General features: G+C 37.2%; 1 protein-coding gene across 1 annotated transcript; it reads right to left on the reverse strand.

Moving 5' to 3' along the window:
• Window positions 1–24,950: 24,950 nt before the first annotated feature.
• On the reverse strand, window positions 24,951–31,804 carry LOC126732776 (triacylglycerol lipase OBL1-like). Its single transcript, XM_050435781.1, has 5 exons — window positions 31,398–31,804; window positions 26,749–26,942; window positions 26,599–26,632; window positions 25,664–26,292; window positions 24,951–25,450 (listed from the first exon to the last, which is right to left on the reverse strand). The coding sequence occupies exons 1-5, from the start codon at window positions 31,699–31,701 to the stop codon at window positions 25,178–25,180; spliced, it is 1,434 nt and encodes a 477-aa protein (XP_050291738.1). The 5' UTR covers window positions 31,702–31,804; the 3' UTR covers window positions 24,951–25,177.
• Window positions 31,805–72,089: the final 40,285 nt, after the last annotated feature.

A 72,089-nucleotide genomic window follows, 5' to 3' on the forward strand; every position in this document is an offset into this window, starting at 1 on the left:
ATGTGGCAACAGCGGGCAAGATCTTTGTTCTTAAAGTTTGGGGACCCTAACACTCAGTATTTCCACAGCCGTGCTTCTCACAGGTACAAGAGGAACAGAATCTATGGACTCAAGAACAATAACAATGAGTGGTGCACTTCAGACAACCAAGTTGAGGAGATAGTAGTCAGGTTCTATGAGTCTTTATTTACTTCCTCGCAACCTTCTGATATGCATGTAGTGTTGGAGGCAATAGAACCCAAGGTGTCAGCAGATATGAATCAAGAGCTCACTAAAGACTTCACGAGGGAGGAGGTTGAAGTTGCCTTAAAACATATGGAATCTTTGAAGGCACCGGGCTCGGATGGTATGCCTCCAATCTTTTTCCAATCCTTTTGGTCTGTGGTGGGTGATGATGTCTCTTATGCTGTGCTTGACTGTCTTAATAATGGTTATATCCCACATGATCTTAATCATACTTTTGTTACTCTCATCCCTAAAGTTAAAAGCCCTGAATTTATCTCTAAATTTAGACAGATTAGTTTGTGTAATGTTATCTACAAATTAATGTCTAAAGTTTTAGCTAATCGTTTGAAAAAGGTGCTACTTTATCTTGTTTATGAAAATCAAAGTGCTTTCCAAGCAGGAAAGGTTATTATGGATAATATTTTGATGGCTTTTGAAACTCTTCATTATATGAAACATCACCAATCAAGCAAAACAGGTTTTATGGCTTCGAAACTCGACATGAGCAAGGCTTATGACCGACTGGAGTGGGGTTTCATGGAAGGGCTATTACAGAAGATGGGATTTCATGAGAAATGGGTTGCTCTGATGATGATGTGCATTACCACTGTTTCTTACTCGATTTTAATTAATGGAGAGCCTAGAGGTACCATTTATCCTAGCAGAGGTATAAGACAAGGTGACCCTCTCTCACCTTATCTTTTTCTCCTTTGCACCGAAGGACTCCATGGCTTGATCAATCGAGCTATAACCGCAGGGCGGATAAGGGGAATCTCCATTTGCAGGAATGGTCCAAGACTTACCCACTTATTTTTTGCAGACGACAGTCTATTGTTTTGTAAGGCCACTAGCCAGGAGTGCCAACATGTTCTGAACATCCTTATGGCGTATGAAAGAGCTTCCGGTCAGCAACTAAATAGAGATAAAACAACTCTATTCTTTAGCAAGGCCGTTCCTCAAGAGATGCAAGACACAATTATTTCTATGATAGGTGTGCCTGAAATCAAGCAATATGAGAAGTATTTGGGTCTCCCTTCCTTTGTGGGTCGAAGCAAAAAAGCTAGCCTTCTCTATATAAAAGAACGTGTGTGGTCTAAAATTAGGGGATGGAAGGAGAAGCTTCTTTCTCAAGCTGGTAAGGAAATTCTTTTGAAGGTGGTGGTACAAGCCATTCCGGCATATTCTATGAGTTGCTTTAAGCTTCCAACCTCATTATGCAATGAGATTGAATCCATGACTCGGAGATTTTGGTGGGGACAAAGAGGTAATAGAAGGAAGGTTCATTGGGTGAAATGGACTAAACTTTGTAAGCCTAAGAGTGAAGAAGGCATGGGTTTTCATGAGCTGGAAAAATTTAATGAGGCTTTGTTGGCCAAGCAAATTTGGAGATTGGCATCAAATCAAGACTCTCTATTTTACAAGTTTTTTAAAGCAAAATTTTTTCCTAATGGATCAATATTTGATGCTAAGGAAAAAAATGGTTCCTATGCTTGGAGAAGTATTCTCAAAGGGCGGGAAGTCATTATGAGGGGTATGAGATAGAGGATTGGCAACGGTTGTTCAGTCCGGATATATCATGATAGATGGCTACCTAGTATTGAAAGTGGTAGGGTCATTTCTCCCATTTCGGACTCCAACTCAGAGGCTTTGGTGTCCACTTTGATTGATCATGAACTGTACAGTTGGAAAGAGGCAGAGGTTGATAGAATATTTTTGCCCATGGAAGCTTCAACTATTAAAGCTATTCCCTTGAGTTTCTCTAATAGATGTGATACAATTATCTGGCCAAGGAACCATGATGGGGTCTATTCTGTCAAGTCCGGATACAAGCTGCTCATGGAGATGGAGTGTGGAAATGGTGTTGATGCTAGTTCGTCTTCTACGAGAGCAATGAAGAGCATTTGGAACGGAATCTAGAAGTTGGAGGTCCCAAACCGTATTCGACTGCTATTATGGTGTGCTGGGAATGACTTATTACCTACAAGAGTCAATCTGGCCTGCCGTAAGTTGTTAACAGAGCCCACATGCTCGCTGTGTAAGCTGGAACCTGAAGATACATTACATGCTCTATGGAAGTACCCACTTCTCTCAACGGTTTGGCAAGTGTCTTTTGCTGACTTGGTGGTTGTCTCTGACTTTTTAGATGTTATTCAGCTTGCCTAGCAGGATAGATCACACTTTGCTCTGTTTTCATGGATGACTTCTCTTGTCTGGATGCGTAGAAACAAGCTTCGGGCAGAGGAGGAGACTTTCCCGTTGGCTAAGATCAGCTCCTTGGCTAGCGAAGGTCTTCAGGAATACCAGCAACTGCGTCCTTTCACACAAAGATCCCACGCACAGCGAGGTCTGTGAGATGGCACCCTCCACTAACAGGTTTGCTCAAAGTTAATTTTGACGGAGCTTACTTTACAGAAGACAACAAGGTTGGCCTTGGCATTATAATCTGTAACGATGTCAGATTGGTTATGGCTGCTTTGACACAACAGATTCCACTACCTGCTTTGGTGGAGATGGTGGAAGTGTTAGCAACGCGCCGAGCTCTCTAGTTTGCTATGGAGTTGGGATTTCATAGATTGGTAGTTGAAGGTGATTCCGAAGTGATTATTAACTCAGTCAAGGATGGCAATATGTCTCATTCTGCGTTTGGGCATATCTTGCAAGACATTACTTCTCTTTGTTCTTTATTTAGTTATGTACCTTTTCAGCATATTAAGAGGCAAGGTAATTGTGTAGCTCATAAACTAGCTAGACGAGCTATTACAAATCCCTTGGACGTTTGGATGGACTTTGTTCCTCCAGACACGAATGATGTTTACAATCTTGATCTCCATTTTATTAATCAATAACAATCCCCATTGATAGGGGCTTCTCAAAAAAAAAAAAAAAAACCTAGATAACCGATGAAGTTTTAGGGCAGACCTTGTTAATGTACGTGTCATTCAAATCTGAATTACAAGTTTCTAACATGTCAAAAGGAGCACTATTATATGTCACAAAATCATTGTTTGAACACCTATTAGTTTTGCAATAGAAATGGTTTATCCGAATTTACAGAATTGTGGGTTCCAATTAGCTCAACTAGTAAAATCTTTAATGGTTGTATAAGAGATCTAGAGTTCAATCTCCGCCTACACCAAAAACTAATCGGTGTTTTAGTCTGATGATAAAATCATTGGAAGTGGACATCATAGGTTGAAATTCACTATAAAAAAAAAAATTACGAAATCTAGGAAATCATTAAAATAGGTTGAAGGTTATCCACCCTCCTCATCCTTAAATCCCCTAGCTCATCAAAACTCTTTGCCCCGTTCCACTCGGATGTTAAAACTGATTGGCAGCCTTCCTTTGCCTTGGCTATATGTCATATCTAAAAGTTCTTAACGTTAGAACTTATTTGTTTTTTGAGTGGTCAAAATTTTCATTTTGCCCTTACTTCATGAAATGACTATTTTACCCTTGAAACGAGGTTAAAAGAAATTTGTAAAATGTGGCGTCTACACTAATTCTATTTTAATAATAAATTAACCCAATTTGTCAATCATGGATCACCAATTTGCCATCATAAATTTATTAGAAGTTTTGAAACTAAAAATTCTAATTTTAGATGCAGAAGAAGAAAAATTGCATTTAAAAAACAATCAACAAAAAGTTACTTTACCTTTCTTTCTTTTTTCTTCTTTCTTTTTTTTTTTTACTTTTCAGGATTCAAAATGTACAATATACGTCCGTTTTCTCATAAGGTCCAATATATGAACCCTCTTTTGAAAACTTGCTTCATAAAGATATTTTAGTGGTTCATAAAACTGAAAATTATTTGTACTAGGATTTGAACTTGCACTTCCCTATGCTATCACGGTTTCGACCATGGTTAGACCCTGATTCGACCTTAAAAACCTTAATCATCTCTTTTCCGATTTCTTGAAAGGTTTCAAAACCATGAAAATTATTCCATCCAAACAAACTCTTATTGTTCCAAATTTAATGCATTTTTTTCCCAAAATCTCCCATTCCAAATATAAGAAGCACCAACCACCATGCACCCTTCGTGCGGTAGTCACTCCACAAGTATAAGTGTTTGTGAGGTGTGGAGAGTAAGGGTCAGGGTTCAAGTCTCCAGGAGGGAGTTTCACACATATATACACTTAGATTGAGTTAGAGTAGAAATTCTATCTTGTATCAAAAAAAAAAAATATATATATATATATATATATATATTGTAAGGACGCAGTTTGGTTCCTAAACCCAAAAAGTAAGTGGATCTAGGCCCAATGAACCCAATACAATGGATTTGTAGAGAGTGGGTTGGAAAACTAGGTTTTAATGAGTTGAATAGCAATTATAATGGATTCAGATGACAATAAAGTAAAAGTAGACTGGTTTTATCTAAAGCAAATTGCCATCGGCACAATCCGAGGAAATTAGTTCTTGTATATATTACTTTGAAGTTGGTTACAAATACAATTCTAATTGTTATAGTGTTTCTTTCTTAATTCTCCAATCCTTTTCTCTTAGGGCCTCCTTCCTATTTTATACTATCTCCCTCTTCTCATCTCTACCCTCTACGTGGACATTAGATTGCTTGTGTTGATTCTTGTCCCATCAGCACCCTCCTGAAGTCTTTGGGAGTAGCTGTAAGGCTGAAAAGCACTATTCAGATATCACTTCCTCATTAATACGGCTAGAGAGTTAGCTATAGAGCATTCAATATGGTGGTAGTAGCTTTCTCTTAGATATTTCCCAACTCCCATCTATCCTGTATGTTCACAATGCATATCCTTATTAATAGAATTTCCTAAAATGTCACTCTGGATGATAAAACACACGTTTTGACCTTCGCTTCGTTTAGCTTACTCATGGGGCTCTGAGTCTTACATCTTCACTACTGTTTATCTATCCTCGGACGACTTAACGTCCTCAGCCAAGGCCCAAGGCCCAATATATACCCCTAGGCCCCTTATCCCTACACACACACACATATATATATAAGAAGCACCTTTTCTACTTCTAATAATCATCAACTTCTCCATTAACTTTTCGTAGGTGACACATAAATGTAGCTTGCTATACAAAACAAACCATAAAGTCATGCACTGAAAGAATCAATAACAAGGATCAAAAGATTCAAAACTATGGCTGATGACTATTTGATTACGTATAAAGCTTTGAGATGAACCCTTCTTGAAGAGAAATAGAGATTTTAAAATATATATATATATATATTTTGTTAGAAGCAGATAATGTTTCAAAGTTTCAAACAATTGAAATTTTTAAATAGTAAAATTTGATTTTTTTTTTTTTTTTTTACTTCTTTTCAAAAAAAAAAAAAGGTTTGTTTCTTTCCCAAAAACAAGAAAAAAACAAAAGTTGGATAAAAAAAATGAAATGGAGAATGAAATAGAGTTAACAAACATCGAAATGTAAAAAATATGAGAGCAGCAGTTGAGTTCAGCCATGTGTTGAGGTCCAAAATATGACAATGAGCCCAGTTCGTGAATACGAAGAAAGCCCAACCCATGGAGACAAAAAGAGGAGGGCTTGGCTTGGGCCTTAAAAGAAAGGAAGTCTAGCCCACAAGATAAGGACATGAAGACCCATTAAGAAAAGGAAGAATAAAGAGCAAGCAGGCTTGAGAAAGGAAAGGATCTAGGCTCAGACCGTACATAGGTCCTCTAACCTCAGGAAGTGGATCCTCAAGGAAAGCTGGAGGACGCTGAATGAGATGTGGACAGCTCAGGAGGTGGTTTGGGAACAAGGCATGCTTATTTCGAAAAGGAATAGAAAATGAAGGAAGCCCTGTCAAAGTCAAGCTCCTGGGATCCAGATGGCCTCAAGATACCTGATGTATGAATCAAGGGACCTTGGGTAAGGACATAGAATAAAAGGAAGGTGGTCAGAAGCCTTTTCGAGCCCACCATTTGCAAGAAGGAATCCATCCCACTTCCCAAAAAAGACCAAATTATGAGAAGTCAACATCAAGGTCTCAGGCTTTTGAAGTGTCCTTTCAAGGCCCTAAAAGAAGATTAAGAAGCAATGACTTTAAATGAGAATCTGGATTTACCCAAGAAAGAGCTCCCACAGTTAAAAAGTCAGTAGATTAACTTTCAGGTATCAATTCCCAGGAAAGTGAAATAAGAGGAAATAAGGAAAGAACTAGCCACACCAATGCCTCAGACAAAGCAGTGACTTAGGTACCCAAAAGGATAAAGATTTGAATTTCGAAGAGCCCTCCAAGAGCACTATAAAAGAAGGAGCCTAAGGTGAAAAAGATGCATTCAGACACAAGGGATTAAAGGAGGGAATTCAAGAAAAGAGTCCTAAGTTTCTTTAAGCTTTTAGTTGACAGAAAAGAGGCATTGTAGAAGGTCTTGTGGTAAAATACTTGAGGAGTTACTTGGATTCAAAGGGACTCAAACCTCACAAGTCTTGGGATCCTAAGAAGAAGTACTCAAGTCTGTGATCTTTAAACTTTATTGAACCTTGCGGAATATCCTCGTAGAGTAGGACCTAATGTACTCTAATACTTGACTTAATAAAAAGCAATACAACCTTCTTTGAGGAATTCATAATCACCATCCCTTATTGTTTATTTTGCATTTGTTGTTCCTCATTATTTGTTCAACCTATATATATATATATATATATATATATATATATTGTGGAGTTCATTTATCTTGTGTAACAATTAAACGGCCCAAAAGGGTCGTGGTAAGCCAAGCCCAATCAAACCAATATCTATTAACTCCTTTTGGTGGCCCAAGATCCCCTATTAGTGCTGGGTCTAGGAACCATCAAAAGAAAGACCCACACCATGCTATTTGTTCATTCAATATATATATATATATATATATATATATGTATAACACAAAAGAGAAGGAAACGGATATCTAAAAGAGAAACATGAAAAAGCTATGTTCTTCACGCCTACTTTTTTTTTTTTTTATAAGGCTTCACGCCTACTTAATTACCTTACCCACATTCTTCAAGGTCTATTTTCTTATTTACAAAGCTGTCCTTCAACACTTTACTATTTTATTTTTTAATACTATTTATCGCTAAGTTATTCCTTCTGTGTTAGCCAATGAATCTGTTCTTATATTTTACGTATCTTTGTTTTTAGATCTCTTTTTTTCCCGTAAAAAAATGAAACGGAAACGAAAATGACAAAGAAAAAGGAATGGGTTAATAAATATTTGAATCCAAATCTACCAAAATTTTAGTAGCTTAAGTATCATTATTATAAAAAAAATTATAAATTAATTAGAAAGCTATTTTTCACACTATAAGATTCAAATATTTGATTTATTAATAACTTAGTTTGGACAATTTTTTTTAGAATCAATTATAAATACAATTGAATTTGATATGCATCTAAGTTTAAAATTTTAAACTAAATTAACTAGTAGGATGCCTGGTGATACACAGATTAGTTTAAAATTTTATGTAAAAAAAATAATATATATATATATATATATATATATACATACAAATTGTGCATACCCAACTTCTACTTGGCGGACTGAGCTTAGGTTTGGGCTCACAACTTACTTGTAGAGTGGGCTTAGTGTTTCCTACTAAGAGTAGTTCCTCGCCAAGTGACCCTATGACACCCTTCAGCTCTCACGAACACCTTTACTTCCCTCTCTGTGTTGCTCTCCCCCTTGGTGTTACAAGCTCTCTCTCTCTCTCTCTCTCTCTCTCTCTCTCTCTCTCTCTCTCTCCTCTTTACTCCCTATTTTCTATTCAAAATTGCCAACCCCCTTTCTACACTCACTTCCTCTATTTATAGCTTGAGGTGGGTGGGGGTTTCATGATTACATTCTGGTCTCACTCTTGTGTGTGGGGTCCAAGGTGATTATTCCTGACAAGGAATATGCCCCCTAGAAGCAATGGTAGTGGCATTGGAATTGAGTTCCACCTCCAAAAGATCACCCGGCAGCGATACTCCCTAAGGCAATACCGAGCTGCCTGGGCCGTGGACTGTTCCGAGTAAAGGCATTTCCAAGCAAGTCATAATGGGTTGGACACGGGCTTGTCTATTGTATACCCAAAACTATATGGACTTATTATGAGGTTTAGGCTTAGTTTTGGTCCTTGAGAATGCTTGAGCCAAGGCCCAATGGGCCTAAGGCCATACCCCGTACAATAGCCCCCCCTTAATTCGTGTCCGGTTACCGAGAGCAAATCAAGGACGATCCAAAAGGCACTATCGACTCCTCAAGAACCTCAGGAAATCTAATCGTCAGCCATTAAATAATCAAGACGGTCATTAATGCCTTTTAAAAGGAGCGTTATGTCAGGCTGTCAAGTCTATTCGTAATCATGACCAGACGGTTGGTGAATCGAAGCCACGCATGTAGGAGTTACAAAAATGAATTTAAAAAGGTTTTCCCGCTTCCTTTTCCATTAAATGCTTTCACCCTATAAATAGTTCCTCCTACCTTTTCAGACTACTTTTCGCTTCCTCACTCCTTCAACTTTCTCTTTATCAAGCATACTCCTCCCGTGCATAGATTCTCCAACCAAGAGCACCACTTCCTAGAGCCCTCTATAAGTTTCCTCACTCCCTCTCTCTTTTTCTTCAATTTCTTTTCCTTACTCTAGTATTAGGAATGGGTTACTCACACCTTCTTGACTCCGAAGCGACTCTGCCTAATTTTAGGGCAGTTTACAATATCCCTGGGAAGCTAGATGTAGCTTACTGCCATGAGAGTGATATCGCTCTTCAGCGATGCTCTCATGCAGTGTTTTTCCCTCTGATGGCCATTTTGGAAGGGGGGTTAGATTTCCCATGGACCCCATTATACTTAGTACCCTTAGGTTCTACGGTTAATGTCCTGACCAACTTCCGCCTAATTTTTACTGAGGAGTGAGTTGCGTCAGTCGCTAAAATCAAATATACGGGTTACAATTAGATCACCACGACATAAACTTTATGCACAGTTTATGCGGTAACATTAAGTCTAACTACTATCTTAAGGTTAGGGATGTACAGGTACGACTCATATCGTGCCTTCCCAACTCTTAGAAACTCAGCAAGAGCGTATGTCCGGGTGAGCGGCAACTGGCGAGCTGGCGAGCTCACTTGCCTAACTTCGCCATGTGATGTTGGTCGATACCCTACATATTTAACTATTTTGACTTGGTGTTTTGTTCATCCTTATTTTAGTTGAGATAGGTGTTAACCTATTTTTGTCTTATTTTGATGGAGACGATAAAAGGTTTAAGCTGGACATTAGAGTTATGCACATAAGAGATCTAAATTTTGTACTCCGATCAAAGATATTTGTGAATTTAGACGAGCATCTCTGGGTATCTCATCTCATTCTCGGTTGTATTCCAGTCTACTCAACTTAGCAGCCCTTCGGACAAGCCCTGTTGGTGGACAACCCCTTACTGCCGTATATTGACGTACGACATCCCAATTTCCTTCCTTCCAATCTTACTGTAGGTGAAACTTAAGATTTTGGACCCCAGCTAGTTAGAGTGGAATCACTAGTACCGGTGAGGGACGATTTTGCAAATTTCGTTTCCCATAATCGTACTGTCCATAGACCTATTGAACAGCCCTAAGCCCAAGTTCACCTAGCCGAGCAAGCAACAGCTGAGTCAGTAAGCTTTTCCGAAGCAAACAACGACCAAGGCAAAGACGAGATAGTGGTCAAACGATTAATGACACTCGATCGTTTTTTGCCTGGCACCCATCCAGCAACAAACCCCAAGGCAGGGGTTAGATTCCCCCCTCCTCCCCCTACCAGAACCTGAAAAAGGCAATGCACAGCCGACTAGCCACCAAGAGCCTTGAATGCTCCTCCAAAAACCCAACCACCTCGTACGTCAGGAGGCATAGTCATTCGGGAACCTGCTGACGGTGCTCGCTCAGCCATGCAAGTCGAGTCCAATGTAGCGTCCTCTTCCCGCCCAGAAATGGGCTAGCAGACTATCTTCAGGCTCAGGAATAAGCCCTTTCTCGTGACAGCTAGTGTCAAGACCTGGGCCAAAGGTGAAGGTGGATGTGTCGCTCAAAGCCTGGCGTAGGGTCTTATACTTCCCGAAGGTGTGCATTTTTTCTCTGGCGGCACTGATGAGTCTCTAGCTACCCGATTGTAGTGGCACACAATAGCAGTAATGCATCACTTCTTCTCTCTTATACATATGTACCGACATTTCTTTTCTTTCTTATGTTCGACGTTATTATAATACCAGGCCACACAATTGGTTCATGTAATAGAGTACTTGCTGAAGGAGACTGTTGACGACGCTGAGAGGGAAAAGCTTTGAAAGCTGTTATCGTTGCTACTGCGAAGGATAAGGGCAAGGCTACCTAAGTTGCCGAAAAGAAGGCTCAGGCATCCAAGAAGGCTCGGATATTGGTAGAGAAAAGGCTGACGGAGATGGATGTGAAGCTAGGGGGAATGGAGCTTAAATTGGCCAAGGCGGAGAGTTTAAATTTGGCATAGGTTGATGAGATTTCCGACCTTAAGGCGGCCCTTGAATCTTGTGAGGAAAAGTGGTATAACAAGGGCTTTGCAGACACCGAGAACTCTGTGGAACCCATTGTCTATCAAGCCATGCGGCATGGGTTTGGGGAAGGACAGATGGCCGCTTTGCAAGCCATAGGAGTGCCTGACGAATCCCCACTAAGGAATCCTAAGCAAATCCCCTTCTCGGAGCCTCCTCCCCTAGTTCAGAATCTCTCTGGTGCCGACGAAGAAGATAGCCCCAGCATGAGAGAGCTGGTGTGCGAGATTGACACTTATGTGGAGTTGGTTGATCTCGAAGTCACCAGTAACCTTAATACTGCACTGCACAGTGCCCAGCCTGCCGAGGATATTCAAGCTCAACCATTCCCCACTGCTCAGCCTACCGAAGAAGCACCAGCACAGCTTACCGAGGACGCTGCCTTATCTCAATCTGCTGACCTTACTGCCCAAGTTTGAAGAAAATGTTTACCTTACTGTACGCCTTTGTTTTTTCTGTCATTTATTTCTCCTTTGTTTGGTTTTGCTTATAGTCATGGGATGTGGTGACAAAACATTGGTTAAACTTTAATTTATGTTTATTTTATCTCGTTTAATTAATCACCTTGAAATGGTGACGAGACATCTATTTTAACCATATTTATAAATAATTGTTGCATTGTTGTCAAATTATTTCTACCATACCTTACTCTTTCATTTGTAATGACCGGGTAACAAATTAAAGTTTACCTCTAATCGGTGATAAGGATTATTCTTTCATTTTTGTCCTTAGAAAAGATAGAGCCTAAGTCTTTACCCGTTCGATGATCGAGATCGGACCAAAAATGGGTTTCTGTCCTTAGAAAGAATAAACATTAGGTTTTCACATACTCGGTAATTAGAATTGAACCAAGCACAGGCTTTTGTACTTAACAAAAATTTATGTAAGATTTTCACATGTTCGGTGATTAGGATCAAACCGAGCACATGCTTATGTCCTTAAAAAAAATAAATGTTAGGTTTCCACTTGTTCAGTGAATAGGATCGAACTGGGAACAGGCTTCTGTCCTTAAAGAAAATAAATGTTAGGTTTCCACCTGTTCACTGAATATGATTGAACCGGGAACAAGCTTCTGTCTTTAGAGAAAACAAATGTTAGATTTCCACCTGTTCGGTGATTAGGATCGAACTGGAAACAGGCTTCTGTCCTTAGAGAAAACAAATGTTAGGTTTTCACCTGTTCAGTGATTAGGATCGAACCAAGCACAAGCTTTTGCCCTTAGAGAAAACAAATGTTAGGTTTTCACCTGTTCGATGAATAGGATCGAACCAGGAACAGGATTTTGTCCATAGAAAAATTTGATACAAGGTTTCCACTTGTTCAATGATTAAGATCGAACCAAGCATAGGCTTCTGTCCTTCACTAGTTGGCAAATTAATAATGATGAAGCCAAAAGTATGAATACACCTGCATGCATAAACATTGTTTACATATTACATAACATTGTTCACCTATTACATTATACCCACCCCAAGTTTCTACACACTAATAGTTAGTGGTAAATTTTTTTCAAATTGTGAACATTCCATGGCCGAGGAAGTAGTCTTTCATCCAAGTCCTCCAAATAGTATGCACCTGCCCCAACAATGGCAATAATTCTATATGGCCCTTCCCAAGTCGAGGTTAACTTTCTCGCATTGACGTCTCATGTGTTTCCTACTACTTTCTGTAGTACCAAGTCTCCAGCGCTAAACTCCCTCCTTTTTACATCCCTGTTGTACCGCCGGGTAAGTTTCTGTTGATATCTGCTAGCCGTATGGATACTGATTCCTGGTATTCCTCTAACAAGTTCAGCTGCTTCACCATTAACTCATCATTCTCGGTAAGGGCAAATCCTGAAACCCGAGCATTGCACAAATTTACCTTGGCCGGTATAACTACTTTCGTTCCGTACATTAGAGAAAATGGAGTTTCTCCTGTGAATCTTTTGGGAGTCATCCGATATGCCCAAAAAATGTTGGGTAGTTCCTCAGCCCACCTACTCTTAGTACCCTCCAATCTTTTCTTTAACTTGTTTACAATTGCTTTGTTAGTGGCCTCAGTTTGACCATTACTCTGTGGATACGCTGGGGTAGAATACCTATTCTTGATACCGAGATCGCTATAGAACTTGCGGAAGGCTTTACTATCAAATTGCAACCCGTTATCAGATACCAGGGACTCTGGTACACCAAATCTTGTTACTATGTTTCTCCACACAAATTTCTTGACATCTACATCCTGGATATAAGCCAGTGCCTCAACTACCGCCCACTTAGTGAAGTAGTCCACGGCTACTAGAACAAATCTGCGGTTTCCTGTAGCCCAAGGGAATGGTTCAACAATGTCTAGCCCCTACTACGCAAAGGGCCATGGGTTGCTAATAGGATTCAGACCTCTTGTTGGCTGATGGATCAACGGGGCGTTCTTTTGACACTGCTCACACTTCTGTACGTATTCGACGGCATCCTTATGCATTTGGGGCCACAAAACCCTTGGGCCACTGCTTGGTAGGCCAATGAAAGTCCCCCATCATGACTGCCGCACACCTCCTCATAGAGTTCGATCAAGAGCTCATCAACCTTGCTGGGGGCAAGCACTGAAGGTATGGCCCCCTAAAAGACCTCCGGTACAGCTTACGTTTTGCCGAAAGCCAGTACTGAGTAGCTATCCAGCATACCCTGCCTACTTCTTTTTCATTATCTGGCACTCGATCCTCTACCAGAAAATCAATGATCGGATCCATCCAACACGACTCGAATATTGCCACCACTGAAACACCTAACCCTGCATCAATACTTGGTTATGCCACCAGCTCCACTTTGATTAATCGAGGTACCTCTTCAATTAGTGATGACGCAAACTTGCTAGAGAGTTGACATGTCTGTTCTGCCCCCTAACCACTTGAACCACCTTTACCTTCAAAAACTGGTTTATAATATGCCTTACCAACCACAAGTACTCTATCATTCGGGGATCCCTAGTTTCAAAACTACCCTGCACCTAATTAACCACTAACCAAGAATTCGAGTAAATCTCTACTTCCAAAGCACCCAGATCCAAAACAACTCTCAATCCGGCAAGTAGGGTTTCATGGTCAGTTTTGTTGTTGGAAGCCTTAAAACCCAACCTAAAAGAATGTTGCAGCCTTATCCCTTCTAGGGTAATGATGACAATTCCAGCCCCAGCCCCCAATGCGCTAGACACACCGTCCATAAATACCTTTTAGGTGAACCGCTACATAACAAACTATCTCCATCTCCCTCCTTGGGGAAAACTCTGCAACAAAATCAGTGAGAACCTAAACCTTCACCGAACTCCTAGATCTGTACCTAATGTCAAAAGAGCCCAACTGAGTTCCCCACATGGCTATCTTGCCTGTGAAATCAGACCTCTTCAATAATGACTGAAAGGGATACTTGGTTAATACATAGACTGTATGAGCTTGAAAATAATGGGACAATTTCCTTGTAGCATGTACTAGTGCTAACACCAACTTCTCCAGAGGCAAATACCTCGTCTCGGCATTGACCAAAGTTTTGCTGACATAATATATGGGCTACTGCATACCTCGATCCCTTAGCAGCAAGGCATTCATGGCATGCTCGGATACCGAAAGATACATAAATAAATCATTACCAGGCTCTAGGGCTGACAACATAGGTGCCCGTACCAAATATTCTTTTAAATCCTAAAAAGCCTTTTCACATTCTTCATTCCACTAGAATCCTTTCCATTTTTTCAAAAGCTGGTAAAATGGATGGCACCGATCTACAAACTTGGAAATGAACCAGTTTAGGGCGGCTAGCATCAGCACCTGGACTTCCTTTGGATTACTCGATGGCTTGAGGCGCTCTACGGCTTTAATCTGATTAGGATTAACCTTTATTCCTCAATAAGTGATCATATACCCAAGGAACTTGCCAGCCCCTACTCCAAAAGCGCACTTGTTAACATTGAGGCGCAATTTATGCCGTCAGAGCACTCTAAACACTTTTTTAAGATCATCATTATGCCCCCTCTCCTATTTGCTTTTAACCACCATATCATCAATATATACCTCCACTGTATGCCCAATCATATTCCTGAACATCTTCGTCATCATCCGTTGATAAGTGGCTCCAACATTTTTTAAACTAAACAACATCACGATATAGTGGTAATTGGCATCAGGGGAAGTGAATGTTGTCTTTTCTAGATCCTCAGCAACCAGGGCAATTTGATGATAACCTAGAAAGCATCCAGAAAACTCATTCTCGGGTGCCCGTACATAGCATTTACCAGTTGATCGATCTTCGGCATGGGAAAAGGATCTTTTGGACATGCTCGGTTCATACTAGTAAAATCTACACAAACCTTCCATTTACCGTTTTTCTTTTTTACCACCACTGTATTCGCAAGCCATTCTAGAAAGAAAACCTCCTTTATTGCCCCTACCTCTTTCAACCTCTTGACTTCTTGCTTGACTGCTTCAACGTGTTTCTTAGCTGACCTCCTTGGCTTCTGCTTCTTGGGAGGGAATAATGGATCAACATTAAGCTTGTGAACTATAAACTTGGGGTCTATCCCGGGCACTTCGTATGGGCTTCAAGCTAATACATCCACATTCTGTACAAGCAATAACAACATCTCCATCCTATCTTCGTCCTTCATACCTGCTCCTATCTGAAAACTCCTATCCTCGTTTGACAGTATCCTTACTCTTACCAAGTCCTCGGCACAACTAGCCCCCATTCCCTCCTAGGGTTCCTGTAATTGCTATAGGGGAACCTCATCAACCAGTTCCTTTTGTTTAATCTTCCAGTTAACAGCGGCCACCAAGCATTGCCTAGCCACTTGCTGGTTTCCCCTTACTATAGTAATACCGTGCTCGGTGCTGAATTTGACCTTAACATGCAGGGTGGAGGGAACTGCCTCCATCGCATGAATCCATGGCTTTCTGAGAATCGCCGTATACGGAGAAAACGAATTAACCACTATAAAGGTCACCATTACTTCCTTGCCTTCCATAATTACAAGAAGCGAAATCTGCCCCTCCAAGATCACCATCCAACCACCAAACCCCACTAGGGGCGTGTCATACTTAGAGAGATCCTTATTTTTCAAGTCAAGCCCCTTGAACAGGTTGGGATACATCACTTCAGCATCACTTCTATCAATACCCTCTTCACTATAAAACCATTTATCTGGGCTGTGATCACCAAAGCACCGTTGTGTAGCTAGATCGTTCCTTCCAGGTCGTCATCATTAAAGGCAATGGGCTCCCGAGTATGTTTCAACTTCTTCTTAGAGGGTTGTTCGTCTAAACAGCTCTCCACCGGAACCACTGCCAGTACCCCTTTCCTCCTAATCGCAAGGGTACCCATTGAAACTGCATAGATAACCTCTATCACTCCTAAAGGGGGTGGAAGAGGGTTCTCCTGAGGTCATGTACCCTGCCTGACCTCCTGGTTTCTTGGGTCCACAACAAATTCTTTTAAGTACCCTACCCTTACTAACTGTTTTAAATGATCTTTTAACACCATGCATTGTTCAATGGTATGCCTCTTATCCCTATGATAAGTGCAGTACGAGTTTTGATTTCTCTTCGATAGGTCACCCCCCATCTTGTTTGGCCATCGGAAGTATGGCTCGTTCTTAATTCGATCCACGATTCTATGTATTGGCTCCTTGAACGTCACGTTCACTTCCCCTGCTTGCGTGCTTGGTTCCTAGATTCTCAAATCCTTCCGGGGCCTCGACTGAAAGCCCCCTTGTCGAGGTTGACTTGTGATTGAGGCCTTACCTTTTTTCCGCTGCCGATCATCCTCTAACCTTTTATATTCTTCTATATGCCTCATCAACTGCCTTATGTCCTCGAGAGGTCTCCTCGTCAACGAATCTCGTAATTCAGAATCCTCGAGCAATCCTAATTGGAAAGTGCTTGTTGTGATTTTTTCATTACCCCCACCAATCTCGTTGTACAGTTCCCAGTACCGACAAGTATAACTGTGAAGAGTTTCCCTGGCTCCCATCTTCATAGACAGTAGCGCTTCCACGGGTTGCGAGACCCGACTGCATGTCATAAACTAGACTCTGAACTCTTGAATTAGCTCAGCAAAACTATGAATCGAGCCCTTTCTCAACCGATTGAACCACCTCAAAACGCTGGGCCCGAGACTTGAAGGAAACACCTTACACATCAACGCGTCGTTATAACTGTGTAAAGAAATTATCTGGATATAATGGCTTACATGCTCTACCGGATCCGTTTTCCTATCATAAGAATTAAATGAAGGTCTAGTAAATCAGCTCGGCATAAGTGCCAACTCGATATCTCCCGAGAACGACGATCAAGCAGCTCTACGCAATGCTCAACTCATACATCCATGGCAGCATTTTGGGGTCATCGCCCTTCTAGGGAAATTAAGTCCCAGTTTGCATACTTCCGAGACCGATCCCGGTGTTAATGGGAACTGAATTGATGGGATACCTCTCCATAGCCACCTCCCACACTAGCTAATCCCTCTACACGTTCCTTACGGTCTCTTCTCCGACACCTACCTCTTGCTTCCAACTTCAAATCCCGTACCAAACTACGCAAGCATTCAAGTTCCTCGTCCCTCCTGTCAAAACTATCAAGCAGCTCTACGCAATGCTCAACTCATAGCATCCATGGTAGCATTTTGGGGTCATCGCCCTTCTAGGGAAATTGAGTCCCAGTTTTGCATACTTCCGAGACCGATCTTGGTGTTGATGGGAATTGAATTGATGGGACACCTCTCCATAGCCACCTCTCACACTAGCTGACCCCTCTACACGTTCCTTACGGTTTCTTCTCCGACACCTACCTCTTGCTTCCAACTCCAAATCCCGTACCAACCTATGCAAGCATTCAAGTTCCTCATCCCTCCTGTCAAAATGTTCATGCCCCGAAGTGCCTAATAATGTCCAGTGTGTTTGAAACGACCTTTCTCCAAGACCAGACTGCTCTTCACCTTGCTCATACTCCCTGTCTTTGTGCCTCTTCTACCTTTTTTTCCGCCAAGTGGATCCCTGAGAAGATCTCCCAAAGCCATTTTCAGCGTAACTCCCAGATTGTCTTTCAGACATTTTCCCTTCACGAATCTCAGCAGAACCACAACTACGTAGGAGATTCCCATAGACGGAGCCAATTATGAGTACCCAACTTCTACTTGGCGGACCAGGCTTAGGAGTGGGCTTAGTGTTTCCTACTAAGGGTAGATCCTCGCCAAGTAACCCTATGACACCCCTCAACTCTCGCAAACACCCTTACTTCCCTTTCTATGTTGCTCTCCTCCATGGTGTTACTTGCTCTCTCTCTCTCTCCTTTACTCCCAATTTTCTCTTCAGAATTGCCAACCCCCCTTTCTACACTCACTTCCTCTATTTATAGCTTAAGGTGAGCGAGGGTTTCTTGATTACATTCTGGTCTCACTCATGTGTGTGGGGTCCAAGGTGATTATTCTTGACAAGGAATATGCCCTACTGAAAGCAGTGGTAGTGGCATTGGAACTGAGTTCCGCCTCTAAAACATCGCTCGGCAGCGATACTCCCCAAGACAATACCGAGCTACTGGGGCTGTGGACTATTCCGAGCAAAGGCATTTCCGAGCAAGTCATAATGGGCCAGACACGAGCTTGTCTATCGTAAACCCAAAATGATATGGACTTATTATGAGGTTTGGGCTCAGTTTTGGTCCTTAAGAACGCTTGGGCCAAGGCCCAATGGACCTGAGGCCAAACCCCGTACACAAACAAATACTAAGTATTATAAGAAAGGCCTAATCTCTTAAAAAAAATTCCATAACTTCTTTTGAAACAAAACCCAAAATAAATGTTACTTTTATTGTCGTACAAATAATGAGTAAAACAAGTTAGTTTTTAGCATGCTTCACATAATAAAATCGATTTTATTCAATAATTTGCATTTGCTTCAAATTTCAAGACCACATGATGGTCTAGGGTCTTATTGAATTATAAATGGTAAATCATACCGCAGAGACCGGTAAATATTTTTGGCTCACCTGGGTACCCACAGCTTCTCATGGTGTAACTTGAATCTCAAACTCTTTCGTGGGAAATGCATGCTAATTTTTTTATTCGTGAAGTTAAAAAGAGATTTTATTTCTTCTTCTTTTTTTTTTTAACAAGAAATGGTGTTTTTTTTTTTTTTTTTTTTTTTTTTTTTTTTTCAGAACTTGAAAATATAATGTAGATTTGGAAGGAAGAAGAAACTCCCTTCTAGATTAATTAGTCTGTTTTAAAAATCGCTTCCATCAGTTAAACACTAAGTGTGCGTTTGGCACGACTTAAAAAACCATTTTTTTTTACTATTCAGTTTATTTTTTGTACTATTCATGGGTCTCATTATACCATTTCAGCTACTTTTTAACTTTATTTACAGTACTTTCAGTAAAAAAAATTCAGTTTCAGCTAAAAACTGAAAACTAGAAACTTTATTGAAACTTTGGGATCCGCTTATTTTGTTGAAACTGAAAACTTTTAATAGTGTAGATAAAAGTAAAAGTTAACTAAAATAGTATAATGAAACTCATAAATAGTACCAAAAAGTGCAATGAGACCATAAATAGTAGCAAAAATAAACTGAATAGTAAAATAAGTTAGATAATAAAATAAGTTGGCAAAAATAATTTTTGCCAAACATACACTAAATGTGGGGGATTCACATAAAAAATATTGGTTGTTTGGGTTCATTTTCTAATCTCAGAAACGTGTGGTGGCATTATAGACATTTGGTAATAAACAAAGCCAAGCTTCTACTCCTAGGCTCCTAGTAGCATTTTTTTTCTTTTTCTTTTTCTTCATTTCTTTTTGTTATTAGTCGTTCCTTTCTCATCACATTCTCTTAGGCTGTGTTTGTTTCATGTAAAATATTTTCCAGAAAATACTTATTTTTCGGAAATGCTATTTTTAGGAAAGGAAAATATTTTTTAAGTGTTTGGTTGTGTAGGGACACGATTATTTAACGGCCCAAGAATGATGTTGGGCTCGCAAATGAAAGATCCCTCACAATATGATTTGTAGAGAGTGGGCTTAAAAGGCTTGCTCTGGATCGCTGCTGGGCGACGGTCCGGTCTTGACTTTAGGGAGGGGGCTCATGTAGAAGGTGGTTCGGCCCAAACGTCCGGGCCATACAACGATGTAGCCTGAAGGGTTGGACTCCTCGGACTTAGTCCGATGAGCATCGAGTTCCTCCCCCTCCTCCCCTTTGTCTCTTGGCTTTCGTTTCCTTTTATACTCGTATTTTTCCCTCTCTTTAGGGTCCACGTGTAAGCTTTACCTTCGGGGCAGAGGACTTGTCCTATCAACCCATACCTCAAGTGGTTGGGAGTAGACGTAAAGGTTGAATTGCTTGGTCAAGAATAGGGGCTTATCAGGCACAGAGTTCTCCACTACAGTAGGGGCAGTCTTTTCACTTATCCTATCCGTGCATTAAGCTTATCCTTGGCAATAGGTTTCCTCAGATCAGGTCCTGGACCTTAATATATAGAGTGGGCCTGGGCCATGAATTTTCTGGCCCACAATAGCCCCTCAAAATCCTGCTGCCCGACTTTTAGTTGGGGAAGGAGGGTTTTGATGACTTTGGGCCCACATCACGACTTGCTCAAATTCTGCACTCCATCCATACTTGTGTTTTCACATTCACTTGGGAGACGTGCCAAGTCAAGAGTCATCCCATCGTTCGCGAGTACTCTGGAGTTTCGGCAATCGAAGTGCACCTTCCCGAGGATCTTGAGATCCTACGGTTGTGGATGGTGTGGGAAGTTGAGCCAGAGCTGCTTTGTCTGCAGCGCGTCTTGGGAATCTGCTCAAATTAAATCACAGGTCACCTCTTTACCCTCTATATAAGTGGGATAGGTGATTGCTCTCCTGGCATATAAATCCTTCTGCTCTCTTCAGAACCATAACCCTTTGTCCATACCCAGTTCCCTCTTCCGGTGTCATCTACCCTTTGCGCCGTATGCTTGAGGCTTGGATGGAGATGGGGGAGCTTCACCCGCCACAGGGGCACCGGACCCCTCCAAGACGTAAAGTGATGTGGTCTGGGCAGGGGAGGCACAGATTTAAGGTGTCTTCCCGTTTGGACATGATGGGAACGGTATTCTCCCATCTTTTAGTCAAAATCCGAAGCAGGTTCTGGTCACGCCAGATTTTTGGTGTGTCAGAAGAAAGATTCTCCGCCATCAGCGCCGTCTGCCTTGTCGCAGGCAAGTTTTGGTGTAGGCTCCTCAACTTCCGGCTCCCGGCACCTTCTCTTCGACGGTGTGGGCCTCAAGTTGGGCTCCCTGCATCTTTTCTTCAGCTGCGCTAGCCTGAAGTTGGGCGCTCTCTGCACCTTTTCTTCAATGGTGCAGGCCCCACGCCGGGTTCTTTTGCTGCTTGAGTTATGGGCATGTAAAAGTGTTGAGGAAGAACAAAGTCTTGAGCAGTAGCCAACCTCTCCTTTGGACTACCTCCTCGACCTTATCTTATTCTCTTGTACCTTTCTTTTCGATTATGTACTTAGCTATAAGCTGATTCCAGCTTTTCATTGTACGTTGTATTATTTTATTGTTTTAATAAAAAGGGAAATTTATTTATTTGTTTTGAATATTATTTCATTATTATATTTTTTTTTTTTACAACACTACTTTGTGAATGGGTGTGCCCCATGTGTGTTTCTCTTCAATGATACTTAGAGCAGGAAACCTCAAAACATAGTCTAACTAATTTTAATTTACCGACATTACCAGGCATAATAACGATAATTCACAGTAAATTAAACTTAGGAAACTAACCGAGATAGCAGCTGAATATTTCGTAATAAGTGCGAGGAGACCGTCTGAGAACGATAAACTCTAAATAATTCATCCGAGGGGGTAACCAAGCAATAAGGGACTCCGATTGTGTTTTTGGTAACATATTGCCTTATATAGCATCATTCCCTTTGGTACTGGGAATCCGAGGGCAGACTTGAGAGTCCATGCAGTTCAGGAATTAACACAGTTGTTAATGGAGAGATTTCCTCGGATAAATTCTAAGGTCCATGTAATGTAGTTTTTCTTTTAAGTAGTTGGTTTCCCCATAGGCTTGAGTCCGAGGACCATGCAAGGCCTCGGTTCTGTCCAAAACTTATAGTTTTTTCTTTGTGTACTTGGTTTCCCCATAAGCTTGAGTCCGAAGACCATGCAAGGCCTTGGTTCTGTCCAAAACTTGGAGTTTTTTCTGTGTACTTGGTTTCCCTATAGGCTTGAGTCCGAGGACCATGCAAGGCCTTGGTTCTGTCCAAAACTTGGAGTTTTTTCTGTGTACTTGGTTTCCCCATAGGCTTGAATCCGAGGACCATGCAAGGCCTTGGTTCTGTCCAAAACTTATAGTTTTTTCTATGTACTTGGTTTCCCCATAGGCTTGAGTCCGAGGACCATGCAAGGCCTTGGTTTTGTCCAAAACTTATAGTTTTTTCTTTGTGTACTTGGTTTCCCCATAGGCTTGAGTCCGAGGACCATGCAAGGCCTTGGTTCTGTCCAAAACTTATAGTTTTTTCTCTGTGTACTTGGTTTCCCCATAGGCTTGAGTCCGAGGACCATGCAAGGCCTTGGTTCTGTCCAAAACTTATAGTTTTTTCTTTGTGTACTTGGTTTCCCCATAGGCTTGAGTCCGAGGAACATGCAAGGCCTTGGTTCTGTCCAAAACTTATAGTTTTTTCTTTGTGTACTTGGTTTCCCCATAGGCTTGAGTCCGAGGACCATGCAAGGCCTTGGTTCTGTCCAAAACTTGGAGTTTTTTCTGTGTACTTGGTTTCCCCATAGGCTTGAGTCCGAGGACCATGCAAGGCCTTGGTTCTGTCCAAAACTTGGAGTTTTTTCTTTGTGTACTTGGTTTCCCCATAAGCTTGAGTCCGAGGACCATGCAAGGCCTTGGATCTGTCCAAAACTTATAGTTTTTTCTTTGTGTATTTGGTTTCCTCATAGGCTTGAGTCCGAGGACCATGCAAGGCCTTGGTTCTGTCCAAAACTTGGAGTTTTTTCTTTGTGTACTTGGTTTCCCTATAGGCTTGAGTCCGAGGACCATGCAAGGCCTTGGTTCTGTCCAAAACTTATAGTTTTTTCTTTGTGTACTTGGTTTCCCCATAGGCTTGAGTCTGAGAACCATGCAAGGCCTTGGTTCTGTCCAAAACTTGGAGTTTTTTCTTTGTGTACTTGGTTTCCCCATAGGCTTGAGTCCGAGGACCATGCAAGGCCTGGACCATGCAAGGCCTTGGTTCTGTCCAAAACTTGGAGTTTTTTCTTTGTGTACTTGGTTTCTCCATAGGCTTGAGTCCGAGGACCATGCAAGGCCTTGGTTCTGTCCAAAACTTATAGTTTTTTCTTTGTGTACTTGGTTTCTCCATAGGCTTGAGTCCGAGGACCATGCAAGGCCTTGATTCTGTCCAAAACTTATTTGAGTACTTTTTTGTACTTATTTGCTTTTTCGCAGGTCAGCCCCTTGCCCGTGGCGAGGAGAGTTGGCTTGAGGCCGGAAGCCCCTAGAGCTGCTCGTGCCATTGGCACTGCAGGACGTAGCCCCTGGCCGAAGTTTATGTCGAAACAGCAACTGCATGTCACCGGAGACGGGGGAAAACCTGCGAATCTCTGCTTGCTAGAGAGTTGACTCAAGCGCCACCTGCGCCAGCGCGCAAGCCTCCCCACAGACGGCGCCAATTGTAGGGACACGATTATTTAACGGCCCAAGAATGATGTTGGGCTCGCACATGAAAGATCCCTCACAATATGATTTGTAAAGAGTGGGCTTAAAAGGCTTGCTCTGGATCGCTGCTGGGCGACGGTCCAGTCTTGACTTTAGGAAGGGGGCTCATGTAGAAGGTGGTTCGGCCCGAACGTCCGGGCCATACAACGATGTAGCCTGAAGGGTTGGACTCCTCGGACTTAGTCCGAGGAGCATCGAGTTCCTCCCCCTCCTCCCCTTTGTCTCTTGGCTTTCGTTTCCTTTTATACTCGTATTTTTCCCTCTCTTTAGGGTCCACGTGTAAGCTTTACCTTCGGGACAGAGGACTTGTCCTATCAGCCCATACCTCAAGTGGTTGGGAGTAGACGTAAAGGTTGAATTGCTTGGTCAAAAATAGGGGCTTGTCAGGCACAGAGTTCTCCACTACAGTAAGGGCAGTCTTTTCACTTATCCTATCCGTGCATTAAGCTTATCCTTGGCAATAGGTTTCCTCAGATCAGGTCCTGAGCCTTGATATATAGAGTGGGCCTGGACCATGAATTTTCTGGCCCACACGTTGCATTTCAGAAAACGTTGTGAAAAATATTTTCTGGTGTTTGGTTGTGTTGTTGAAAATACCATAGAAGACACATTTTCTACTTGTTACTCACATTTTCTCAGCTGCCAAACAAATATATAATTTTATTTCTCAATCCAAAAACACAAATAAAACCCAGAAAAAAAATTCATAATCCGATCAAATTGAGAGAAGAAGGAAGAGAGAGGCGATTGGGTTCAACGAGAGGCGAGATCATGGCGAAGGCGAAGGCAAGATCGCGCGGCGCGGTGCTGTGATCGCGATCGGCGCGGTGCTGCGATTACGATCAGCGCGAAGGAGAGATCGCAATCGGGGACGACGAATCTGGGTCGAGGACGATCGGTTTTAGGGTGCGACGAGAACAATCGGTTTTGGGTGGATCGATGTTGGGGTGCAACGATCTCGCCGATGGTGCGATCGGTGCGATAAGGGTCTGAGATGGTGCGATCGAATAGGTTTTCTGGGTTTGACGAATGGGTTTGGGTATTGCTCGACGAACAACCTCGATCTTGGGTTTTCTGGGTTCGTCGGAGTCGGTTTCTGGGTTCGGTCTCTTCTTCCTCTCTCTTTCTCTCTCTCTCTCTCTCTGCGCGCGGGCGCGATCTCCCTCTCACTCAACTCTCTCTCTGTTTTCCGAAAAATGATATTTGAAGGTAAAATAAAAACGGAAATCATTTTACACCCCGACACAGGTCAACTGAAAAACATTTTCGAAAAATGCATTTTCCATGCGCAACCAAACACCCGCATTTACGGAAAAGCATTTCCGAAAGTGATTTTCACCCAAAACAAACACAGACTTAGTTTCATATAAACTAGTCAAGTGAAGCTTGTAAGAACTAAACACTTAAACAGAAGAATTGAAGCCACAAAAAAAAAAAAAAAAAAAAAAAAAAGGCTTCTAACCAATTATACAGGAATAATTGATTCTGAATGGAGCACACGATCGAATTGATATAATGTATAAAAATAATAAAAAAAATCTAGTACAATTCCATGGTGTTTTCATGTCCAAATTAAACATGCACACTCATTATATCTTTAGCTAGTGCAAACCACATGCACACTCATTCACTCAATGACACTAGTATAAGGCCATGCAAAAGCAATTTCTACGTACTTGTCCTGTTCAAAATATAAGCAATATAAATTAATTTGGATTTTCTGGATTTTTGTGTGGGAGAAATAATTCAGAGGATCCCAGTCGAGTGGCATTTACATAATCGAGGGTGGAATGAGCTGGTATTCCGGGAATTACCAATCCAATTATCCTAAATAATCTAAGGACCGAACCTTCTTGGTACTCTGGTCCCTTCTTGTACTTAATAGTAACGCTTCTGATCAGCTCAAAAAATGCATTTATCATCATAGGAATCGCTCCCAGTGGTGAGAAGTAGTTCTTGTTTGGTTCTTCCTCGACAATCTGCATCAATAGCGTAAGATAAATATACCATAAAATTAAGAAGAATTTTATCTCACACATTTGTTCTTTAATGTATCATATCGATCTACTTCAAATATTGTCTAATTTAATATATATTTTATAATGATAGATGGTTAAGATTAGGTAGGCATGTACGATATATCATATATATACCAAAAATTTAAATTAGTAACAGGAAAAAGAGGTGTTTACCTTCCCTTCATAGAACCTGTCATAATAGAGGCAAGTCCCAAAGTGCTTGAACATTAGTGTTTTGTCATCATAGGGCAATCTAGGCACTATATCATTACCATAAACGAACCTAAAATAACGAATATTATGATCCTTCAATTTTTGGTCCATAAACTTCCCAAATATTTTATCTCCCACCCTAGGCTGCCCAAACGTATAAATCCCATCCAATCTCTCCAGCAACAATTTCTCTTCGTGCAATATCAAAATAGCTGGAAAGAGAATTGATAGAGCTCCACCAAAACTGTGCCCTGTGATTATATACCTTGCTTTTTCATTTTTGCCCAGAAGTTCTTTTAGCATTTCTCTAATGGCATAGTAAGCTAAATCTGGGTGGCTATCGTCTTTTTTGGTAATATTTTTAGGCCAACCTTCATTCTTCTGTAAGCCTAGTGATTTCATAAAGCCACCATGGATTTTTCCAACTTCTTCCTGTCCTTTGAGTTCATACCATGAGATGTCAAAGTCAGAGCACCATGCATCTGAATCGAACGGTTCAGTACCTCTGAAGGCCACAACGATAGTATCATAGTCATCAGCAGTTTTATCACGAAGCAAGAAGGCTTGTGTTGTGGCTTTCCCTTGATAATCTGCCAACACATACATAAAAACCATTTAGTTTTACATGTATATATTATGAATCATCATAAGTTTTGCCCATAATTTTGAGAATACAAAATGGGCTTTGATTGATTGACACTCAGTTAATATATTGTTCTTAATTTCTTATACACCATGTTTTATAATAATGTGTTAAATGTGAATTTTTCTAAAAGAAGTGGACACCTAGTATGAAAATGTAGATATCATGTGTGTAGAATATATATTAGAGGGTGTGAAACAATAATTTCTCGTATTAAATTGGTGTATTTCAATGAGTTTAAGTTGCTTCTTACCGTTCCAGAAGTCATAAAAACCCAAGAACTCCATCTGCACAAGACACAGAAACATAATATTATATCAATGTGATGGTCCAACATTAACAAATTAGTAAGAGCAAGATAGAATCATAGAAGCTAAGTAAAGAGGTAAACTTTGATTCATACATTCCAATGATCCTTGACTATGGCTTCGATGTAGGCTTTGTTCTCATATGATACTTTAGAAGCCATCATAGACAGTGCTGCATTGTACTTTCCATCCCCGCGCTCGATGCTACTGTCCAACTGAACTCGCTTGTCCCAATAACCAAGAAACGACAAGAAACTTGCTGATGTTTTATCGGGTTTTACTACATTCCCTGCAGAACATATTAACCTGTTTCCATTTAATTTGAAGTTTGAACGAAGTACAAAAAGTACTAGATCATATTCATCATGAATTTTCTTTGCTAGTTTTGTGTACTTGAAGCTTTATCGTGGATTTTATTATGGTTAGGATTTCAGTTTGGGAAACTGGTTCTTCGGACAGTGATTCAATAAATGCAATGACCCAAAGGTGAATTTACAATTACTGTAATGCTGCCTTTTTTATAAACAAGTATGACTTGGATTAGGATTAATTAAAAGTCATATGTATAATACAGGAAATATTTAATAAATTTCATCAAGATTGGAAAATAGAATAGTTAATTTAAAATCAGTATCAAATTTTTTTTTTTTTTTTTGCTAAATTAAAATCAGTATCAAGTTGTATAGACGAGGGCATATATACATATAAAACTGATTTTTTTTTTTTTTTTTAATTTGAAAAACTAGAAATTTATTAATAGAAATAGTTATGACCTATTGCATAATTAATAATTAATTAATTATGTGCCGTAAAAGAAATGTGTAGTGACCAAATGGGCCCAGGAGAGTTACTTATGATATAGTGTGTTGTTAAAGTTGATAGGATTAGTGGATTACATTCCTTCTATTTGTAATGGTAAATTTTTACTATATATAATGTAGACATTCCATCCAATAGATCAAATATTTCTTGATTATTAATTGAAAATTACAGATTTAGCGTATTTTTATTATAAATTTAATTTAATTTTTAATATTATTCATTATGAAAATATAAGTAAAGATAAATATTACTTTACTTCATTTTTAATAATAACTAATTGATTTGTATACATTTTATTTTTTCTAAAAGTTATATTATACTCTAATATGTAACCTTTAATTTATTTAATAAAAAATATTGAATTTGAAATGTTTAAAGAATATTTTTTTGAAAATTTTTTTTAAAGAATATTAATTACAGTTAAAAAGATATTTAAATATAAAATATTGCTCTTGAATTATATAAAAATGGCTTGATAAAATTTATATATATATATATAATAAATCATATTAAAGACAAATTTTAAGTTATAAATTATTTATATGTGTGTTATTTTTGTAGTTTTAAATTTTTTGATACATATATAACTCGGGCTACTTTTTTTATATAAAAAATCTAGATCTAAAGTAATTAAAATTTTGTGTCCGATAATAAAAAGATAAAAAATATGTTTTTTTTTATAGAGGAAAGATTAAAAAAAAAAAAAATTGCTTAACTTTATCTTATCCAACCAAATTTGTGAGTACTACCTTAATTTTGGAATCTAGTGGTCCATCACATCATAATTCATGATAACGTGGCCAGCCAAGACTTCCTCATAATTACTTCACTCACAAGCCCAACATGCTACATGGATTGATGCCCTACAGGCTACGGCCCTGCCTTGTTCTACGTTTGGGCTTAACTTTTTTTAACCATAGGCCCCGCGGCCGTGGGTCCTTTCTCTCTTTATTTATACTATTATTCGTGATACTATTTTAGTTAAATTTTACAATACTATTATTCATGATATTATTTTAGTTAAATTTTTAGCAAAAAATTTCAGTTTCAACAGAATAAGCGAATTTCAAGCAGATCCTTAGTCAATGTTTAACATTCACAAATGACACTATGATGGAAAAAACTTACTACATTTTTTTTTCTCTTAATATTGAATTTTAAGAGCATTATACTACACCATTTTACAAAAAAAAATATTTATTTTACTATCTTAAAAGCTACTTTATCTATTATACCATACCAATTTACAAATACACCTAACATTCTAATTTTTATTTTACCATACAGCACATCAAAATAATATATCTACACAAAATAATACAACACAATACCAAAATAAAACCCAATAAAATATTATTTTAAAAATATACCATCTTGCCCATCTTATTTATAAGATGGTACTGTAGCGATTTATAAAATATTTTACAACTACCACTTCAAATAATGTTCAATTTTTGTTGGTTGTTGGTATAAAATACCATTTTGGGGGGTTTACAATCCCCAGTACTGATGCTCTAAGTTTTTCAATTAAAATTCAACCACACTAATATAACAAAAATCATTTTTATCCATTTTTAATAATAATAATTAAATTTAACTATGTGATTCATTAATTAATGCAACCATACCATTGAATTTAATTAAGAAATATAAAATAAAATACTTAAAAAATTATACCCAAGTGTTTCACTAATTTCTCTTTTTTTAAAAAAGTTTTACACCAATTTAATATGCATGAATCTGCTTGCGATTTTTAGATAGGATTTACTAGTAAATGTACTAATTAATACTAATTATTCAAATAGATTAAATTCTATAAAGATGTGATATAAACCTTAAATTTTACACCCTCTAATTCCAACATGTCTCATTATCATATCACATATTAAAAAAAATAGGTAAAATCATATCTAATTAATTATAATACCCATTTGAAAATCTAACCCAAATAAGAGTTTATTGAGATATTATTAGGTGTGGTATGATATACTAAGTTTTAAGTAAAAAATAATAATAATAATATAAAAATCTCTTATTTGATATAATAAAACATGCATTTTACACTTAATCTTTACTAAATTCGGACTCTTTCTTCAAATACATGGAAAGAAAATTCCATTGCCATAATGGTTGCATTCACGCACAAACTAGAGAACAAGTTGGGCTTAGCACAACATTCTTACCGTGTATGAAAACAATTGGTCAAATATACTAACAGTCATCTAAAAAAAGAAAAAATGACGAATTTTCCAAAGCACCAATCATGTTGTCTATCTTTTTGACTACATAACCAAAAATAAGAAGAATATGTCCCCGATTTTTCAAATGCATAATGTGCACGACGACTTTATATTAAAAATTTATTCGAATACTTTCTCAAAAAAAAAAATTATTCGAATATATGTCAAATATAGGTGTAGCTTAACAAGCATGTCGAATCACTCCTCCTTTTCCTTCTCTTCTTATCTTTCTTGATCAATTGATTCATTGTGTCAAAAATTCAATCGTCTTTGAGTCAAATAGCATCTCTAAAGTAAATATGGAGTGGTTAGTAGTGTGAGAGTATTCTAATCAGCCTTGAGTGCGTGAGCCGTGAGTATATTACTTGGAAACAAATTTTCATTGAGCCAAGGAGCGACAAATAGGACTTAGAGTTTTTACAAAAACTTGATTGGTTTCTAAGTTTGGTTCTGGCTTAGGCATTTTATTAGTTAGTCCTTACCAGTAATACGTTTTCTATATGTATTGTTGACATAGGTTGTCAAAATCGCAATCCACCTCATAGGATTGTATGACTATGATCTTACGATCCCACCTGTCGAAAACGATTAGAATTGCACCAGGAACGCATATTTGGTAAGATCATATAGGATCTTACCAATCCCTCTTCATTATTTTGAGTGTTATATTTGAACTTTGATCATTGTAGGCCTAAATATATATTGTGAGCATAAGAGATTTGAACTTTAATCATCTTAAAGCTTCTATTTCATGTATCAGTCAGTGAAATTATTCAAGTATTAGTTGGTCATATTTATAAGATCTAATTGTTTTAGGTTGCTTAGATATTAGTTTTTGTTGTTTGTATATTTGAGGGAAAAATGGGAAATTAATTGGTGTATTTGGTTAGCTAATGTTTTGACTATTTGCTTGGGTTATGGCGTTATGCAATGTCTCTGTTTTGGGTTTTTTTTTTTTTTTTTTTTTTTGTAATGGTACTAATTTGTGCTTTGACATAATTGTTTTGTTTTTGTGGTTAGTATAGACATAGTGATGTATGGTATACAATTTACATCATATTTGATGCAAATTTTTGGTTTTTTATTTTTTTACAAATGAATTCATAATTTATGTAATTATTTAACATATAAATTCATAAATTCATTACCAAAATAAGATCTTACAATTTAAGATCCACGATCCCACTACCTTGATTGTAAACAAATAAGTGAATAGTCCAAGGAAAAAAAAAAATTAGAAAATAGACCTAATACAATTTAAATTGAAGGTTTTCATATTTTCATCTAGAATGCACATTGAAAAATTAAATGGATATTTGAAAACATAGTTTCACCCTAGCTTCACCCATGATTCTTATATTCGGATCCAAAGGGCTACAGCCTTTTTTGATTGGATTATAATAAAAAATAGATTTCAACATTGGCATAAATCACTATGAGAACAATTATTTATATCTATATATTCCACAGCACCTCATCTATGACTATGAGGTCCTCGATGTGGAATGAATCTACTTATCTCATTCTTTCTCTTGACTCGATTATGGGATTAAGTTTAACGTGACACATTCTAATCTAGCTAGTAGTTTTCCTGGCATAACAAATTAGCAGCCGAATGTCATATATATCAGGAATGCAAGCAATCCATACAACAAAGAAGATACAGAAAAGGGCACACTGACCTCGTAAAGCATTTAGCAAAAGCACAAAGAGGTTGCGATTACTTGACACAAGGTTCAGCCCCATCTCAGTAGTTGATCCAACAAATGAGAGCGGTTTTGCCACAAATTGCAGGAACTTTTGAGTCAATATAGAGACGAACATGAGCCACCTACCGGAGATCTCCTCTTTGGTGCCCTCAGGCGCATCCACAAACTTCCTTTTCTCTATATCACGGGAAAATAACATGTGTATGAGATCAAAGAAACGTACTTCCTCTGGTTTCAATAACATATAACTGCTAGAAAAACTCTTGTCACAAGCCATGGCTTAATGGCTACGTTACTAAAAAGTAAAAACAGAATAATAAAACTTGCTGTTTTGCTATTCTTCCAACTATGCTTTAAATCTTTATATAGAAATTGCAAATGTAGCTATGGAGGTATATGTTTCTCAAAAAAAAAAAGCTATGGAGGACTAGAATTAATGGCCAGGATTGTTCCTGAATGCTGATCGTCAATGATGGCTGGACTGATTTGACCCATAGGACTCTGATATTGACCCATAAAAAATTAAAAAGGCATGTGGGAGTGGGGCAGTCCTGCTGTCTGTCACGCAATTATAAATTAAAAGAAACTTTGTAGATTTGAGTTACCTTAACTTAATAGGTTAAGTTATGATGCTGACAGATAAAAGGATTGATATTCAAACTCTGTCTCCATTAAAAAATTGATTGATGATTCAGCTTAATAATAAAAGTATTCAAATGTTGAAATTTCATTTTTTTTTTTTTTTTTTTTTTTAGAATTGTTGAAATTCCATCTATCAAAAAATAAAAAATATAACTTTATACAATCTCATTTTACCTCTTATTTTTAATTATTGACTTTATTAGACCCACCAAAATCATAATGTTATATTCTTTAGTAATTCTTACTAGTAATGTGTACAGTGTGTACGTATCAAGTTTATTTATTCTGGTTATTCTCTCATTGAACAGAGGTCAAAAGCTCCATTATATTAAAAGAAAAGAAAAAAACACGTGCTTTCTTGTTGTTGTTGAATAAGAAAAAGCATTTGCTTCTCCTTTGCTATTACATAAAAATTAAAAAATTTTCAAGCGCAAATGATTGTTTTACTTTTACATTCCTTGAACACTAAGGCATGTACCCTTAACAACTAAAAAGTAAAAGATGGCTTCTCAAAAAAATAAAAAATAAAAGAGTAAAAGATGTTCATGTCTTCTGACAAGGCCACAACTCCTAAGGCATGTACTCTCTTTTTTTTTCTTCAAGAATACATAGCATATAGTTATTAATTTACCAAAACATATTATAAATTTTACTATATAACTTTCACAATGTGATTATAAATAAATATCAGAATTATTTCTTTTATTTGTGAAACATCAATTTATAAATATTAATATAATACAAATTGCAATCCCTCTATCATTATTCTTTTTTTTTTTTTAATGATTCTATCATTACTCTAAATTTGCCTAGTGTTGTCTTTAATTTTGAATTTTGATGCATGACCTGCCTGTGTTGTCTTTTTATGCACGAGCGGAGAGACTTTTTCAGACAAGCAAAATCCGAAACCTGCTCAAAGATATTCTGGATCAATGTGATCTCATTTGATTCCACCGGCTCTCCTATCTTTCCTTTTTATTTTATTTATATTATTCACTTTCAGCTATATGTATAAATATATGCAAATTCTAGGTAAAATTTACTAGAAATGATATCATTTCATCATGAAATAAATTTATATATATATATATAAATTTTACATAGGAAATATATAGGATTCGTTTGATAAGAGATTTTTAGTAATATTATTTAAGTATTGTGAAAATATGTGTAAATAAAAAAATATTATAAAAATACGTGTTGTGAAATTTAAACAACAAAAACTATTATTTAAATAACATAACTAAATAGACCATAATATTATTTAACAAGTGATAGAAATAGCAATCCCTCGTTACTCTCTCTCTCTTCTTCTTCTTCTTCTTCTTCTTCTTCTTCTTCTTTTTTTTTTTTTTTTTTTTTTTTTTTTTTTTGAATGATTCTATCATTACTCTAAATTTGCCTAGTGTTGTCTTTAACTTTGAATTTTGATGCCTGTGTTGTCTTTTCATGCACGAGCGGAGAGACTTTTTCAGACAAGCAGAATCCGAAACCTGCTCAAAGATATTCTGGATCAATGTGATCTTATTTGATTCCACCGGTTCTCCTATCTTTCCTTTTTATTTTATTTATTTATTTATATTATTAGCTTTCAGCAATATGTATAAGAGCGTAGATATTGCAAAAATTATGTCATTTAACCACATTAAAGATCTATTTTATTATTTTACCACATTATTTTACAACATTTCATTTATCAGATGTTTTATCATTCAATCTTATATATTAAAATAATATTTACTACACATTAAAATAATATATTATCCCCTCCCCTATTATCATCAACAACAGAAACATCAAAAAAAAAAAAAAAAAAAAAAATCCACACCGCAAATCAACTGCCACAACCCACAACCACTGGCCACCCCCACAGATCAACCACCGACCACCAATATCAGCCACTGCTACCAAAAAAAAAAAAAAACTCAAACAAACACTACAACCAATATCAACCCCTACACCAAAAATTAAAACAACCAACCACCAAAAAAGAGAGAGAGATCGGAGTGGCGATGACGATGGTGATGATGACAGCGATGACAATGATGACAATGGCGATGATCGAAGTGGCCTCGCCTATGCCGCTTGCGCCAAAATACCCATGAACACCAACCAATCACAATACCAATTCAGCCCAAGCCAAAATACCTATCACCTGCAACCAATTCAACCTAAGCCCCAATCGATTCAAGCCATGGCTCCACCACTGAAACACCAACTACTACCGGAACTGAAACCCAAACAACTGAAAGAGGGAGAGACAACTAAAACCCAAAACCGATCTCAAACACAATCTCCACCGTGACCCATACCCTAACCCGATCTCCACTGTGACCCAAACCCGATCTCCACCGTGAAACCCAGCCAACACCCAAACGACCACCACCAATCCGAACCCAGCAACCATTGAAACAACCCACCACTTTAAACCCAGTAACCACCAATTTCAGCTTGTGATAATGGCCACCTTGCCTTGGAGTTTATTGTTTGAAGATGTAGAGTGTGTCATTTTGTTCTTTCTCTGTTGAGGGAGGAGCTGGGTTTGATGTGAGAATAAAGAAAAAATCAAGACCAGAAGTGAGAGGAGAGAGAAAGCCGAATAAAAAAAAATTTTGGTTTACCATTTCTGTCCGTACCGTTGCAACGGTACAAACAGAAATGGTATAATTTTTGCACATATACAACATCCGATGGGAGGTGTTTTTTGTGTTTGGTGTGGCAAATGTGCCAAATATTTGGCATTTGGCACATTTGCCACATCTACTGTGGGTGCTTTAAATATATGCAAGTTCTATGTAAAATTTACTAGAAATAGCATGTGTTTGGATCCAGATGAACCTGCGTCTAGTGTTTTGCATTTTTTTTTTCCTGCACGCGTTTCAACTTTAGGGACAAATTGCATTGTTCATGCACTGTTAAGCACTATTCATGCACTATTAAGCATTGTTCACGGGACCACAACCACTTTATTTAGAAACAAATATTAAAAATAGGTTCTACGGTACTATTCACACATTTAAAATTTATTTTGCTACAGTGATTTCAGTTTTCAGTTTTCAGCAAAATAAGTTGTGATGGTGTTATGAAGTAGACCAACTCCTGAAACTCGTCCATATGGCTCGTCCTAAGGAAGAGTTGAATAGCTTAGATCATGTTCATCCAAGGATAAGCCCGTCCGTCCGTGAAGTAGGTAGGACGAGCACCTTGCATCCTGAATGTGATCCTTGAATACGTACTCAAAACGACCTCCATTTTCCTGTCAGGCTACAAAACCGCTTCCCCAGTAAACGGTTGTAGAAAACACAGGCCAAATAAGGTAACTTCCATGACAGTTATGGAAGTTACCTCCGAGTCTTCTGAACTCTACAATGGTAGGAGAAGTAACTGCTTCAGACAAACACTATATAAGGGCTTGTTGAGGTCTAAAAAATCACAACACCCAGGCCAAAAGAAATAACACAAGGGGCCATAGAAAATGAAATTAAAAAATAGGTGGTAAGCCCAAAAGTCTTGAAACCCGAAAGCCATAAAGGGACAAGCCTTAAAGCCTATGAGAAAAGAAGGAAGAAAAAGAAAAAAGGCCCAGATCAGAAGATTGAAGAAAGACCAGTGTAAAGAGCTGAATCCGGATCCTCAGAGGCTGCCAAAGGCTCGGGGTGTAGCACAGCTAAGATAGGATTAAGACAGCTCAAAGGAAACGCCAAAAAAACACAAGAAACGAAGGGCAGTTATGTCCCTCTCAGGCACCAGAGATGCAGCAAGAAAAGTAAAAAGCCTAGAGTAACCACTCACGATGCAAAGGAACGGTACCTTGGGGAACCAGAATGAGGAGCTATAAAAGAGGAAGTAGCAGCAAAGACCTTCGAACCAGTAGAGATGGATTTTGCTCACTTGGGAAAAATGACAAAGAGAAAGGACGGCCAAAAGCTGAACCATAAGGGATAAGAGGTTTTAAGGAACTTGAAATTAGGAACAAGCGCACTCCGGAATGGAAAGTTAGCCATGGGTTTTCAAAGAAACAGCACTAAAAGGAGGAAAATATGAGAAACAAGGAAAGGCTCAACCTTCTGGGTGATGGGCACAAAACGGGCTTTGGTACCCAGGGAGCAAAATAGGGGAATCAATAGTTCCCCGGGACCCTAAAATGACACTATAAAAATGGGGGAAAGCAACCAGCAAAAAGGGGAACTTTTAAGCGAGCAATAAAAAATCTTGACAAGAAACCATTAAGAGAACCCTGTCAAATTCAAGGGAAAACAGTGAAATATCTTCCATTATCCCAAAAACAGCCATTATAGCATATACTTGGATTCAAAAGAGTTCAAATTTTACAAGTCTTAGAGGCCTGGATAGCCATCAAAGTCTGTAATTTTTGAGCTTATTTGAACCTCATATCACGTTTTAGTAAGCGCATTGTAACCATAATTAAGAAAAACTAATGAAGTATTTCTTATTAATTTGAGGATCCCTAACAATTGTTTCGTGTATTTCCTGATTACTTTGCACTCATTTGCTGTTTTTCATTGTTGATTCAATACAAATATCCTCGTTTTGCTAGTTTATGTGTATTGTAGGAAACAGGCCATGTACGCCACTTGGTTCTTAAACAGTCCCTTAGCTGCGGTGAACCAAGCCCAGTCCACCAAACTACAACTATTTGGCCCAGGATCCATGGGCTAGTGTGCTGAAGAAAAAAAGCACTCTTACAGGGCTCTTCTATGGGAAGGTAAGGCATTCTGACGCTTCCACACAAATTGGAATTCCAAAAATACTGACTTTACCATCGGAGGATTCTCGACCCGTCCTCCCCGGTCTCCTCTGATTTTGTATTTATCTTTTTAGGATATTTCAAGTAACACAGAGATCATCAACACCTAAGACATTCAGCTTACTGATTTCCTTGCGTTCATCAAGTTGTATCCAAACGGACCCTATTATTTCATCATGAAATAAATTTATATATATATATATATATAAATTTTACATAGGAAATATATAGGGTCCATTTGGTAAGAGATTTCTAGTAACATTGTTTAAGTGTTGTGAAAATATGTGTGAGTGAAAAAATATTGTGAAAATACGTGTTGTTATGTTTAAACAACGAAAAGTGTTGTTTAAACAACAGTACCAAACAGGCCCATAATATCATTTCACAAGCGATAGATTTTGTAAATTCCAATATATATGATATACCATGTGAGAGCATTCACATTGGAAATGGTATATGCCATATGTTGGTTTAATTTAGCATAAAAGTCCAAAACAACCTCTTCATTCAGACTTGTAAAAAGCTACTATTGCAAAAAAAAAATTGCAATTGTGTTGCAATGCGATTCTAAATATAGAATTGCATTGTAGCTCAATTGTAAAACAAAATATAATATTTTATTCAATTTTCACTGTTTGTTTTCAACTCCTCTCTCTCTCTCTCACACTAGTCACTCTCATTTCCTCTCTCTTTTTTTCTTTTTCTTCTTTTTCAGTTATGATTCTCTCATGGCAAAATCTATTTACATTTACAAAACACTCACATCCCAAACCTATACCCCCCCACCCCCCCCACACACACAGAGCAAGGTCAAATCGTCATCTCCGGCAAAATCGACAACTCCAGCAACATCGGTAACGGCTCCAGCGACAAAGGTGAGGTCATATCACAGTGGCCTGTTTTTTCTCAGTGTGCAGTGATGGACTATTTGTGGTGGATCTCGACATGGCAAGGTCACGGTGGTGGTGTTTTTTTTTGCAAGGTCACGACGTGGTGAGATCGGTGGGTCGTGGCAGAGGTGGATGAGGTGAGACAAAGGAGGGTTGTGGCAGAGGTGGGTGCGGCATGGCAGATGTGGGATGTGGGTTTCTGGGTTTTGTTAATATATGGGTTTTTGTAAATGGAAAGTTGTTTCGGGTTTTGATTTTAGTTTAGATTGGATTTTTGAGCTATTTTTTGGAATCTGGAGGTATAAACGGGTTTACTGTTAAGCTTAAATTTGTGTTTCTTCAGTTATAACTCATAATCTATCATGTTGGTCATGCTTTTCTTTAAAAAAGAAAAAGAAATATATGAAATTTAGTGGTCAACTGTTGGAGATGGAAGATTTGGAGTATTGGGTTTTGCTTTTTAAGGATTGTGGAAGCAAAAGAATAAGGTTTTGCGAGTGTTTTAGTTTGAGATTTATGGCCTGTTTGGAAGTTTAGAGAGGGAGGAGAGGGGAGGGGAGTAGAGGGGAATCATTCCCCTCTACCTTATTTGGATGTTTTTAAAATTAGTAAGGGGGAAGAGAGTAATTAACCATTCCTCTTATTTGGATGTTTTGAAAATTAGGAGGGAGAGGAGATGAAATGATTTAAATAGACAAATTTACCCCTATTTGAAAATGGACTTGCAACATTGGTCTATACTTAATTTGTTAGATTAAATAATTATGACTATAGCAAGCAATATTTTTTTTTGATAATTTTTTTTAATGTGAATTAAATAATCAACATTGGTCTATGATTAAATATTTTTTCTGCTTTTTTATTATACTAAAAAAAAACCATCCTTAATTGATAATAATTAAAATAAGAAAAATATATTTGGTTTGTTTGTTTACTGAAAAAATCAACAAAATATTAAATTTTGAGTGTTTCTCTCATTTATTATTATTATTTTTAATATATTTTTATTTTGCAATTTAATTTTTTTTTATTTTCCCATTTCTACTACTACATAGTCTACACCTCGATTTCTTAATCCTCTCTCTCTCCTCCTTCCATTCTCCAGGAAAATTGTTTTTCTTTTTTTCCTGAGAAAATTTTAAAACCACGTTGCCAAACCAATGAACATCAACAACAAGAAGAGCCTAATAACCCAACTGGACCTTTCCTCCCCATCCCGTTCCACAACACCATAGATGACCACCCATATGCCCATTTCATCTACACCCCTTCATAGATTTTCCCTTCTTCTTCTTCTTCACAACCCCAGCACCAATCATGGGGTTCGCTGGGTTTTAGCTGCTCGGCGAATAGACTCGGTGTGGAACCGGTGAGTTTGGTGGACGAGTTGGGGCATAGCATGTATGGGTGTGATTACGGACCGAGTTGTGGGTGTGGGTTGGAGTTTGAGAATCGGATGACTCAGCGAGGTGTTTTGGTGAGGTTGAAGATTGTGAGGGATAGAAGGAAAGGTTGGGGTTTATACGTTGTTTTTGGTTCGTTCTATGAAGTACGTGTATCAAATCTTTGTTTGGTTGCTCGAAAAATGAATTTTGGTAGTGTAATTACTAATTTTTTTGCCTTCTTTGGAACCTTTTGAAAAGAACAGAAAATGAAATAATGTGAATTTATTTTATATAATTAGTTTGTAATTTTGTTAATTTAGAAGGGATAAATCGGGAAATTTATTTGGTCAATAATTTATCTACTCTACTCTCTCTCTAAATCTTTACAATTTGAGGGAATTAAAAATGAGGGGTTAGAGGTAGTTGAAACCCCTCCAAACCCTTCCCCCTCATTCCTTAAAAAACTTCCAAACAGGGTAATTGAATTACTCTCCCTCCCTTTACTCTACTCCCCCTCCTTTTTTTTTTTTTTTTTTTTTTTTTTTTTTTTTTTTTTTTTTTTTTTTAACTTCCAAACAGACCATTAGTTACATGGAAGACTTTTAGTTTGGGTATGTTCTTCGTGGTGGTGGTGGTAGCAGGTCGTTGCAGAGATGATTGGGGTTTTGGGTTTTTATTTTTATTTGGGTTTTGGGACATATTATTTTATTGTGTAGAAATATTATTTTAATGTGTTGTATGGTAAAATAAAAGTTGAGATGCTTGGAGTATTGTAAAATAGAATGTTATAATTAATAAAGTAACTTTTTGAGATGGTAAAATAGAATAAGATAAAATAATGGGATGCAAATGCTCTAAGTATGTAAATTTTTTTTTTCAATTCCGTTTTAATTTGGCCTAATCTCATGACATTTCTATCAGACGATAATGTTTGTTTTTGCTATATAACTCTTCATACGGTCCTATTTAAACATTTATTATTGTCATTTTGTCCTCAAATAAACAATCCCTTACCTACTATACTTTTTATTTTATACAAGATAGAATTTCTACTCTAATTTAATCTAAGTGTATATATGTGTGAAGTTTCCTCCTGGAAACTTGAACCTCGGTCATTGTCCCCCACACTACACAAACACTTATACTTTTATTTTAAATGCTTCGAATTATAAATTTTGCAATTGCGTGTCCAAGCTATCTTGTCAACAGTGCTATTGATTTTTTTTAATCAAATAAACTTCCTTCTTTTATTAAGAGAATCAATGCATGAAACCTCCCTCCTCAAGTTTTTTTTTTGGATGAACCCCTCCTCAAGTTATTACTATTGAATATATAATATATATATATATATATATATATATATTATACATATATATATATAAAATTAATATTTACATTTTAAAAAGTAAATATTTTACCAAATACTACTTATGTAACTTGTTTTATGTTGGAATTTACAATTATGTCACCTATTGTGCTATTAGTGGGCATGACCCTTGACTAGCCACATTTAATGGAATTTTTTTATTTGGATGAACACATTTAATGGGATTAACTCTTTCGTGTAATATAAGTTACATTGGAATAAGTTGCAAAATGATGCAACCTCTCTCATTTGTGTATCTCAAGAAAAATAAAACATTTATTCTTCTTCACCATTCTCTCAAGCTTTTGGATTCCATCATATTAATTGTTCATTAGTTGTGGATATCGTGTGACTTGCTATAATAACAAACATCACCATAAAAAATAATCGGTCAAATTATGAAGATATGGTTTATAATATAGAACCAGCGGCGAATACATGATTCTAGAGAGATAAAAACTATATTTCTTAGATTTTCATTACAAACCCAAGGTTGTTAAATCCGGACCGGACTAGACGGTTCGACCCGAAAACCCGTGACCTGGACCCCAATCCGGTTCTTTAGCCAGAGAAAACGGGTCCTGCAAATAATTGGGAAAAACGCATGCTCCAGGTATAGAACTAGTGACCTCGCAGGAGTTTTGGACTTTTGTCCAACAAGCCAACCACTGAACCAGTAGGCTTCCTTGTGTGCTTCTTGACATTTATATTTTATTTATTTTAATTTTACAAGATTAATAGTTTTGGATTTAATTTTATCACTATTTACTTAATAGTATTTTATATTTTTTTTTTTTGTTCAAGAATTATTCTTTTACATCAATAAATATGAATATGAAAATTGTAAATTTATGTTAAAAATGATTTTATTTTAAATTAAAATGCATTTTTTATTCGAAAGATTAATAAATACAAATTTTTAAAGCTTGTTTATATTTATTATTTTCTATTCACTTTATAAAAATAACAAAAATACATTTGAAAGTTTTTTTAACTGCATAATATTTTTTAAGGGTAAATTTTCATATTTTTACACATTTAATACATTTATTTGTATTTTAATTAATATTAAATTAATTTTGACGTCATTACGGTTCGACCTCGATTGGACTTCGGTCCGACCTTAAAAACCTTGAATCTCTTTCTTCTCTGGTTCTTTGAATGATCTGAATCTGAAAACCTTGTACAAACCAGCAGTCACATTCATGAACATGACTTTTACATAATGTTACATACGTTAGATAATTCTTCCAAATGGAAATCGACATTTTTTCACCTAATCTTCCCATGAAATTATTTGCAAGAGAATCCAAATTCAATTATATATTCCATCCATTTCCTATCAAAGAAAACTTGATTTGTCCATGTGTTCAATTTCACACTCCCCAAGGCTCAAGTCCCATCTTCTTTTTACCATTGTATTTGACATTACATTGATAAGCAATTAGTACGTTCAAAAGCAGGGTCATATAATCAAGTGTGTGATTTAGGGTCCGTTTGGATACAGTTGAAAACTAAAACTGAAAAACATTGTAACAAAACAATTTTTAAATGTGTGAATAGTACCGTGGGACCTATTTTTAATGAAAAAGTTGCTGAAAAGTAAAATTTGTGGGTCTGTAAACAGTGCACGGCAGGATCGGCTCATCAAATTTGGAGGTCTTAGGCAAAAACTTTAGGCAGAATTTTTTTTTAATTATTTAAATATTAATTAGATAATATTTACTTAATTTTTAATTTTTTTAATATTTAGTATCTATTTATCATTCTCTTTGAGATACAAAATTACTAATTAAATTTTTACATTTAAGTTTCATAAACATTTCCTTTTAATATCACTTGATTTTTTAGTAATAATTTGTAATTAAAATAAAACATGATCTATAATAGAAAAATTATTAATTTTTTGTAATAAAAAATTATTTATCACATAGCTAAACAAATTAATTTTAATACAAAATATATTATCCTAAACTTATAATTTTATTAAATTAAGAAAACACTCTTACCTATAACAAATTAATGACTTTCTAAATGGATGGGGAAAAAAAAAAGCAAAAAAAAAAGACTTGATGTAGGTTGAAAATAGAAGCACTAAAATAAAGTTGAATGCTTATGTAAACATGTAACTATAGTCTTGATGTAACTATAGTTTGCAAATTGCAATTCACGTTTCTCAAAAAAAAAAAAAAAAAAAGTCTGCAATTCACATGGATTCTGACTTTTGATAACTCTTGCTGATTGACATGATAACTCATAGCATAGAAAAAGGTGGAATGCTTCCCAGCTATAAACATATACAACTTGTACTTTGGAGAAAAATATTAAAAATTTTAAAAGTCTAGTAAAAAGTTCTGGGTGTTTTTATCAAAAAAAAAAAAAAAAAAAGTTCTGGGTTTTAGACTATGACTAGAGAGTGTTTCGTTCCAATTCCTTAACAAAAAAAGAGAGAAACCCAAATCAGTGAAACTCGGCAACAAGTAAAAAAAAAAAAAAACATTGTAGCAAGAAGAATAAAAAGAAAGGTAGAGCAAATAGAAGCAAACCTGAATGAAGATCAAAGAAGAGTAGCTAGCCAACAACGAAGAATGCTATAGAAATAGAATCAAGATGGAGACTAGAGAGAAGCAAGGTGAGCAGGGAAAAAAAAAATACTAATTGGTACTATATTTGATTTCTTGAGATTTAAGATGGAGAGAGAATGTTTTTTTCTGTTTGTTTTTTCCTATAAATTCAAGTAATAAATGTTAGTTTCTATCAATGAAGTTATTTACAAAGCTATTAATTCAGATTTTAAATAGGAACATTATCTCTTCAATTTCAATGTTTTGGGAAAGGGGGCTATAGGGACACAATTATTTAACGGCTCAAAAATGACGTTGGGTTCATACATAAAGGATCCCTCACAATATGATTTGTAGAGAATGGGCTTAAAAGGCTTGCCTCTGATCACGGGGCGATGGTCCGATCTTGATTTCAGGGGGGCTCATGTAGGAGAAGGGTTCGGTTTGAACACCTAGGCCCTACAGCGTCGTAACATGAGGGGATGGACTCCTCGGACTTGGTCCGAGGAGCATCAAGTTCTTCACCTCCTTCCCCTTCTTTTCTCCCTCCCTTTGTCTCTTGGCTTTCGTTTCCTTTTATACTCGTATTCCTTCCTCTCTTTAGGGTCCACGTGTAAGCTTTACCTTCGGAGTAGAGGACTTGTCCTATCAGCCCATACCTCAAGTGGTTGGGAGTAGACGTAAAGGTTGAATAGCTTGGTCAAGAATAGGGGCTTGTCAGGCACAGAGTTCTCTGCTACAGTGTGGGCAGTCTTTTCACTTATCCTATCCGTGCATTAAACTCCTCCTTGACAATAGGTCTCCTCAGATCAGGCCCTGGGCCTTGATATAGAGCGGGCCTGGGCCATGAATTTTGCCATGACTTTTCTGGCCCACAATAGCCCCTCAAAATCCTGCTGCCCGACTTTTAGTTGGGGAGAAGGGTTTTGGTGACCTTGGGCCCACATCACGGCTCGTTCAAATTCTGCAGGGGAGACGTGCCAAGTCAAGAGTCATCCCTTCGTTCGCGAGTACTCTGGAGTTTCAGCAATCGAAGCGCGCCTTCCCGAGGATCTTGAGATCCTACGGTTATGGATGGTGTGGGAAATTGAGACAGAGCTGCCTTGTCTGCAGCCGTCTTGGGAATCTGCTCAAATTAAATCACATGTCACCTCCTTACCCTCTATATAAGTGGGACAGGTGATTGTTCTCCTGACATATACACTCTTCTGCTCTCTTCAGGATCATAACCCTTTGTCCATACCCAGTTCCCTCCTCCGGTGTCATCTTGCCTTTGCGCCGTACGTTTGAGGTTTGGGTTGAGGTGGAGGAATTTCACCCTCCACAAAGGCACCGGACCCTCCCAAGACATAAAGTGATGTGGCCTGGGTAGGGGAGGCACAGATTTAAGGTGTTTTCCCGCTTGGACATGGTGGGGACGGTATCCTCCAATCTTTTAGTCAAAATCCGAAGCAGGTTCTGGTCACGCCAGATTTTTGGTGTGTCAGAAGAAAGATTCTCCGCCATCAGCGCCGTCTGCCTTGTAGCAGACAAATTTTGGTGTAGGCTTCTCAACTTCCGGTTCTCGGCACCCTCTCTTCAACGGTGTGGGCCTCAAGTTGGGTTCCCTGCACCTTTTCTTCAGCTGCGCTAGCCTGAAGCTGGGCGCTCTCTGCACCTTTTCTTCAACGGTGCAGGCCCCACGCTGGGATCTTTTGCTGCCTGAGTTATGGGCATGTAAAAGTATTGAGGAAGAACAAAGTCTCGAAGCAGCAGCCAACCTCTCCTCTATACTACCTCCTCGGCTTTATCTCATTCTCTTGTATCTTTCTTTTCGATTATGTAGTTAGCTTTAATATAAGCTGATTCCTGCTTTTCATTGTACGCTGTACTATTTCTTTGTTTTAATAAAAAGGGAAATTTATTTACTTGTTTTGGATACTTTTCTTTTTTGCAACACTACTTTGTGAATGGGTGTGTTCCGTGTGTGTTTTCTTCAATGATACTTAGAGCAGGAAACCTTGAAACATAATCCAACTAATTTTAATTTACCGACATTTCCAAGCATAATAACGATAATTCATAGTAAGTTAAACTTAGGAAACTAACTAAGATGACAGCTGAATATTCTATAATAAGTGCGAGAATACCGTCCGAGAATGATAAACTCTAAATAATTCGTCCGAGGGGATGACCGAGCAGTAGGAGACTCCAATTGTGATTTTGGCAACATATTACTCTATATTGCATCAATTCCTTTGGTGCTGAGGATCCGAGAGCAGACTTGAGAATCCATGTAGTTTAGGAATTAACCCAATTGTTAGTGGAGAGTTTTCCTCGGATAAATTCCAAGATCCATGTAATGTAGTTTTTCCTTGAAGTACTTGGCTTCCCCATAAGCTTGAGTCCGAGGACCATGCAAGGCCTTGGTTCTGTTCAAAGCTTGTATTTTTCTTTGTAAGTGATTGGTTTCCCCAGAGGCTTGAGTCCGAGGACCATACAAGGCCATGGTTCTGTCCAAAACTTGTATTTTTTCTTTTGAGTACTTGGTTTCCCCATAGGCTTGAGTCCGAGGACCATGCAAGGCCTTGGTTCTGTCCAAAACTTATAGTTTTTTCTTTGTAAGTGATTGGTTTCCCCAGAGGCTTGAGTCCGAGGACCATGCAAGGCCTTGGTTCTGTCCAAAACTTATAGTTTTTTCTTTTGAGTACTTGGTTTCTCCATAGGCTTGAGTCCGAGGACCATGCAAGGCCTTAGTTCTGTCCAAAACTTATAGTTTTTTCTTTTGAGTACTTGGTTTCCCCATAGGCTTGAGTTCGAGAACCATGCAAGGCCTTGGTTCTGTCCAAAACTTATAGTTTTTTCTTTTGAGTACTTGGTTTCCCCATAGGCTTGAGTCCGAGGACCATGCAAGGCCTTGGTTCTGTCCAAAACTTATGATTTTTCTTTTGAGTACTTTGTTTCCCCATAGGCTTGAGTCCGAGGACCATGCAAGGCCTTGGTTCTGCCCAAAACTTATAATTTTTCTTTTGAGTACTTGGTTTCCCCATAGGCTTGAGTCCGAGGACCATGCAAGGCCTTGGTTCTGTCCAAAACTTATAGTTTTTTTTTAGTACTTGGTTTCCCCATAGGCTTGAGTCTGAGGACCATGCAAGGCCTTGGTTCTGTCCAAAATTTATAGTTTTTTCTTTTGAGTACTTGGTTTCCTCATAGGCTTGAGTCCAAGGACCATGCAAGGCCTTGGTTCTGTCCAAAACTTATAATTTTTCTTTTGAGTACTTGGTTTCCCCATAGGCTTGAGTCCGAGGACCATGCAAGGCCTTGGTTCTGCTCAAAACTTATAATTTTTCTTTTGAGTACTTGGTTTCCCCATAAGCTTGAGTCCGAGGACCATGCAAGGCCTTGGTTCTGCCCAAAACTTATAATTTTTCTTTTGAGTACTTGGTTTCCCCATAGGCTTAAGTCCGAGGACCATGCAAGGCCTTGGTTCTGTTCAAAACTTATAGTTTTTTTTGAGTACTTGGTTTCCCCATAGGCTTGAGTCCGAGGACCATGCAAGGCCTTGGTTCTGTCCAAAACTTATAGTTTTTTCTTTTGAGTACTTGGTTTCCCCATAGGCTTGAGTCCGAGGACCATGCAAGGCCTTGGTTCTGTCCAAAACTTATGATTTTTCTTTTGAGTACTTGGTTTCCCTATAGGCTTGAGTCCGAGGACCATGCAAGGCCTTGGTTCTGTCCAAAACTTATAGTTTTTTTTGAGTACTTGGTTTCCCCATAGGCTTGAGTCCGAGGACCATGCAAGACCTTGGTTCTGTCCAAAACTTATAGTTTTTCTTTTGAGTACTTGGTTTCCCCATAGGCTTGGGTCCGAGGACCATGCAAGGCCTTGGTTCTATCCAAAACTTATAGTTTTTTTTTAAGTACTTGGTTTCCCCATAGGCTTGAGTCCGAGTATCATGCAAGACCTTGGTTCTGTCCAAAACTTATAGTTTTTTCTTTTGAGTACTTGGTTTCCCCATAGGCTTGAGTCCGAAGACCATGCAAGGTTTTGGTTCTGTCCAAAACTTATAATTTTTCTTTTGAGTGTATTTATTTGTTTTTCGAAGGTCAGCCCCTAGACCATGGCGGGGAAAGTTGGTTTGAGGCCGGAAGCCCCTAGAGCTGCCCACGCCGTTGGCATTGGAGGGTGTAGCCCCCAGCAGAAGTTTATGTCGGAGCAACTACTACATGTCGTCGAAGAGGGAGGAAACCTCGCGGATCTTTACTTGCTAGAGAGTTGGCTCCACCGCCACCTGGGTCAATGTGCAAGCCTTCCCACAGACGGCGCCAATTGTAGGGACACGATTATTTAACGACCCAAAAATGACGTTGGGCTCATACATAAAGGATCCCCTCACAATATGATTTGTAGAGAATGGGCTTAAAATGCTTGCCTTTGATCACGGGGCGATGGTCCGGTCTTGATTTCAGGGGGGCTCATGTAGAAGAAGGGTTCGGTTTGAACACCTAGGCCCTACAGCGTCGTAACATGAGGGGATGGACTCCTCGGACTTGGTCCGATGAGCATCAAGTTCTTCACCTCCTTCCCCTTCTTTTCTCCCTCCCTTTGTCTCTTGGCTTTCATTTCCTTTTATACTCGTATTCCTTCCTCTCTTTAGGGTCCATGTGTAAGCTTTACCTTCGGAGTAGAGGACTTGTCCTATCAGCCCATACCTCAAGTGGTTGGGAGTAGACGTAAATGTTGAATAGCTTGGTCAAGAATAGGGGCTTGTCAGGCACAGAGTTCTCTGCTACAGTGTGGGCAGTCTTTTCACTTATCCTATCCGTGCATTAAACTCCTCCTTGACAATAGGTCTCCTCAGATCAGGTCCTGGGCCTTGATATAGAGCGGGTCTGGGCCATGAATTTTGCCATGAATTTTCTGGCCCACAGGGGCTTTAATTTTTTTTTTTATAAATCGTCGGTTACAAAGGGGCTAATTTTCTCTCCTCAAGCGTCCTTAATTTTCGCCCTTCATATCAATTTATTTCTATTAGTGGTGCCTTAAATTTTTTTCCTAGGTGCAGGAGCCGGAATTAATTTGCATTGAGGGCCTTCTTTTATTTAGGGGCCTTAAACCATTGCAGCAATTGCTTCTATTGTTGAGCTGGCACTGGTGCACGGTGTGCATTGATTCGCTGAAAAAGAGTGAAAAAGAGTAAGAAAAGTTAAACTTTGTTGCTACTGTTTATGAATAGTATATGAACAGTAACCGTAAGTTTCACAAACACATGTCAAAAAAAAAACAAAACAAAACGCCAGACACGTAAGTTTCACAAACGCATGCAAAAAAAAACAAAAAAAAACAAAACAAAACGCCAGACACAGACATTAGATTTTTCAACCCAATCCAAATGTAACCTTAGTAGGACTCCTAAATTATTTTAGGAAATTTTTTTTTGAGAATTAAAAAAGTGGTTAAAAAATTTTCATAATTTTTTTAATTTTTGATAAATTTTTTTAAATGAATTATTAATATATACCTACAAATATATATTAACCAGACTCATCAAGTATATTTCACATCCCCATGGGCCAGTACATAATTAGGTGCACAGAATTGACGACAGCATAGGTCATTCTCTGGGCCAAAGATGCATGTCACAAGATGATGTCTTTGGCAATGGAGTTTAATCGAGTATAGTAGCGAGGTCAAAGTCCTTCGTCATTTCATTTGGTTGGTGGAATTCGTTTTTCACATGTGGGATATGGGTACAGAGGTCGGTTGTTGGACATTAAAGAAGAAATACTAACTGTTGAGGATGAAAAATGATGAAATGAGAAAAAAAGATAAGGACAAAGTATATGCAATTATTATTTAGATTAGGGGTGTGTTTGGATAGAACTTATTTTGCTGAAAATGAAAACTGAAAACTGAAAACACTGTAGCAAAATAATTTTTAAATATGTGAATAGTATCGTGGGACCCATTTTTAATGAAAAAGTTGCTGAAAAGTGTAATTTGTGGGTCCATAAACAGTGCACAAATGCACTGTTCATGGACAAAAAGTCAACAAGTGCGGCTAATAAAAAAAAAAAAAAAAAAAAAAAAAACTGAAACGCAGGAAACGCAAAACGTAGACGCAAAAGCTCAATACAAACACACACTAGATAATGGGGAACCCGACAAACTTCTGGTCAGTGCGTTTCAACAAATTATTGATTTTCTTTAATTTTTTGGGCCCCCAATTCTCGTGAAAAATGTGGGCATATAAAAAAAAAATTGTAATTTAAAAACAGGGTTGGTAGCCGAAAGCTATGTGAGTTGGGCTTGAACGCCTTGTTATCTGTTTGACCTTTATAACATGGACTCCAGCTCGATTCACAATTTCACATTAACAAAGTGAAAGCCCAATACTGGGCAACATAGTAATGACAGAGAAAAGTCAGAAAACCAAATACTTCTTTTAATAATAATAAAAAAAATCCATTACTTTTAAAAAAAAAATTCTGAACGAGATCACTTTTTAACATTTTCATACTAGGATGAAATTGGGATCTAATGCGCTATTATATGAAACTTAGGTTTTTAAGTGACAATGAGAAACTCACATCACATTCTTCTAAAAGTCTTCTTTTCTACCTCTTCAAAAAAAAAAAAAAAAAAAAAAAAAGTCTTCGTTTCTTCCAATAAAGAAGTTCTCTTGGGCCAAGGGCCACCAACCTTTATAATATTATTTATTTATAAGATTTTATCACTTCTTTTGAGGTAGAACATTCATTTCTTACGGAGTATAGAATATCACTTCACTTTTTTAATTCTTCTAACAAAAATTTACTTCTTCAAAGGAATAGACATTCCTTTCATGTAGCCAAAAAAAAGAAAAGAAAAAGACATTCCTTCCATCTAAGAAAAAATCCCAACCAAGTGAAATTTGGGATTTGAAACAATTTTTAATAGTCCTCCACATTGATTCAAATTCTACCAATCAATCTTCATTCTTTTTTCTATGATTTACACCTTACTCCAAAATAATAATAGCCACAGATTGAGTCAAACTCTACACAATGAAGTTCTTAGATCATTGTCATTAGGCACAATAGAGTTTTAACTAAATTTAAGCAAAAACCCAAACTTTTTTCTATTTTTACTAATCCACTATTAATACACACCTATATCAACCTCTCTATTCTATCATTATTCCATTTAAATAATATTTATTAATTGTTTATTTATTAAATATACAGTACACATCCAACACACACAATCATAGCAATCCACAAACGGTCAACTTCCAAATTACACATTCAATTGATTCGCTATTGTAGGGATGAAGGGCCTAGGTATAGGTATTGGCTCGTGGGCCGTATCTGAGAACATCAAATAGTCCGAGGTTAGGTAAATTCTATTGGAACCCTGCAAATTAAGGGTCTGTGGAAGAAGTCTAATCATGAGGAACTAGAAGTGTTGTCTGAGGAGAAGTACCTCCTCGGCTAAGCAGAGTAGAGTTTATAGGTCCGACCTTACGTCAAGTACTAGGTAACAGGTAATCATGTTGGCAAGGGTAAACGTCAGATAAGGATAAGGCAAAAGAGAGTTGGGAAATATCTGAGAGGAAAATTGCTACCACCGTATTGAATGCTCTAAGCTAACCCCTTAGCCACATTAATGTGGAAGTGATACCTGAACAGTAATCTTCAGCCTTACAGCTACTCACAAAAACTTCAGAAAAGTGCTAATGAGACAAGTATCAAAACCAGCAATTTGATCTACACATGGAGGGTTGAGATGAAGTAAGGAAGGGGAATATAAAGAAGAAAAATTCCATTACAATGGGATCATCAGATAATTTGTAGAAAGATCACTGTACACTCAAGAACTGTAATTGTGGTTAAGTCTAAGAGAAATACATAAGAACAACCTTTCTCGGACTTTGCTGAGGAGGACTTTCCTTGCCCTAAATTGCTTGTTTATACTTTCTAGCAACACTTAGCCTACTGTGATTGTTGTCAACCTAATTCATTGAAAGTTCAATTTCAAGCCCACTCTCTATAAATTCTTTTTTTTTTGGGGCTATTTGGGCCTTGGACCATTTCATTTGAACTCTGGGAGCAAATCGGGTCCTTATAGCTATAATCCATAATCCTCAACTCACTATAATCCACAACCTATATTATATATTCAGTTAATTCAAGCTTATATTGTAAATTTCACTAGATGCAATTTCCTATCATAGCTCAATGAACCAAGTTTTCTCTGATTCAGCAATAATTTAACTGAATTAAACAAAAAAGATGGCTGAAATCTCAACAGTAAAAACCCCTTACATAAATTTAGAACCCAATACAACAAATTAGCTGCCAAACACCATTAAAAAACAATTGAGCATCGAACCCATCATCAATTGCCTAAAATTGGGGGGGGGGGGGAGGGGGTTGTGGTTGAATAGATGGTTGGACTATCAACTACGAATGATGGTTTGAGTTTCTTGTAAATGGCACTCATGAGAAAGCTTTAGAAAGGGAAAAAAAAGTTTAGCAAAAGTAACTTGTTAGTACCTCATTCAATAGGAAAATGTACTATTCATTATATGTGTGTGTGTGTGTGCGCGCGCACATGTGTGTGCTCGCGCGCATGTGTGTGTTCTAAAGGCTCTCAAGTTTAAATCAAGGTGTCTGGAGATAAATTTAGCAAAAACTGTGAAGTAGAGAGTGTGATACTAAATGCTCTTAAATATAATTCAGGTGAAGAGTAAGCACCTTCACCCAAATGTGTTAGTACATTTATGATTGAATCGTTCCTCAAAACCTAGCAAAACGAGTTGGGTCCAGGGTTTTCAGAACCGGACCGTTCATTGAATCGTAAAAGGGAGAGGTTTAAGGTTTTTGAGGTCGAACCGGGATCGAACCGTGATGATGTCATAATTAATTAAAGGCTAAATATAGATATTAAATTTATAAAACTAGCAAAATTGTCAATATATCTATATATGTGAGAGAAATTTAATGATTTTCAAGCATATATTTAATAATTAAATAAGAAAGTTAATGAAATAAAATAATAATCATGAAAACATTAAAATTTATGATTAATTTTTGAAGTAAAGTTGAATATCTTTGAAAGATTTTAATTATAATTTTTTTTATTCCTTGTAAGAGATGGATAATTTAATTAAGTAGAATAAAATTGTGTTAAGTTGTTTTAAAAAAAAAAAAAAATTGCTAAGGGGTTGGACCGCACTGTTCTCACCAGTTCATGCGGTCTAACCCTAGTTTTAGGGGTTCACGGAATTAACAAAAAATCCGGTTCTTTAGGCTTAAAAAACCGATTTTCATGGTCCGACCTCCCGGTCCGGTCCGGTTTTGAAACCATGGTTGGGTCAGTTAGGTTTGGGTTTGACTTTATCAATTTAGGATTAGAAACTTGTTAGACTAAAATGGGTGGCTATATATAAATTTAACATAATTTGTAACCTCTTTTTCACATTTCTTTTATTGTAAATAAAACAAAAACAAAAAAGGCCGTCAGAGATGAAAGTTGAATAATTTCTGAAGTTTATAATTTGATAATTAATTTTAATAATTTACCAGTCTAATAATTTATTTCACAAAATAAGAAAAATAAAATGTGTATACCTATAATACATTAAACATGAAATAAGTTTAAAATCACCTATAAACTAAGTGTGGTTTTGGATTAACTTTTTGCTAAAAGTTCATTTATTTGTTTGTTGAAAGTTGGAAAAATTATAAATGTAATTAAAGGGAAAAAAAAGAAGAGGTTTTCAAAAAATTGAACATATGCAAATAAAATAAAAATTTTAAAATAAAAAACTAATCTAAACTTATACAATATATACAATTTTAAAAGCAAAATATAACATGTTAGGTAAAGAAAAAAAAGTAAATAATTAAAAAGAATATCTTTAATGAACTTATGAAAAAAAAAAAAAAAAAAAAAAAAACTACTCAACGTTAATAGTGGATCCGACCCTAACATTTGTTATATTTGAGAATTGCTTGCCAAATTGATGATTAATGTCATTAGTATTTTTATGATTTTATCTACAACAAATATATATAACTTAAAAATTGAAAATGATACTATTAAAAAATTCAGTTTAAAATTTTATAGTAAAGGCTTGATGAGCAAGTCTAGTATCGGTTTGTTGGACTAAAACAAGATACTAAATCCTATGATCCATATCCTACCCTTTCGTTTGGGTTCAGGTGGATAATTGAGTCCGGATTAAATTTGCCAATTCAAGTTTGGGTTAGCCTTGGAGCCTCGAACCCAAAATTTGGGTCTTTTATGCTATTAGACAACCTTTTCATGGTTGATGGGCTGCCTAAATCCTTATATTCCATTAGAGGCCCAATAATTTGTCTTTTTATATGACTTTTGAATTATCCAGAGTTGGACTGTGGGCCGAAAGCGGTCAACAAGTGCTTAGGAACATGGGACCAAGAGCAAATACTTCCAGTTAGCCGTGTAGGCAATGGAAAAATATTAGAACCATAACTTATTTCACTATTTTTACCACAATTTGTTCGTATGTTAAGTTATAAGTGATGGAGTAAAAGTGACGGGGTCTACAACTATACTATTCATGACTTGTCACAGAGCAAATTGTGGCAAAAGTTGTAAGAAAAGTTGTAATCTTAATATTACTCGCAAATATGGTGTGAATTCTACCATTTTGAGTGTGGTCATTACGGTAGTATGTGGATAGTTTCCGAGTTAACTTATTAGCGACTTTGTTCTTGTTCTTTTTTTTTTTTTTTAATTATTATTATTATAACTTTAAAAAATACTCTATTTAATATTGCTGGTTAAACAAATCAACTGTGAGAAAAAAAAAATCAATTAGTAATAATAACTTAAAAAAATTTAGTTAATCAAGTTTTTAAACTTTAGGAATGGTCCATTATTTAATAAGGACCCTAATAAACTAGTCAAAAGTATTATGTTAAACCGATAATCGAGATTCTCCTTCTTCTTTTTTTTTTTTTTTGGTTGGATTTCCACATTAAAACTTATCTAAGTTAATTTTCCATAAACTTGGCATATTTTGTATGATTTATGAGATATTGATCAGATGAAAGGTTAGCTCTTCTCTTGTGTCGTAAATAATATGACGCTTTAGAAAAAAAAAAAAATCTAGCAAACTTGAACTGAGAAACCTAATTAAAAATTGGATAAAGTTTCCCTACAATCTTGTTTGGAGGAACTTTCTCCAAACTATGACGTGTCAACACTAAAAATTGACACCTGTCCAACCCAACTAAAGCTGAGATTCAAGAACTAACTCCCGTTAGTTCAAACGTTAAACCTTTTCATATCTTTTTTTATTAAAAAAAAAAAACTTCTCACCATCATCACCTAAACCTAAACACTCTGTCCTCTCTCTCTCTCTCTCTCTCTCTCTCCTTCAACGCAAATCCCTTCTCCATCTCAATCCTTTGTTGCAGACCACTCTCCACCGTTCCACCCATCAAATCCCTTCCCTCTCTATCGGCGCTACTCCCTCCAAACTTATTTTAACATTTACGAAGAAAAAAAGAAATTTTGAAATTTATGTTTATGTGTACACATCGTGGTTGTCGTTTGGATGGCGATTGGGTCGGATCATGGGCATCTTCGAACATCGGTGAAGCAACAACTATTCGTAATTGTTCCAATTTGGGTATCGGTGAATCTCTTCTCTGGCCCAGTTCTCTTTGTAGTTTTTTGGGTATGGGTATGAGATTGTTTTTCCGGTACAGGTATGCAATTGTTTCCGGTATGATTGTTTTTCCGGTATGGGTATGTGATTGTTTCCAGTATGGGTATGTGTGCTTTTCCTATGGGTTTGTGATGGGTTGTTCAGGCTGGCTGATGGCTTTGGGCTATGGATTTGCAATGGGTCATGGTGGTAATGGACCAGTGGTTGTTGTTTGACCGATCTGGGTTTGGGTTGGGTTGATCCAGAGTGGGGGTTGATCCGGTTTCTAGTGTTTTTAAGGATTTTGTTGATGGTGGTTGGGGGTTACATATTTGGGTGGCAATTGGTCAGAGTTTGGATCGGATTTGGATGCGATTGTTCATAGTTTGGGTCGGAGTTGGGTGGTGTTTGGGTTAGATTTGGTGGGTCTGTGTGTGTTTCGGTGGTTGGCGGTGGCAATTTTTTTTGGAGTAATTTTGGTGGTGACAGAAGAGTGGCTGAGTTTTGGTGGATGGTGTTGTGTGGGAACGGCGGAATGAGAGAGGTTTGGAGGGAGTGAGAGAGAGAGAGAGAGAGAGAGGACAGAGTGTTTAAGTTTAGGTGATGATGGTGAGATTTTTTTTTTTTTTAATAAAAAAAGACATGGAAAGGAATAACGTTTGAACAAACGGGAGTTAGTTCTTGAATTTTAGCTTTAGTGGAATTGGACAGGTGTCAATTTTTAGTGCTGACACGTCATAGTTTGGAGAGAGTTCCTCCAAACAAGATTGTAGGGAAACTTTATCCTTAAAAATTTTGTCCAAATTGTGTGTGTGTGTGTATATCACCTAGCATAAGGGACGACGTCGGTGAAGAATTTTGGTCCAAGATCTGTGTCCACCTGTCCTCTTAAATTGGGCAATTTTGGCAAAATCCAATCTAACAAACTAAACCAACAGAGTCGTTGACTATAGTTTGTATTTATGATTCATCATACGTATTGTAGAAATGAATCTCATTAAACTCTTAGCTCATTTGACCTTATCTTCATTTATTATTTTGTTTAAAAATGAGTAGTCAGCATTCTTTTCTTTAGTTAATATATTAAATGATTTGAATCTTTTATTTATATATATAGTATTCGCGTTATAACTAGTTTAGTGTAATTTTAAGTAATATTAATTGAATGTGAATTTTGACAAATTAATTATTAGATTACATGATCTTCTTATAAATTCTTTATTTGCAAAATTTCAAGATAATAACACGTATAAAATGTTTAAATTTTAAGTTATTATATTTTAACAGTATGCATAAAAGATTTATATAAGAAAATAATTACAAAAAAATTCGATTGGCACAAAATTTATCATGTATGTTAACTTTTAATAACATAGAGAGAATATAATTTCTGGTGGGATTTTCAAAATACTAATTTAATAAAAAGTTATTAAGTGTTATAGGTGTTATAATATTATTTAAAGTAACTTGACATTAACCCTATATATATGATTGCTTTTATCACTAAATAACTTTTGTGTTTCTCCATTACCTTAAGCCTAATATTTAATGTAGTAATTTTGTTTCTCTCAAGCTAAAAGCACAAATTCAAAACTAGATGTAAATGTTTTGTTGCTCAACCAATACTGAAATAATGAGGCAAAAGTATACTTTGGCCCTTAAAGTTTGGGATTGTTTTCTTTTTTTGGTCTTTTATGATTTAGATTTTCATTTGGCTCATCATGTTTGATTCTATTTTCATAGTAGTTATGTTGTTCAAATTATTAGCTTTGCCATCCAACTCTATTAGTAATTTTTGATCATTAAGTATTAGATAAGTAGAGTCTATTAAGATCCGTCATCTATATAATGTTATCCCTAAATGTCACTAAATTACTAACGGAAATAGACTACTGTATTAGTATGAAAACGTATTATTAAAGGCAAAAATGAAAAAAGATTGAAATGTAAACTTTAGTCAAAAATCAAGTATTTCGTTATGAAAGTTCTAGGGCATGGAGATGTGTTAGATCGATATTAGGTGAGTTAACGAAACACATAAGAGTTTGCTATAGTTGCTGTGTAGTGCCTGTTACACGAATCATAATAATACCCTTTTATCACTCACAAAGAATATTTAAACTTATCTCATCAAAGAAGAGGATGAAATAATAGAAAGAATGTGTCGGAGAAAGATACAATGAACTTAGCAGGTTGGAAAAGCCAAATAGCTGTAGTGAATGCATGCAAGTCTTTAAATTTATGAAAAAGGGTGCCTCCCCCTAATAACACAAAAGTGTCTGTGGGTATGTTGGGACCTTAGTGGGATATCTCACATGGTGTATTTACTAGATGTGGTTTGACCCTTTAAAAAATTGCTTTCTTTATTCTTGCTTTGGATTTGAATCGGATAGATGGGAGAAATGGCTGTTTGTGAGGCATGATCCTTGAGACATGAACACTTCTATTATCCGACCCTGCCTTGGGAGGCAACCTACCTCACCCACCAACTGTCTTTTCTCTCTCACATGCTGCAGGGAAAAAGAAAAAGAAAAAGAAAAAGAAAAGCAGATTAAAAAGAAAAACAGAAAATTAGGAGAAAGGTTGTCTTTAATTAGTTTCTTTATTATTCCAAAGGTTTCTACTCCCCAATTTCTTCATTATGCTCTATTATTGATGAAACATTTTTTTTAATTATACGCAAGAACTCATAAGTTATTGCGCACCTTTAATTTGATGGTTATTCTATAAGTATAAAGTTCCTGTGAGGTGGGAGGTAAGGATCGAGATTCAAGTCTCTAGGAGAAAACTCCACAAACATATATACTTTGATTAAGTTAAAGAAAAATTTCTATCTTATATTAAAAAAAAATGATAAAAATTCCAATCCTAAAGTAAATAACATTTACTTACAAAATTTATTGAGCAATCGAAAGCATGCTATAAATTGACATTTATTTCTTTGATAAGATTTTGTAGTTTACTTTTACGAATAGTCTAGATCTTGGTGTTATACAATTGAACTAGGGAAAAAACAATTGTAGGTTATATAATAATTTTTTTCCCTTGTTTTTGCCCTATAAAATCTAACGCTTAGCTGTTTGACTTGTTTCTTTTAGTTGCTCTTCTTCCAACAATTACATAATTACTAAAATAATTTGAATACGAAAATTTTAAATTAAAAGATGGTAATTGTGGGGACTATGGCCCAAAGTAATGAGTTGGGCGTTTGGCCCGTCCGAGGACGCTAGCCTATCCGAGGAGGCAATGTGGCTTAGGCAATTCATGTTAAGCCTTATCACGGGAAACAAAGAAAAAAGGTCCGAGGAGGAATTCCTCCTCGGACACTGAAAATCCGGAGCGGAGGTACGTCCAAGCTACTGAAGCACATCCCCTAAATACGTGAAAAGGAAGGAAACACAAAATATCTATGCAAAAGCTGCCACCACCACATTGAATGCACTACAACTACTTTCCTGGCCGTATTAATGTGGAGAAGACCCTTGAACAGTGTTACCTTGGCTACCACAATTCACAAAGGACTGAAAGAGGTGTCTGATAGGATAGGTGCTCAAGTGGAGGCTTGGATGATCAACAAGTGTAAAGCCCAGATGATAAGTAAGGGCCTATACAATGTATAGAAGCCCCCATAAGGAAGGGACGGAAAAAGGAAAGTAGAATACTATAGCATGCAAAGGAACCCTAATGTATTGGTCTGTATACACAAATTAAGTTTTTAGCCTCCTCAGACCGTGAGATCTTTCAACGCAACGGCTTTTGTTCTTGTCCATGTGTTTCTTTATTCCATGCAAGTCTCTGTTTAACTTATCTAAACCTAGTTCTTTGACCCATACTCTACAAAACTCATTGTATTGGGTTTTTTTGGATCAAGACTTCATAAGATAGGGGTTTGGGCTCCAAACTGTGTCCCCACAATTGACGCCATCTGTGGGAAGAACTTGAGTGTTAGTAAGTACGACGGTTAACCATGGCAGGATCAGGTCCACACTAAGAAAATCCACGCCAAGCTGACCCTCAGCAGACAGAACCTATTGGGCCTCAGCGACAAAATAATCCTCCTGACCCTGGGCCAAATCTAGGCAATGGAAGGAACCGAGAGGGAAGCGTGCATACTACTCAGACAAGCCAAAGCCACTCCTAAGTAGGCAGTCGCATATCTCAAAGGCGAAACAACTATCAGGCCATGCAGCGAGAGATAGACGACCTGAAAAAGAAGTTGCGTCGTGCACAGCAAAGGCGGTCCCTTTCCAGCTCAGACACATCTTCTAAAGAGGAAGAGGATGTCAGTTACATGCGGAGATCAAGAACTCCCCCAAGTGAAACCTGAAAAAGCTACTATTGCAAAAAAATTTGCAATTGCACTACAGTGCGATTCTAAATGTAAGATTGCGCTGAGCTCAATTGTAAAAGAAAATATAATATTTTATTCAATTTTCACTGTTTGCTTTCAACTCCTCTCTTTCCCTCACCGGTCACTCTCATTTCCTCTCTCTTTTTTTCTTTTTCTTCTTTTTCAGTTCTGATTCTCTCATGGCAAAACCTGTTTACAATTACAAAACACTCACATCCCAAACCCATACCCCCCACACACATACAGCAAGGTCAGATTGTCATCTCCGGCAAAATCGACAACTCCAGCAACATCAGTAGCGGCTCCGGCGACAAAGGCGAGGTCATATCACGGTGGCCTGTTTCTCTCGGTGTGCAATGGTGGCCTGTTTGTGGTGGATCTCGGCATGGCAATGTCACGGTGGTGGTGTTTTTTTCTGCAAGGTCACGGCGTGGTGAGATCGGTGGGTCGTGGCAGAGGTGGATGAGGCGAGGCAAAGGAGGGTTGTGGTAGAGGTGGGTGCAGCATGGCCAAGGACGGAGCTAGGACTTTGAGTTAAGGGGGTGACTCTAACTTCTAGCTCAGCGGCTTCTTAGTCGCTAGGTTTTTTTTTTTTTTTAATGAGTTTTTTATGTGTGCATTTGCTAGGTACAGGCAAAATTATTTTATTTAAAACTTTTTAAATGACCAGTTGTTTGTTTAAGTAAAATTGGTTAATTGGACTTAATTTTTTTTAACTTTGCTATTGGTGATTTTTGTTGTTGCACAACTGTTTTTGGGCTAGTATATGTTGTTTAAAATTTTAGATCTATAAATTTTTTAATGGCCTGTAAAATGAGGAAAGTGCTAGAGGTATATTGTTAATATAGTGAGTGATTATTGGTAAGTAAAAAAGTGATGTAAGTGATAGACTCAGATGTAAATCAATAAGAATTTGCATATAAAAATGTTGTAGATAAGTTTGTAACTGTAACATTACTCTAAAAAGAATAAAATATATTGTTAAAGGGGCAAAATGTAATTTTATAGAATAAAATTGCTAAATTTAATGCACATATATATATACTAATATATTTTTTAAAAAAAATTTAGGGGACCCCCCCTAGTCAATTAATGCCTCCGTCCCTAAGCATGGCAGATGTGGGATGTGGGTTTATGGGTTTTGTTAATCTATGGGTTTTTGTAGATGGAAAGTTGTTTTGGGTTTTGATTTTAGTTTAGATTGGATTTTTGAGCTATTTTTTGGAATCTGGAGGTATAAATAGGTTTACTGTTAAGCTTAAATTCGTGCTTCTTCGGTTATAACTCATAATCTATCATGTTGGTCATGCTTTTCTTTAAAAAAGAAAAAGAAATATATGAAATTTAGTGGCCAACTGTTGAAGTTGGAAGATTTGGAGTATTGGGTTCTGCTTTTTAAGGATTGTGGAAGCAAAAGAATAAGGTTTTGTGAGTGTTTTAGTTTGAGATTTAGTTACATGGAGGACTTTTAGTTTGGGTATGTTCTTCGTGGTGGTGGTGGTGGTAGCAAGTGGTTGCAGAGATGATTTAGGTTTTGGGTTTTTATTTTTATTTGGGTTTTGGGACATATTATTTTATTGTGTAGAAATATTATTTTAATATATTGTATTGTAAAATAAAAGTTGGGATGCTAGGAGTATTGCAAAATAAAATGGTATAATTGATAAAGTAACTTTTTGAGATAGTAAAATAAAATAAGATAGAATAATGGGATGCAAATGCTCTAAAGTATGAAAGTTTTTTTTTTTTTTTTTTCATTCCGTTTTAATTTGGCCTAATCTCATGACATTTCTGTCAGATGATAGTGTTTGTTTTTGCTATTTAGCTCTTCATACGGTCCTATTTAAACATTTATTATTGTCGTTTTGTCCTCAAATAAACAATCCCTTACCCACTATACTTTTATTTTATACAAGATAAAAGTTCTACTCTAGTCTAATCTAAGTGTATATATGTGTGAGGTTTCCTCCTGGAAACTTGAACCCCAGCCCTTGCCCCCTACACCACACAAGTACTTATACTTTTATTTTATATGCTTCGAATTATAAATTTTGCGGTTGCGTGGCCAGGCTATCTTGTCAACAGTGTTATTGATTTTTTTTAATCATCAATTCAGTGAAATAAACTTCTTTCTTTTATTAAGAGAATCGATGCACGAAACCTCCCTCCTCAAGTTATTACTATTGAATATAATATATAAATTAATATTTACATTTTAAAAAGTAAATATTTTACCAAATACTACTTATGTAACTTGTTTTCTATTAGAATTTACAGTAGGTCACCTATTATGCTATTAGTGGGCATGACCCTTGACTAGCCACATTTAATGGAATTTTTTTTTTGGATGAACACATTTAATGGGATTAACTCTTTCGTGTAATATAAGTTACATTGGAATGAGTTGCAAAATGATGCAACCTCTCTCATTTGTGTATCTCAAGAAAAATAAAACATTTATTCTTCTTCACCATTCTCTAGCTTTTGGATTCCATCATATTAATTGTTCATTGGCTGTGGATATCGCGTGACTTGCTATAATAACAAACATCACCATAAAAAATAATCGTTCAGATTATGAAGATATGGTTTATAATATAGAACCAGCGAATACATGATCCTAGAGAAATAAAAACTCTATTTCTTACATTTTCACTACAAACCAGCAGTCACATTCATGAGCATGACTTTTGACTAATGTTACATATATTAGATAATTCTTCCAAATAGAAATCGACATTTTTTCACCTAATCTTCCCTTGAAATTCTTTGCAAGAGAATCCAAATTCAATTATATATTCCATCCATTTCCTATCAAAGAAAACTTGATTTGTCCATGTGTTCAATTTCACACTCCCCAGGGCTCAAGTCCCCATCTTCATTTTTCCTTTGTATTTGACATTACATTGATAAGCAATTAGTACGTTCAAAAGCAGGGTCAAATAATCAAGTGTGGGATTTAGTAGGACTAGTAAATTACTTTAGGAAATTTTTTACTGGGAATTTAAAAAGTGGTTAAAAAAATTTCATAATTTTTTTAATTTTTGATAAATTTTTTTTAAAATGAATTATTAATATATACCTACAAGTATATATTAACCAGACTCATCAAGTATATTTCACATCCCCCATGGGCCAGTACATAAGTAGGGGCTAAAATCGCCCAATACCATGTTTTTTTGAAATTTTTAGCAACAGAGCACTGTTTCGGAAATAATTTGGGATCTTCCACTTTTTGTGGTACTCGAGCTTGGTGAGCTCGAGTACCACATTTTTCCATTCAACCGTCGCCCCATATTCAAGGAGCCCTATAGTGGCGTTTTTAAGCCCTATAGTGACGTTTTCGGGCCCTATAGCGGCGTTTTCCTGCAAAAAAAATTTTTAAAGTCCCCATACCAGGTTAAGGGGCCCTATAGTGGCGTTTTTAATCCCTATAGTGACGTTTTTGGGCCCTATAGCGGCATTTTCCTGCAAAATTTATTTATAAGTCTCCATACCAAGTTCAAGGAGTCCTATAGTGGCGTTTTTAAGCCCTATAGTGACGTTTTCGGGCCCTATAGCGGCGTTTTCCTACAAATTTTTTTTATAAGTCCTCATACCAGGTTCAAAGGGCCCTATAGTGGCGTTTTTAAGCCCTATAGTGACGTTTTCGGGCCCTATAATGGCGTTTTTGGGCAACTTTTTTTTTTGTGAAGATGTTGACCAATGAAAAGATGGTACTCGAGCTCACCAAGCTCGAGTACCACAAAAAGTGGTAGATCCCAAATTATTTCCGAAACAGTGCTCTGTTGCTAAAAATTTCAAAAAAACTTGGTATTGGGCCATTTTGGCCCATAAGTAGGTGCACAGAATTGACAACAGCATAGGTCATTCTCTGGGCCAAAGATGTATGTCACAAGATGATGTCTTTGGCAATGGAGTTTAATCGAGTGTAGTACTGTAGCAAGGTCAAAGTCCTTTGTCATTTCATTTGGTTGGTGGAATTCGTTTTTCACATGTGGGATATGGGTACAAAGGTCGGTTTCTACTTGGACATTAAAGAAGAAATACCAACTGTTGAGGATGAAAAATGATGAAATGAGAAAAAGATAAGGACAAAGTATATGCAATTATTACTTTAGATTAGATTAGATAAGATAATGGAGTAATCGACAAACCTCTGGTCAGTGCGTTTCAACAAATTATTGATTTTCTTTAATTTTTTGGGCCCCCAATTCTCGTGAAAAATGTGGGCATATAAAAAAAATTGTAATTTAAAAACAGGGTTGGTAGCCCAAAGCTATGTGAGTTGGGCTTGAACGCCTTGTTATCTGTTTGACCTTTATACCATGGACTCCAGCTCGATTCACAATTTCACATTAACAAAGTGAAAGCCCAATACTGGGCAACATAGAAATGACAGAGAAAAGTCAGAAAACCAAATACTTCATTTAATAATAATAAAAAAATCCATTACTTTTTTTAAAAAAAAATTGAGTGAGATTACTTTTAACATTTTCATACTAGGATGAAATTGGGATCTAATGCGCTATTAGATGAAACTTTGGTTTTTAAGTGACAATAAGAAACTCACATCATATTCTTTTAAAAGTCTTATTTTCTACTAATAAAGAAGTTCTCTTGGGTCAAGGGCCACCAACCTCTATAATATTGTCTATTTATAAGATTTTATCACTTCTTTGTAGGTAGAACATTTATTTCTTACGGGATATAAAATATCAATTCACTTCTTTAATTTTTCTAACAAAAATTTACTTCTTCAAAGTATAGATATTCCACCACCGCATACCATTGATGTGATGATCACTCCAAAAGTATAAGTATTTGTGGAGTGTGGAGGGTAAGGGCTGGGGTTCAAGTCTCTAAGAGGGAGTTTCACACACATATACACTTAGATTAGACTAGAATAGAAATTTTATCTTGTATAAAAATTAAAAAAAAAAAAAAAAAACATTCCTTCCATCTAAGAAAAAATCCCAACCAAGTGAAATTTGGGATTTGACTTTTGAGACCATTTTTAATAGTCCTCCACATTGATTCAAATTCTACCCATCAATCTTTATTCTTTTTTCTATGATTTGCACCTTACTCCAAAACAACAATAGCCACAAATTGAGTCAAACTCTACACAATGAAGTTCTTAGATCATTATCATTAGGCACGATAGAGTTTTTACTAAATTTAAGCTAAAACCCAAACTTTTTCTATTTTTTCTAATCCACTATTAATACACACCTATATCAACCTCTCTATTCTATCACTATTCCATTTAAATAATATTTATTAATTATTTCTTTATTAAATATACAGTACACATCCAACACACACAATCACAACAATCCACAAACTGTCAACTTCCAAATTACACATTCAATTGATTCGCTATAATCCATAATCCTCAACTCACTATAATCCACAACCCATATTATATATTCAGTTAATTCAAGCTCATATTGTAAATTTCACTACATGCAATTTCCTATCATAGCTCAACGAACCAAGTTCTCTCTGATTCAGCAATAATTTAACTGAATTAAAAAATAAAAAAGATGGCTGAAATCTCAACAGTAAAAACCCCTTACATAAATTTAAAACCCAATGCAAGAAATTAGCTGCCAAACACCATTAAAAAACAACTAAGCATCAAACCCATCATCAATTGCCTAAAATTTTACTCTTATTCATCAAATAACAAAGTTTGTGAACAATTTTAGAGAAAACCTGAGTTTCTTTTTTTTTGCTGGGGGGGGGGGGGGGGGGGAGGGGGTGGTGATTGAATAGATGGTTGGACACTTGGACTATCAACTACGAATGATGGTTGGGGTTTCCTCTAAATGACGCTCATGAGAAAGCTTCAGAAAGGGAAAAAAAAAAGTTTAGCAAAAGAAACTTGTTAGTACCTCATTCAATAGGACAATGTACTATTCATTATATATATGTGTGTGTTGTAAAGGCTCTCGAGTTTAAAGCAAGGAGTCTGGAGATAAATTTAGCAAAAACTATGAAGTAGAAAGCGTGATACTAAATGCTTTTAAATATAATTCAGGTGAAGAGTAAGCACCTTCACCCATATGTGTTAGTACATTGATGATTGAATCGTTCCTCAAAACCTAGCAAACGAGTTGGGTCAATTAGGTTTGGGTTTGACTTGATCAATTTAGGATCAGAATCTTGTTAGACTAAAATGGGTGGCTATATATAAATTTAACATAATTTGTAACCTTTTTTTCACATGTCTTTTATTGTAAATAAAACAAGTACAAAAAAGACTATCAAGGATGAAAGTTGAATAATTTTTGAAGTTTATAATTCGATAATTAATTTTAATAATTTACCAGTCTAATAATTTATTTCACAAAATAAGAAAAATAAAATGTGTATACCTATTATACATTAAATATGAAATAAGGTTAAAATCACCTATAAACTAAGTGTGGTTTTGGATTAACTTTTTGCTAAAAGTTCATTTATTTGTTTGTTGAAAGTTGGAAAAATTATAATTGTAATTAAAGGAAAAAAAAAAAAAAAGAGGTTTTCAAAAAATTGAACATATGCAAATAAAATAAAAAACTAATCTAAACTATACAATATATACAATTTTAAGAGTAAAATATAACATGTTAGCTAAAGAAAAAAAAGTAAATAATTAAAAAGAATATCTTTGATGAACTTATGAAAATTAAAAAAATTACTCATGTTAATGGTAGATCCGACCCTAACATTTGTTATATTTGAGAATTGCTTGCCAAATCGATGATTAATGTCATTAGTATTTTTATCTACAGCAAATATATATAACTTAAAAATTGAAAATGATACTATTAAAAAATTCAGTTTAAAATTTTATAGTAAAGGCTTGATGAGCAAGTCTGGTACCGGTTTGTTGTACTAAAACAAGTTACTAATCTTATGATCCATATCCTACCTTTTCGTTTGGGTTCAGGTGGATAATTGAGTCCGGATTCAATTTTGCCAATTGTAGTTTGGATTGAGCTTGGAGCCTCGAACCCAAAATTTGGGTCTTTTTCTTTTATGCTATTACACAAGGCAAAAATGGCCCATTACCATCAATTTTGGAAATAATTTGCCCAGAAACACTGTTTCTGAACTATATAGCAATGTACCACTTTTTCTGGTACTCGAGCTTGGTGAGCTCGAGTACCATCTTTTCATTGGTCAAACATCTTCTCAAAAAAAAAAAAAAAAACGCTGCTATAGGGCCCGAAAACGTCACTATAGGGCTTAAAAACGCCACTATAGGGCCCCTTGAACCTGTTATGGGGACTTATAAAAAATTTTTTGCAGGAAAACGCCGCTATAGGGCCCAAAAACGTCACTATAGGGCTTAAAAACGCCATTATAGGGCCCCTTAACCTGTTATGGGAACTTATAAAAATTTTTTTGCAGGAAAACGCTGCTATAGGGCCCGAAAACGTCACTATAGGGCCCCTTAACCTGGTATGGGGGCTTAAAAATGCCGCTATAGGGCCCGAAAACGTCACTATAGGGCTTAAAAACGCCACTATAGGGCTCCTTGAATATGGGGCGACAGTGGATTAAAAAAACATGGTACTCGAGCTCACCAAGCTCGAGTACCAGAAAAAGTGGTACATTGCTATATAGTTCAGAAACAGTGTTTCTGGGCAAATTATTTCCAAAATTGATGGTAATGGGCCATTTTTGCCATTACACAACCTTTTTCATGGTTGATGGGCTACCTAAATCCATATATTCCATTAGAGGCCCAATAATTTGTCTTTTTATAAGACGAAATTAGAATTATCCAAAGTTGGACTGTGGGCCGAAAGCGGTCAACAAGTGCATAGGGGCATGGGACCAAGAGTAAATACTACTGGTTAGCAATACTGGATGGAGGCCATGAGAAAATGTTAGGCTTACAATTTTTTTCAAAATTTTTGTCACAATTTACTCTCGTGGCAAGTCATGAAGTCATGGGTGGTAAAGTAAAAATGATAGGTCCATAACTTTACTATTCATGACTTGCCATGTAAGCAAGTTATGGTAAAAATTGTAATCTCAACATTATTCATAAGTAGAAGTGTGAATTTTAAAGTTTTGAATGTTGTCATGATGGTACTACGAGGATGGTTTCCAAGCTAACTTATTAGTGACTCTGTTCTTGTTCTTTTCTTTTAAAAAGAAAAATTAAATTATTATTATATACTTAAAATATTTATTCCAAATAAGCAGTGTAAAATTGTCTTTAAGTTACAAAAGGTGTAAATTAATCTTAATCTATCTATCTATATATATATATATATATATAAGCTAAAAAAATACTCTATTTAATATTGCTGGTTAAACAAATCAACTGTGAAAAAAAATCAATTAGTAATAATAACTTAAAAAAATTAAGTTAATCAAGTTTTTGAACTTTAGGAATGGTCCATTATTTAATAAGGACCCTGTAAACTAGTCTAAGTATTATGTTAAACCGATAATCGAGATTCTTCTTCTTCTTCTTTTTGTTGGATTTCCACGTTAAAACTTATCTAAGTTAATTTTCCATAAACTTGGCATATTTAGTATTATTTATGAGATATTGATCAGATGAAAGGTTAGCTCTTCTCTTGTGTCGTAAATAATATGATGCTTTAAAAAATAAAAAATAAAACATCTTTTTTTTTTTTGAAACTAATATATATATATATATATATATATATATTGTAAGGACTCAATTCGTGACGACCCCAAGATGATACTGGGCTCGTATGTAAAGAGGGCCCGAACAATATTATTTGTATAGCGTGGGTTTGAAAGGCTAGGCCTTGGTCACTGGTCGATGGATAACCATAGTGTTCATACAAAAGTAAGCCATGTTCGCTTCGTGGAGTCTTTCACCTCGAAATGGTCTGGGAGGCTCTGGTTCTTGGCCTTTTTTCCCAGCTCCTTTTCCGGATTGCTTGCTTCCCCTTTTATATTAGCTTGTATCCATTATCCTACGTCCACGTGTAGGTTTGACTTTCCAGGACTGATACTTATCCCATCAGCCCATACCCAAAGTGGTTGGGGGTGGTTGTAAAAAGCTGAAGAGTATGGCTCTGTCAGGTGCAGAGTATTCAATGGCAGTAATGGCAGCTTTCCCTTTGTCCTTGGTCGTTATACTATCCAGCGTCCCCTTCTCTATCAACAGAGATATTTTAGGTTTTTCCCAAAACTGTTCCTATACCGCTCTTGCCCTTTCTTTCAGGGGGGCCTCGGATATGCCGAGGACAGAATTATCATCGGCTATGTCTCAAGACTACTTGGACTTTTATTACACGTCCTCGGCTATACTCCTCCTCGACTTGGGCCTTGGGCCCCAATGTAAAAATGGGCCAGGGCCACAAATTCTTGGGCCCCATAATAGCCCCTCAAAATCCTGTTTTCCGACCTCTTAGTCAGAGAGGAGGGATTTGGTGATGCCAAGCCTTTATTACAGCTCGTTTAGCTCTGACCTTCATTAATGTTGGTGTCCCTTCATCTATTTAGGAAATGCGCCGGGTTATGAGACATTCGTCTAGATTTTCACACGGGGCGCTCCTGCCGTTTCAGTGTACGAGGCGCATCTTTAATAGATTTACATTACGAGGCCGATCAAATCTGTCGGTTATAGATGACATTGGGGAGTTGAACAGACGCTACCTCATTTGCAGATTTTCTTGGAAATTTGTACGGATTAAATGCCACTGAACTTACCTTCCATATAAGAAGCCAGACGAGAGGGTATTCCCTTCGCGTATTCCCTTCGCGTAAAGGCCCTTTATCCTTTCTAAAGCCTTAAACCTCAAGCTATGCTCAAAGTTTTCCTTATCAGCACAGTCAAAACTTATAGTGTGACACGTTTGAGGTAGAAGCGGGGATGAAAAGATCACATCCTTCTCCAAAGCGTTCTGTCCCTCCGAAGCTTAAAATGGCTCGGTCAGGGCAGGGTTGGCAGAGACTCAAGATACTTCCCACCCTCCTTCAGCCAAAATCCGAAGCAGGTGCTAGTTGCATCAAGTTTTTGGTGCGATTGAGTTGGGGTTATCCATTATCAGTACCAGCCGCTCTCCTATGAGCATAGCTAATATGGCACCAGCGTGTTAGGAGTCAGGGCTGACACAGGGACTAAGTATCCCTGCTTCTTTCTCTGTTCCTTCACTGGTGCCTCCTTTTGCTTCCCCTTCTTCTTCTTTCCCATCACCAGATCCATCCTGGTGCTTTTACTTCTTCCTCTTCTTCTCCTCTTCCATCAAAAGGGGTCCTTCTCTCAATATGGTGGCTACTAGAGTAGAATTTAGAAAGACTTCTTATTGTTGTTTGTTTCGTTGTTTTTTTTTTTATTCTTGTTTTTGTAATTTGTTTCCTATATAGGCTTGTTTAAGCCCTTCATTGTACGCTGTACTACTTCTTTACATTAATAAAAGTTGCCATTGTTTTATTCTATATATTCTTTCTTTCCTGCAACGGTTATGTCGTGAATGGACGTACTACCGTATGACTTCTTTTCATTTTTATACTCTGAACGATGCTTAGGGCCAAAATCCCTGTTAATAAAAAGACCTTACTCTGCGCTTATTGAAACTATCCAACACAATAATGCCGACTTGAACAAATGATACTTAGGGCAGAAACCCTTATAAAGAAAAAAGATGTTATTATGAACTTATTAGAGCTGTTTGGCACAATAATGCCGACCTGAGAAAACGATACTTAGGGCCGAAACCCTTATAAAAGATGTTATTATGAACTTATTAGAGTTGTTCGGCATAATAATGTCGACTTGAGAAAACGATACTTAGGGCTGAAACCCTTATAAAAGATGTTATTATGAACTTATTAGAGCTGTCTTGCACAATAATGCCGACCTAAGAAAACGATACTTAGGGCCGAAACCCTTATAAAAGATGTTATTATGAACTTATTAGAGCTGTCCGGCATAATAAGGCCGACCTGAAAAAGGGTTGTATACCCCAAACTGAACGAAATGATGGCTGAATGCTCGGTGCTCTGCAGGAGGTAATCATCCGAGGATATGTAACCCAAAATGAACAGCCCATGCGGGTTGCCGAGTACTAAGGTGTTTCGCCATCTTCCTAATGACCTTCATAGCCTTAGTCTTTTCTGGTATTCGGTCCGAGGACTGAGCGACTTAGAATTCTCCTTAAGTGGCTGATTTTTCCATAAGTTTGAGTCGGAAAACTATGCAATACCTTGGTTCTGTCCAAAACTTAGCTTTTTTTTAAGTAGTTGGTTTCCCCATAGGTTTGAGTCCGAGGATCATACAATGCCTTGGTTCTGTCCAAAACTTGATTTTTAAGTAGTTGGTTTCCCCATAGGTTTGAGTCCGAGGACCATGCAATGCCTTGGTTCTGTCCAAAACTTGATTTTTAAGTAGTTGGTTTCCCCATAGGTTTGAGTCCGAGGACCATGCAATACCTTGGTTCTGTCTAAAACTTAGCTTTTTTAAATAGTTGGTTTCCCCATAGGATTGAGTCCGAGGACCATGCAATACTTTGGTTCTGTCCAAAACTTGATTTTTAAGTAGTTTGTTTCCTCATAGGATTGAGTCCGAGGACCATGCAATACCTTGGTTCTGTCCAAAACTTGATTTTTAAGTAGTTGATTTCCCTATAGGTTTAAGTCCGAGGACCATGCAATGCCTTGGTTCAGTCCAAAACTTGATTTTTAAGTAGTTGGTTTCCCCATAGGTTTGAGTCCGAGGACCATGCAATACCTTGGTTCTGTCCAAAACTTAGCTTTTTTAAGTAGTTGGTTTCCCCATAGGATTGAGTCCGAGGACCATGCATACCTTGGTTCTGTCCAAAACTTGATTTTTAAGTAGTTAGTTTCCCCATAGGTTTCCCCATAGGTTTGAGTCCGAGGACCATGCAATACCTTGGTTCTGTCCAAAACTTAATTTTTAAGTAGTTGGTTTCCCCATAGGTTTGAGTCCGATGACCATGTAATACCTTGGTTCTGTCCAAAACTTAGCTTTGTTAAGTAGTTGGGGGAATTAACCCCTCGGCTATGGCGTGGGACATTGGTTTAAGGGGATTAGCTCCTCGGCCAAGCCCCTAGAACCATCCGCGCTACTGACGCTTCGAAGCGTAGCCCCTATTGAAGAAACGTAACCCCTAGTGGAACTTTATACTAGAACACTACAACCGGCTGTTGGAAATGATGGGGGGACTGTCTCAACCCACCGCCTGTGCCAACACACAAGCCCTTTCCATAGACGACGCCAATTGTAAGGACTCAATTCGTGACGACCCCAAGATGATACTGGGCTCGTACGTAGAGATGGCCCAAACAATATCATTTGTAGAGCGTGAGTTTGAAAGGTTAGGCCTTGGTTACTAGTTGGTGGATAACCATGGTGTTCATACAAAAGTAAGCCATGTTCGCTTCGTGGAGTCTTTCTCCTCGACACGGTCTGGGAGGCTCTGGTTCTTGGCCTTTTTTCCCAGCCCCTTTTCCGGATTTCTTGCTTCCCCTTTTATATTAGCCTGTATCTCTTATCCTACGTCCACGTGTAGGTTCGACTTTCCAGGACTGATACTTGTCCCATCAGCCCATACCCAAAGTGGTTGGGGGTGGTTGTAAAAAGCTGAAAAGCATGACTCTGTCAGGTGCAGAGTATTCAATTGCAGTAATGACAGCTTTCCCTTTGTCCTTGGTCGTTATACTATCCAGCGTCCCCTTCTCTATTAACATAGGTATTTTAGGTTTTCCCCAAAACTGTTCCTATACTGCTCTTGCCCTTTCTTTTAGGGGGACCTCGGATATGCCGAGGACAGAATTATTCTTGGCTATGTCTCAAGACTACTTGAACTTTTATTACACGTCCTCGGCTATACTCCTCCTCGGCTCGGGGCTTGGACCCCAATGTAAAAATGGACCAAGGCCACAAATTCTTGGGCCCCACATTTATATTATATATATATATATCACCTAGCATAAGGGACGACGTCGGTGAAGAATTTTGGTCCAAGATCTGTGTCCACCTGTCCTCTTAAATTGGGCAGTTTTTCCAAAATCTAATCTAACAAACT

This window comes from Quercus robur, chromosome 6, assembly GCF_932294415.1.
Source record: "Quercus robur chromosome 6, dhQueRobu3.1, whole genome shotgun sequence".
Taxonomy (NCBI): Eukaryota; Viridiplantae; Streptophyta; class Magnoliopsida; order Fagales; family Fagaceae; genus Quercus; species Quercus robur.

What these genes read in the sequence shown, in the direction of transcription:
- LOC126732776 (XM_050435781.1), bottom strand. Translation starts at nt 31,701, where the DNA reads ATGGCTTGTGACAAGAGTTTTTCTAGCAGTTATATGTTATTGAAACCA. An exon ending in TAGTCAAGGATCATTGGAAT is followed by an intron (nt 26,633 to 26,748) that starts GTATGAATCAAA and finishes TGTCTTGTGCAG; the next exon opens with ATGGAGTTCTTGGGTTTTTA. An exon ending in ACAGGTTCTATGAAGGGAAG is followed by an intron (nt 25,451 to 25,663) that starts GTAAACACCTCT and finishes CTATTGATGCAG; the next exon opens with ATTGTCGAGGAAGAACCAAA.